Raw genomic sequence first — 72,089 nt, 5'->3', positions numbered from 1 at the left:
TGTTTATCTTAAGGAAACATATCTCTACAATCACGTGATTATTACAGAGATTGTTGCATCATCTAACCTTGAGAGCATGGCATTCGATTCGTTAAACAATAAAATCCGAAGTATGGCACAAGTCTGGGAATATGCTTCAATTTTTATTAATTAGTTTTGCAAGAAAGAAAGCCATTACGTCCACCGCAGGTAAACTACACATGCTAAAGGGCGTTACATTAATATCAATGATGCCAAGTACGCTATCCAAAATTGATACTGAATACATCTGACCTCTGCAACAACTCAATGGCACCAGACATTAAAATGCACACAGCCTAATTATTAAAAAATAAAGGATAAAAATGTTAAGCTTAATGCACTAACCAGCGCAACTAAAAGTCCAAACTAATGGAAAGGCCTAGGCAATTCACTTATACATATCAACAAAAAAGACATGACACCCAAGTACCATCCTGAAGCGGTCAATGGCATGTAGCAACAAGCAAAGACATCAACCTCGTATACAGAGTAATGGTAGCATACCCGCATGTAAAACATAGAATAATTGGCTCAGTATCGCACTCTTCACTGTCATGGAAAAGTTATGCTTCAAAATTGACAGTGTACCTAATCTACCTTTAGTTGCTCCTAGAGCATGATGCAATGCTTTTAGCTGGTCAGTAACATGGATCTGATCATAAACAGCATTTTTCATAGGCATGCCAGTGTGTTGAACAGTCAATGCTTTCCTCAAGTCTCTTGCCAAGTTTTAGTATGTTATCTTGCTAATAGGGTTGGAAGATAGGCTTAGGTGATCCCATATTCTCATGACTCATGAGGTTCTTCAGTTAACAAAAATATCTTAAGATCAATTGTACTCGTACAAACTGCTACGTTGTCGACCAGGTGAGTAACCATTTATACATTGACCTATCAAGAAGCTTCTTAATGAACCTAGTTTCAATTATATTACAAAATATGTTGCAATCCAACTGACACATGGTTGAGTAATAAATCTACGCAAGCTTTTCGTCGAACCAAGTTGCAATCTTGCTTTGGCCTTTCCAGTATTCATTGCATCTTAAATATGAAGTTGAGTAACCACCTAGCCTTTCTCTACAGAGCAAAGAACTAGGGAACGAGTAAATAAAATATTTTGTGCCATCTTTCCGAATGGAGATAGGGTACAAACCAGGATCAGTTTGTTTATTTAGGCCTCCATGTTATGCTAAAATTGTCTTTTAGAAAAAAGAGTTGTTTGTTTTTGTATGGGTAGGCAGCGAGGCTGAATGAGAAACAGCAGTTGGTGACTTGGTGGTTGCTGACAGCCAGGCCACTGGATAGCTAGTTTTCATAGTTTTGTTGATCCCATACTAGGATGTTCACGATGTTTCCCTGAAAAAGGATGTTCATGCTGAATTATTTCTGTAATGGCAAAATATAACTCCTCTAATTAATTCCCAAGTATTTTAGTATTCCATTATCTTTCAAAACAGAAGAAGTTTATGTTAACATGAAATCCGCTGAACTTAATTTATACCGACGTTGTTTTACATCATCAAACAAGTAATAAATAAAAACCTTGTCATTTCACACTGATCTCATGTGGTTATTTGACAGCTGAATAGCTGATGCCATTAACCAAAGCATACTTGTAAAGAGCCTTGCTTTATTGGTTTCAAAAATCAAAAGTACTACCAGATCTTTCAGACAAGTCCCATCCAAGCAAAACACCATATCTTCGTGTTTCCTTCTCCATGGAAAGAATCCGAAAGCATGACTTCTAACTGGCACTCCTGATCAGACATATTTTTCTTCACGTACTCATGCCCCTGTTTACCAAAGATCAGCAATTACCTCAGCCCCAAACACTATAAACATATTTGTTGATGGAATCATAAGTTAGGATCCTAGATGTTTGTTTTATTCATGCTGTCTGCTCCTTGGTTTGTAGGTAAAATTTTCATTATCAACATTGACATAGCGGAGCATAGAGCTCAGACCATCAAGCAAACTTATGTAACTTCAAAGATACTGTGATGAAGTCTTGTATTGCGCCATCTTTATTTTACTTTATAGTTATCATTTGATCTGGATCAGCCGTTGTGTGCATCTTGGTTATGTAGAGGCCGGATGTAATGCCTAAAACTCTTTAAGTAATAAAACGTCCTTTATAAAAAAAATGTTACTTCAAAGGTTGTCCAGCCTTGAGATTAAAAATAACTAGTAAACAATTTTAAAAACTGTAAAACTCGCGTAAGAATAACAAGAAAATGGAATCACTTGTTAGAAAACACAAGCAAGCATGATTTCCACCCAGAACAAAAGCATGATTTCGGAGTTTGCGGTATTATCTCTTCATTTCTTAGGTGAGCTCACAACGGACAATCTTTGCTTCAGGGCTTTAAGCAGGACTTCTTCTTTCATAAACGGTCAATGCTGGCCCTTTTTTAATGGTTGAAGTTTGACCCTGAATCTTACATTTCCTCTTTTCCTTGACACCCTGTACATCGGAATTGACTCATGTTGATGTACGACTTTTGTCCGATACCTGTGATCAAACGATGGGAACTGTCTATCTATGTATGAATCAGCCAACGGTGGACAAATGCATCGGATGCAGATCGGACCCAAATTCGTCAGACGCCTAGCAGCACTGCATGTACATATAGTTTTGATTAATTTAACACAGTAGTAGTTCTCTTCCTGTTTTCTGGTAAAAAAATAGTACCATAATGGGACTGAGCAGAGTTCGCTGAGAATCACAAAAGCAAAGTTTACAGCTTCTAACGATCTAAACGCACGTGATCAATGGATCACGCATGTCTGCATCTCTACCCAGCTTATCGACTTGGTATGCAACAAGATCCATGAGGTTTTTTCGGCAAGTTTTCTGCCCATCTGAAAGCTCTGCACGTTCTGCATTTTCCTGGAATAATGCAACACATGCGGGTCATAATTGGAGGTGGAGGTGGGGGTAGAAAATAGAAGCATACTGAAGTGTGTATGAAGCGTGACAAACTTGGTTTGCCCCAGAGGAGTTTGGAATGTAGCACTTCGTTCTGGTGACAAATACTTACTGAACACGGAAATGCCAGCACATGCTGATACAACGCTTGCCAAACAAATAGAGTAGGTGATACAATAATGGAATGGTTGATCTATCTAGGCCCTGACAGTTTTAGCACGTAAGTGTACATCCTGCTATCCTTCGGTTAGGTGCCTCGTGAAAACCACGAGGCATTCATCATCAGTAGGGCAGATATATAAATCTAAATTTATTATTGCCTCAAATGGGCACTTTCCCTAACCACGGTAGTACTATTTTTGAAATGGAGCAACATGCCCCAGTGCATCGATCGATGCATGCAACTTTTATTACATTATTAAAAGTATGTGTCTTACAAATGGTTAAATCAGGGGTCCCTCATGGTCGATACATGGATCAGCCATGGAAAGAAATCAATACAAATCATATAGCGTCTCTGCACTAACATGTTAAACATATCGAAGCGTCTCTGCACTAACATGTTATTGGAATTTACCCTTTAAAATTATGTATGATGCAAGTGATTATGCGGTAGGTGCTGTGCTAGGACAAAGAGTTGATAAGAAGCTGAATATCATATATTATGCTAGTAAAACTCTTGATGGCGCCCAAAGAAAATTATAATATTACTGAAGAGGAATTTTTAGCCGTGATCTTTGTTTGTGATAAGTTTAGACCATATATTGTAGATTCTGAAGTCATAGTACACTCTGATCATTATGCTATTAAATATCTTATGAATAAGAAAGATGCTAAGCGTAGGTTTATTAGATTGGTTTTATTACTTCAGGAATTTGATTTGCATATTATTGATAGAAAAGGAGAGGATAATCATGTAGTTGATCATTTATCTAAAAATGGAAAATATTCCGGTAGATCCCACTCCTTAATGATAGCTTTGCTAATAAACAACTTACAAACATTAATTTGGCCAGTGCAAGAATGGTTTCTCCACGGTTCATTGATTATGCTAATCTTATTGTTGGATAAGTTATACCACCATATTTTATTTCTCAACTGTTAGAGATATATTTGGTATATGTATATTAGGTAGTCTAGGATTTGTAATCTCTACCTACCATATCTCTAGGAGAGCTATCTTAGCCTCCAAGTCTGTACCACTATATATACTCGCCCATGAGGCGTAATACAACATCCATCATATTCCGTCAATCTCTCTCTCTCTATCCTTCTACATGGTATCAGAGCCAAGAGGTCTTGAGTTCAAGACCCGGCTGGCGCAATATAAAATAAAAATATTGCAGCCCACTTTCGGTCTTAGACTATATTTTTGGGATGATCCATTTCTTTATAAGAAAAGTGTGGATGGTATTATTAGACATTGTATGCCTGAATTAGGTATGAAAAAAAGATAAAGAGGAAGGAATTCAAAGTAGGAGATCAATTGTTTGTAACATCCCAATTTTAAAATTTCCAAACATCATGCATTGCATTCATAAGCATCATGTCATCATTGCACTTTAGGGAAAATTCAAATTTAAATTCATTTCAAAATCCGAACACCAAAATGGCACTAGTAGCCACTTTGGCATGTTTTCCAATTTTTGTTTTCAAAAGATTTTATTTTGCTTCAGAAGTGGTCTCATAGCGAAGGCCTTTTCACAAGGAATCCATCGGTACCTTATTTGTATTTTTCCGCTTATTTTGGTGCCCCAAATGCCTTTCAAATGATAAAGAAAAACAAAACAAAACAAAACAAATGCCCCACCCTCTCTCTCATTCCCCTGCCTTCGGCCCCCACTAGGCGGGCCCCACCCAGTCGTCCCCAACCTCCGCATGCTCCGCTCGTCCCCACGATCTCCCTGCACGCCCCGGCCACCTCCACCTCCCCATTTTCCCCATGTCGCCTGCTCCTCCCAACCGGCCCCTAGCCCCTCCCCTTAAGAGCATCTCCACTCGTCCCCCCGACGAGGCCCCCAGGACGGCGATTTGTCATCCGGATGGACGAAAACGGTCCAGTCGCGCCCCCGGTTCCTCGTTTTCGTCCGGATTAGGCCTTTCATCCGTCCGGGGAGCCCAGGCCATCCCCGGCCCCCCGGGGAGCGCTCGGGGACTCCGGATGAGAGAAAATCGCGGGAAACGTTTGGTGGCCCCGACCTGTCGGCGACAATGGCATGGGTTTCTACGGCAATACCCTCGTCTTCCCCGATCTACGGCACTACCCTTGTCTTCCCGATCTACGGCAATACCATCGTCGAACGAAAGCTTGAACTCTCATCAAGTGGTGCAACGTAGTCAAATTATATATAATTCGAATAAACATAAAAATTACATATAAAAACTTTAAAACTAACTAATTCTTCTTCCTAGATGGCCCCGCCTCATCGTCGTGGCGGCGACGCTTCCGGCTCGTCACCTCCTCGTCGGAGGAAGTTGAGTCCTTAGCGTCCTCATCAGCCTCTGCGTCCTCCTCCTCCTCCTCCTCCGCCTGCTCCTCGGCTTCTTCCTCGGCCTGCTCCTCGGACGGCTCCTCGGCCGGCTCCTCGGGCTGCTCCTCGGCCGGCTCCTCGGCCTGCTCCTCGGCCTCTTCGTCCTCCTCCTCGTCGTCATCCCATTCGTCCTCGCTGGCCGGCGGGGGGGAATCGTCGCTGCTGGACGATGCAGCTTGATCCCATCAATGGCGCCATCCAGGCGGCTTCCCCTCGCTGTCGGTGTCCGATGGCCAAGAGCAATCGCTCATGGTTGACAGAAGATGGTGAGGAGAGAATAGATGAATGGCGTCGGCCGTTCGAAACCGTATATGTAGGTCTCTCGACGAAGAGAGCGGCGGTTGCTCTTCCTGTGAGTTCATGCTCCATTACGGCGGTTGTCGCGTCGAGGCGACTTCGACCGTTCCCGACGAGGCGTTTGGGCTCTCCAGACCACTTCGCGGACCATTACGGCGGTTCAAAGCGACGAGGGCACTCCGACGGTTGCCCTTCCCGGCGACACCGTCGCTATGCACGCGGTGGATGAAGGCGACCATGGGCTCGCCACTGGGAAAATGGGCCTCCCCAGGCCAAAAAATACATCCATCCGGCGCTAAATAGCGCCGGATTTCGGCCTGGGGAGCCCCAACGGCTGGGGATGCTCTAAAGCCCCCGCGCCCCTCTCTCCATTCCCCTCTTTTTCTCGCACCCACGCCGCCAGGCCGCCCCGGGATTCCTCGCCGGAGTTCATCGCCGCCACGCCGCCTCCAGCCGCCGCTCGCCGCCGGTGAAGGCCGAGCTAGGCCGCGCCGCCAACACCCCCAGCTCCGCCTCGCCGTGCCGCACCCTGTGCATGCCTCGGCCAGGCCGGAAGACGCCGGAGCGCCGCCGCCGGCCGCCGTCCGAGCCGCTGCCGGCGAGCACCTCGCCGCCGGCCACGTCACCGCCACCTCAGCCGCCACCTCTGCGCCACATAGGTTCCCCCTTTTTCTTTTATTTCTTTTTTCCTTTTTCTGCCCTTAGATCTCAGCCGCAGATTCTAAGTACATCCAACGGATATAGAGGCTGATCCGCGCGTAAGGGTACAGACGAATCGTGTTGCGCCACGTGTCAGAGACACACCCTAGATTTCGTTTTAACAGAGAATCGATAGTCCACGCTTTGTAAAAATCACAACCGGAGTTCTGTATTTCCAAAAATCACAAACTTTATATCGTTGGAATCCTAAAAATATAATAAACATTTTGTAACAATAAAATGTGGAATTGCAGAAGTTTAAAAACCATTTATATTTAAATGCCTAATCGGAGTACTTTACCCATAAAATGAGATCTACACATCCTTTTTGAGTGTTTCTTTTTGCATATGCTTGCAAATGGAACCCTATGTCCAGTAGTACCAAAATCATCATTTGTTTACTGTACCAAAACACCATTTACAATTAATGGTTGTTGCCCTTCGCTAGCGGGACATAGACGGCTCGCAATAATTCAACCAACCATAAAACTTGACCATGGCATCATGCATCTAGTAAACAACCAGGGAATAACTAAGAGGTGTTGTCAAGTTTAAGATACATATTGCATGCATGTTTTCTGTTTGCGCATGTCAATGTATGGCACCATGCTTATGGTGCATTGTTATATGTTTGTAGATTGTGATTGTGCCGACTGCAACGTGTGTGGTTGTGAAGATTGTACCAACTCTCCACCTTATCCAGGCAAGTGACACACCCTCACAAATGTTCCAGTTTTTATCTATACACAGTAGAGATTTTTGTAGTATAGATGTGTAGGGTCTTATGCTTGCTATGCAATCCCACTAGTCTAGCTACCCCTACTTGACTTCTTTGTCGCCATTAAATTTAGTTGTTGCTCAGCTATGCTATGAAATGATTTTGTTAGTGAGTTATGGAAAAACAACTAAGTTTAATGAACTACCTGGGTGGAATTGGTATTGCTCGGGTTATGTTGAGTGGTTCCCTTGGGTCATGTCGTCGAATCTCTGAACCGCCAGGTGTATCGCACTTGTGGATGGCCACCCAGGAATAAAGAGATATTAGACAACCTTGCTCATTAGCTACCGTACAGCCACATGCTAATATGGGCTCTTGTTTGATGGAGTATGTTGTGAAAACACAGATCCTACGTGACAGATGATGTAGGGGAATGTAGGTTGGTACGGGTCCGTAGAGAATGGTCTGGGGGATCACTTCGGAAAAGTCTTGTCCTAGTCAGCATCTGCCCATTTGAGCAAAATGTGCATCATGGAAGAAGAGCAGACTAGGTCATGTGGGTAAATTTGTACAACCTCTGCAGAGTGTTAAATCTAAGTACTTAGCCGTGTTCCCGGTTACGGATAATTTGAGCGAATTGACAAGGATCCTGTTCGAAGATCTTCTCATCCAAATTTCTTAAATAAAACTTGATGGGTGAACAGGGAATATGACAATTGGTGCAAGTGACTATCGGCTAGCAAGTTCCGTGCCATGTCTATGGTCTGAGTCTGCAGGGGTAGGTCGTCCAAACTAAGTTGATCATATGTAATAGGAAGGCTCACTGATGTCTATCGGTGATGTCAAGGCTCACTAATGTCTATCGGTGGTATCTAGGTTCATTGATGTCTATCAATGGTACCGCTTAATTAGTATGAAAGAAAATGTTTTGTCAAATGATAGGATAAAATTGGCTTTATGCAAATATGCCTGAGCTCTACCAGCCAAATGATCATGTATGTGTTAGGTTGCCACTTGTGTCCACCATAGTGTCATCTTGCCAATACAATTCTAAATGTATTGACCTTTGGGCTGTAACGTTTTATGTTGCAGGTTACTTCTCTAGCTGAAGATTTATGGTAAGGTTCACGAGTCTTTGCCCAACATGTCTGCATGTGGCTTCATGAAGGAAGATGGCTCCATGCTTTAAGATTTCCTTGTTGCTTTAAACTCTGAATTTATGCTAACCTGAGAGCTATGCAACTTGTATCGAACCATTTTATTTCCGCTGGATATTACGTTGTAATGAAGACCTTTGCTACTTGGTATTTCATCTTAAACTGTTCTCAGGTGAGGTCACCATAGTGTTATTGTTCAACTCTCGTTTCAAATTCTCTGCAGGGAAATACCATCAAGATGGCAAGATCCATTAGTTGTGCAAGAGGTCTATCACTCTGGAGCCATCCGTCTTCACAGGGACTACAAAGCTAAACCTCATGTTGTTAATGGATGACGTCTTAAGCATTGTATTGCAGGTGAAAAATTCGTAGCAAAGGTGGAGGAGTTAAATCTCCGGAGTTCGGAAACCAAATTGCTAAGAATTATCCCTTGCCAGATACCAGAAACGAATGAAAGTTGAGATCCGATACGTAACAATCTCTGAATCTTTTCATATTGTAGGATAGTTACTTTTTAGTAAAATAAGAAGGTTCGCGAAAGATTTGGACGAAACGGAGTTGAGAGGGGCAAAAGGGGCCAGGTGGCAAGCCCACCCTGGTAGGGTGCGCCACCCGAGGTCTTTTCACCTTCGGACTTTCTTTTTGCCTGCGTTTCGAATCCAACTTTTCGTTTTTCCCTAAAAACCGTCAATATATACCCCTCTCTGCCGATCTAATCTCGCATCGAGTCGTTTCTAGCGAACATTGTTTTCTGCCCATGTCTTTCAGATTTCTTTCCACCAAAAATCTTCGCCATATCTTCGGGAGACTCCTACCAATGCTCATCCATGCAAGATGATGATGATGATCTTGATGGGCTCAGCCCCACATCCATGTGGAGGAGGAGAAGGAGGAAGAATTACTCCAATGAAGAAGAAGAGGGAGACCACATGCACATCACCAACGATGAATACAAGGGGAAGCTTCACCCTCCTCCTATACCTCTTGCTGTAGTGAGGGTGGTGTCACCTCCTAAGAACCTTATAGGCGAAGGGCTGGCATGAGCACTGGTGGGAAAGCTAATAGAAGCTACCTTGCCTCCAGAAATCTTGCTGCTAATTTTCATCGCAGGGAAAACGCGAAGGAAAAAATGGGTCGACCCCGAAGTGGAAACCTAGCAAGGAGAAGATAGAAGTGAAGCTTTGGGAAGATCTGGCCAAGAGTTCTAGGAAATTCAAGCAAGCTTATGACCTCATGATTGGCTTGCTTTAGAATCTTCAAGACCTTCAAGATCCCAAAGAGTCGGAGAAGAAGAAAAAATAAATAAGATCTACATCAACACTCAAGCTTGGGGTAGTTATATCAAGACTTTTATGTTTTTTAGTTCATCATATCGTTTTAGTCATTATCTTTAGTTTGGTTTTTTGCTTTCATCTAGTAGCGTCATCAAGTCCCTCATAGTTTGGAAAGCTCTTAGAGCATTATCACCTATCTTTGATCAAGTGTTTTTTTAATGAAATATGAAGTATGGTGTCATCCATGGTTCTTTTGTCTAGAGATTTATGGGTAATGATACGTCTCCAACGTATCTATAATTTCTGATGTTCCATGCTTGTTTTATGACAATACCTACATGTTTTGCTCACACTTTATAATGTTTTTATGCGTTTTCCGGAACTAATCTATTAACGAGATGCCGAAGGACTAGTTGCTGTTTTCTGTTGTTTTTGGTTCCAGAAAGGCTGTTCGGGCAATATTCTCGGAATTCGACGAAACGAAGACCCAACATCTTATTTTTCCCAGAACCTTCCAGAAAGTCAAATGGGGACCAGAGGGGTGCCCTGGGGGCCCCACACATGGTGGCCGTGCGGGCTCCACCCTGGCCGCACCGGCCTGGTGTGAGGAGGCCCCGTGGCCCCTCTGACTCCGACTCTTCGCCTATATAAGCCCTTTCGACCTAAAAACGCGATACCGATTGACGAAACTCCAGAAAGACTCCAGGGGCGCCGCCGCCATCGCGAAACTCCAATTCGGGGGACAGAAGTCTCTGTTCCGGCACCCTGCCGGGACGGGGAAGTGCCCCCGGAAGCCATCTCCATCAACGCCACCGCCTCCATCATGCTCCGTGAGTAGTTCCCCCATGGACTACGGGTTCTAGCTGTAGCTAGTTGGTATTCTCTCCCCCATGTACTTCAATACAATGATCTCATGAGCTGCCTTACATGATTGAGATTCATCTGATGTAATCGGTGTTGTGTTTGTCGGGATCCGATGGATTGTTACATTATGATTAGTCTATCTATATAAGTTTGTGAAGTTATTGTTGCTGCAATCTTGTTGTGTTTAATGCTTGTCACTAGGGCCCGAGTGGCATGATCTTAGATTTAAGCTCTATACTTATTGCTTAGATTGTATCTACAAGTTGTATGCACATGTCTATGTCCGGAACCAAAGGCCCCAAAGTGACAGAAATTGGGACAACTGGAGGGGAAGGCGTAGGTATGAGGATCACATGTTTTCACGGAGTGTTAATGCTTTGCTCCGGTACTCTATTAAAAGGAGTACCTTAATATCCAGTAGATTCTCTAGAGGCCCGGCTGCCACCGGCTGGTAGGACAAAAGATGTTGTACAAGTTTCTCATTGCGAGCACGTATGACTATATATGGGAAACATGCCTACATGATTAATAATCTTGATGTTCTGTCTTAATGCTATTTCAATCCTATCAATTGCCCATCTGTAATTTGTTCACCCAACACTTGTTATTGGAGAGTTACCACTAGTGTAGATAGCTGGGAACCCTGGTCCATCTCTCATCATCATATACTCGTTCTACATGTCATTGGAAGTAGTGTCAACTATTTTCTGGTGCCATTGCTCTCATATTACTGCTACTGCGGTTGTGTTACTGGTACTACTGCTCTCATATTACTGTTGCTTTCACATCACCCCTGTTACTAGTGTTTTTCCAGGTGCAGCTGAATTGACAACTCAGTTGTTAAGGCTTATAAGTATTCTTTACCTCCCCTTGTGTCGAATCAATAAATTTGGGTTTTACTTCCCTCGAAGACTGTTGCGATCCCCTATACTTGTGGGTTATCAGGTAACACTCATGCAGATGTGCACCTCGTATGTAGAAGTTTGAATTACACTTTGTCTTGTACTTAATTATTGAGCCTGTTCGACAAGCATAGACCTTTTGAAGTAGAACTTGCAACAAAGGAAAGATCCATGCAAAACAATACTAAGAAATAAAAGAAAACATAAAAGAAACCACCTTGAAGTTGTGGTGGAGATGTGGTCTTGGTGAAAAAATAGTTAGGAAGATATGCTGACAAGGGGGCATGAGATACTCGTGTACTACTTAGTAATCAGCTGGTAAACTGATTGTCATGGATATTTCAATACATATGCTTAAAACAAGTTTATGAATGAAAATGTCGGCACCCGAGGATTCGGTTAGCCATGGAAAGTGAAAGACAAAGATAGATGTAAAGCATACGACATGATTGAAAAATTCATGAATAAGGTTTATACTGGTTACTAGGAGGCAAGACTATTAACTAATCTCATTGAAAATATGGCAAAATGTTTGACAAAGTCAAACTTCATGCTTATATTGTTGTTTAGTAAATTCTCTTCTTGTAACTAGTTGCTCTATGAGAGTTTATCTTCATTACAAAGGCAAGATAAAAGAAAAGGAAAGTTGGTAAAAATCCATGCATATAGAGATGATATATATAAAACATTGTTCAATTGTCCAACATGCAATGGTTAGTCTTGTTCAAATGGTAAGGGGTAGTTGCTACAGTCTCTATTATAAGTCCATGTTTGTATGGTTATTAGTTTAGAGATCTTACAAGACAACTGAATATGCATAAGTTGATGATGCCATGATCGTATTTCTATTTATCAACCATAAACTCATTGATGCATGATATGATTTATTCGCTTATTTGCACGAGGACGAGCAAAGGTTTAATCTTGGGGGAATTGATACGTGCATTTTACATCATCAATATTGTTACATATATGTTTAGTTTTTATTGATATTTGCCATCATACATCATTACTTATGCATTTTTAGTTGATTCCCGGGACTTTCCTACAAAGTTCCCTTCATTGGTATTTAATTCCCTATGCAGAAAATCTCCTTTTTCATATTTATTGTTTCAGGGACCTTCTGGACACCTACAAACCGAAGGAAAAATACCTGATCAGTTTTTCACCTGGAGAAGCACCGTGGGCCAAAGAATCACGCCAGATGAGCCACGAGGGCCAAAATAGGCCATGTGGCGCGCCCACCCTGGTAGGGCACGCCTCCAATGCCCATTTCTCCCTCAACATCGTCTCAGGCCCCCCTTTTAACAGACGCCTCCATTTTGCCTAAAAACCTAAGCCATTTTTTCCCAGATTTATTGAGGCGACGACGGAGGCGAAAATGCTCTCCTACTCTGGGAGAGGGCAGATCCTACCGCACCGGTGCCTCCGGTGAAGGGGAAATCATATCGATGCTATCGTTATCACCACTCCTCTTTGACGTAGGGGGAGACATATTTATCAACATCACCACCATCACCATCTACTAGATCGAATTTACCCCCTCATAGTTTGTGTTTGATTGAATCCCGAATATTGTTTTAAGTGCTAGTTGCATATTTGTGATTGGTACTTTATCATTATTTGGTGGAGATATTATATATTCAGATTGTGTTGTAATCATTATGCCTCTGGCCCATATCATGTCTGACACTTGTGAGTAGTTCCCCATGTTTCTGAGAGCATAGGATGATCTGGCTATGATTCTATGTGATGTGCAATGAGTATTTGGTCAAGTTTTTTTTATCTTTTATATTGTTCTATGATGGTTCTACGTGAACTTCGACTGCATATTACTTCACATATATATGGGCTCATAGGGCTACACTTTAATGTAATGAATGAATATTGGAAGGGACGGAATGATAGAAACCGTTTTCCAATATTTTGAGTTGCATTAAAGGGGTTTTATGTCGGGGACCAATGAACTTATTGCTATGGTGAAATATTTATGTCTTAATGATTCGTATACTTGCACATGAAAATGGATCCACGACCCACCATAAGAGGTGTATTTTCTCATATCTATGGCTGCACCTAATTTACGCTCCGCCCCTAAGGGAATGAAACTTGACAAAATACTTACCATGTTGGGTAGAACTCTAATGCTAGTAAATCCATGTCGTTCTCAGGAACACTTGTCTCATATAAACACACACACTTGAACTTGTCCTCTTGCTACATACAGGATTGGACTTTCTCTCAGTGAGAGCATTTACATATTGCTATTTACTTTCTGCACTTTATTTTATTGCAAACTATACACTCAAAACACCAAAACTACTGCATTATTATTATTGTTTGCTTGTCAAATCCGTTAACCAATACATTTAGCTCATCGTTGGTTCGACAATCTTTCTTATTGAAAAGTACTACAATTGATCTCCTACACTTGGGAGCCATCAACTAGTCGCGTGTCGGGTACCCACTGCACGCGGCTAGTAGGGCCTTATCACTAGCGAGGTACTAGTGGTGGGCTGGGGCCCGCGGGGGGAGCCAAAAATAACACGCGGCTGGTAGGCTTTTCCCTACTAGTGTCGCCGCCGTGCGCCGCCCCATTATGTCGCCACCCTCATGCCAGAAGAAATTTTTGAGGAAGAGGCCTTCGGGCTCGCCTTGCAGGCCTCAAGCACACACCACCACCTCCTCATCGACAGTCATTGTGGGATCAGTGGCTCGATGCTGCCCAGCCACTCCTCCTCCTACTCCAACGGCATACCCTCTATCGTCATTCGTGTCAAACTGGCCATGGGGGCATCATCCCTGCGGCTGCCTAGGTCGTTCCTCCTCCTCCTCCGCTGGTATATCCTTTGGCGACACAGGCACCGAACTATTCGTGGTATCTGGCAGTGATGGTGGACCTCACCAATGACGAAGACGACGAGCAACAGAGTCGCCCTAGGTTTTGGGCCGTTTTAGTTTCAATCTTTTTCTTGTTTTTAACGATGCAATTTTTCTAACAATAAAGTTTGTCAAAAAAATTGTGTGGCCCGCTTGGGCACCCTCGACCCAAACGGACAAGATGCGCTGCATGGACGCTTTTCTCCACGGGCCGACACAAACAGACGAAATCGTATACTTTTGGTGTCTCTTTTGCATTGGGACGCTGGAGATGCCCTTATATTGTATATGTAGATGAAAGCAGGGGCGGATCTGCTTAGGCCAACCCTGATGCACATGCATCAGGGTCAAAAAAAAAATTTTGCTACTACTTGTGAGCTCAATGAAGGTAGTGCATCAGGCTAGGCAGAAAAAGGTGCATCAGGGAGGCAAAAATTCAACTACAGACACTCCAAGCTTAGTCATGCATCAGGGAAATATTTACTCCAGCTCCGCCCCTGGATGAAAGCCCTTATACTCATGTACATTGTGCCTGCGCAATAGAGAAAATTGATTTCGTCATTCCTCACTTCTTACAAGTGCAAGCTACCTCGTTTTCCGAACTTCAGAGGCGGGCATGCAATAGTTTCTTTCAAAGACCGGTTTTTATCATTTCTACCATTATGACCGCTTCTAATCTTAGTTTTTCCATTTTACCGATCAAAATCTCAAACTTGTCATATATTGTTCCGTTATAACATTCCTCGGGGTTTTGTCATTCCATCATCTTTTCACGGTTAATGTCTCACCGGTTTTGCCATTTAGAGAGTGGAAACAGTCATAAAAACGTTTAATATGTCAAGCGGATAGACAATTTAATGTTTGGAATTAAAGAGCCAAACAAAGGCCATGACGAGTACCTCGCATCCACCAGAGTTATAGAGGGGAAGAGCTATAGAGAGGGGCGATCTTCTGCGACAACCCACGAAAGAGGCCCTGTGGTAATTCCTGGTTTTCGTGGAGCAGTTTCTCAATGTCGATGCACTGACAACTGTCGCACAATGACAACCATACAATGTTAAAAAAAAAAGCTCGTATAACCGAAGTTGTCCAGTGGATTGTTGCAAGTGCTTCATCGAGACACTTTTTTGCAAGAATGATTAGAAAGATTGTCTATCTCTTTGTAGGCGACTCCAAACATCGAATTGTCCACATTTTTGACATATTATACACATTTCTAACTGGCCCCACCTCTAAATGGCAAAATTGAGTAGAGACTAATGGTGCGGTGGAGAGATGAAGGAATGTCAAAACCGAGGAATGATATAATAGAGTAATGGAAGATTGAGGTTTTGATCTGTCAAATGGTAAAACTGAGATTAGGATTGATCATAGTGACAGAAATGATAAAACCCCCCAAAAATGCTTTGTCTAAAAATAAACCCAATAGAAGAGCCATCACACGTGTGCAAGAGTAGCTAAGTAGATTCTGATGGCTGATGAGCAGGGTGTTTCTGCACCCGGTTCATATGCACCCTTTATTTGAAATGCATTTTAAATATATTTATAAGTGTTAAAAATATAAATAAAAATTTCTCATGTATATCTTGACATGTTACATGCTCATAAAGTTGTTTCAGCAAAAACCGATATGTTTTGTGCCCTATATAAAAGGCAATTTTTGGTGCTAAAATAGTATATTTCTTGAGGCATTATTTGTCTTTTTTACACATGGTACAAAAATTGTCGGTTTTATGTGAAACTCTACGTGCACACATAGAACATGTTCCTCTATGTGAGAATTTTTTCTCCTAAATGTTTAAATTTTTTGAAATATGTTTTGTATATACCAGGTGCATATACACCCATGATCAGTTTTGGTTTTCCGCTGATGAAGTGCTCTTTTATTTAAGTTTATATCTCTCTGTTGAACGGGAGTGGTGTTTTGAAACATGGGAGCATATGCTCCCTTCATTTTCAAATGCATCTTACTTATATTTTGAAATTTCAGAAAAAGGAAACAAAAAATTGGCACGTACATCTTTACGTGCTACACGCTCATAAAGTTGTTTCAGGAAAAATCAACTTGTCATGTGGCATGTGTAAAAAAGACAAAATTCAGTGCAAAGAATAAGGCTGTTCACATGATAAATTTTATCTTTTTTACATATGCCACAAAAAATATTGTTTTTCATGTAACTTGGCGAACTCACATATGTTACGGAGATGTACATGTGGAATTTTTTATAAAAATATCGACAGTTCAAAATATAATTTTTTGGTAGAGAGAGCATATGCACCCGGGAGCCGATTAAATTTCTGTTGAACTTTTCAACTAAGTTAGGGGAAGGTGAACGTGGTGAAAAAAGTATACCTGTATTTAACCTTTGGTACTTGTATTCTGGACTTTACTGCAGTTAGCCTTTTGCAATTCAGTTTTATTTTGAAGATGTCGATTTCTGGATATATTATAAGAACTAATCAATTCAATCTTGAAGGCCAACATGGCAACATGCTTACGCAAACCCCAAATAATGTGTCGGTTAATGGATGGGTGTAGGTGCAAGATCCACCACCTGACACCACATTCATGAGAGAAAGTAATGCACTTACGCCAGACAGGTATATACTTGCTAGTACTGATATTGGACCTTTCGTACTTCGTATGCAGCCTTTACAGTGAGCCTTTCGCACTTCAGTTTTATTTTGAAGATGTCGGTTTCTTGATGAATTTTAAGTACTAATCACTTTGATCTTCAAGGCCGACATGGCAACATTTTTACGTAAACCCTGCATAATGTGTCGGTCGATGGATGGGTGCAGCCGTGCAGGTGCAAGATCGACAACACTTGACATCACATCCATGGGAAAGTAATGCACTTAGGCCACTGTCAGCACCAAAAGAGAAAGTAATAATGCAATTACGCCAGAAAAGTTTATTTACTTGTTAAGCACATGCATGTTTGGTCCAGAGAGAACAAAGATCACAATCACCCTATTAGCCCCATCGAAACCACTTGCTGTAACCTTGTTTTCCGCGATATAAATGTATTCGATCACGCTTTCATATTATCGTAAGATAATATATTCATCGACAAGACATATATTCCTCAGATAACTCCACACCAGAGCCGCAGCAAGAGCTTAGGTTTGTTAAAGTTTTTCAAGAGGCAATCATGGATATTGGGACAAAGTTAAGGTCAACTTTTGTGATCTACAGCAGACGCAAACTTCAGTTAGTGTTCCTCAAAACCTGATTTCTTAATGGAAGATTCCACAGACATGAACATGATACAGGTTTCAAGGAGCTCCTTGAACATTACTTATGTACGCTGTTTTTTATTAGCTGCATGTACGGGATGTTTTTACAGAAAAATATCACATGTGCACATGCCAAGGCCAAGTAGTTGAGATTTGTGACTGAGAAAGTAGCAGATAGTAGGTTCAGAATATTGCTTGTATACTAGTCCCCCTTTTATATTTGTTGGTTCCTGGATAGTGGGGTCACATGGTCATGAATCCTGAAAGTAGTTTTCCTGGTCCTGTTGAATCCTGGAAATAGTTATTCCCTGGTTTTCTTGCAGGTACAGAAAGCTCCTGCGCATGTATCAACAGTATGCTCAAGAATGTGGGTGATAAAAAACGCTCACATGCGGCAAAAATAAAGAAGACATCATGAAATTTTACCACCTTTTCACCTTCTTTAGGAGATACAAGAAAAATGGTACTGCTCAAAGGTATAGTTTCTCATATAGTTCAGAATGATTAGTTGTTCTTGAAAAAAAAATCAGTTATTTTCTTATGTTCTCGAGTTCTCATCCAGTTCTTAAATAAATACTTTCAGAAAATGTCCATAATAGTGCTTGAGAGAAAAAAAAACTCATAATAAAACATAGCAGAAAGCACATGGCAGTTATTAGTAAAATGGTCAGAGGAAGCTGGCTGGCCCCTTCCCACAGTCGGACAGCTAGAGCTGGACTGGCACTGGCCTACAAACCAACCACAAGAGTAAGTATGCTTCTTGTTGTTTTCTTGCTCTTTTCCATCCTTTTAACTGAATGAAATATGCATTAAACTAGTTGCAGTTCAGTATTTTATGAAACTTACTTTTTTGAAACAAGGCAGAAACTTTTTGAATATAGTAGAGAACAGAAAATTACAGGGTAGTTAGGCCACAGCTCAGACCAAGAGCCTCTTCACTGCTATGTATACAGAAGTATATCTTATGAGTGTGGCTAATTCTCAGTCAACTACAAATTAAATTAATTTTCAGTCAAGTGACGTCATCACAGAATTTTGTACTACATGAACAACTTTTCATTGTGTAAATATTTTATGTACTACTTGAACCAATTTCTTAGTTATAACCCATGAAGAAATCTCAGTTCCGATCCACTTGCAACAGAAATATCTTAGTTACAACGTAACTTGCAATTCATAGACACACGAATCGTGCCGCAAATCCCACGGTTCAGGAATTGAATGAGCTTTAACTTAATTCCCAGAGAATGAACGATACCAATATCTTGTAGGATCAAAATCCTAGGCGCTCCCCTCCGAGGTTAGTTAGACTTTATCCATTGTACGGAGTATGAGAATTTTTTTCAAAAAGGAAAACCAAGCCTTCAAGTTCAGAATGATTATAGTATGGCACCAGTCAATTAGTTTTGATTCCTAACTTCCTCATTAACACATCCGTGTTATGTTGGTAATACCAAATGTAACAGCATTTAAAAAAGGAAAAACAGTTGTGAGCTTTTTTCTGTGCTAGGAAACTCTTTTTAGGACATGACAGCGATGGTTGCTGACCCTCCAGTCCACCATTGCCCAGCCCTGTCTATATAGCACCCTCCTATCCCGCTCCAGACTCCAGTACCTTCTATCAACCGTCTCCTTCTCCCTCTCCCTCTCACTCGCTCACCAATCCTGCTGCTGTCTATGCTCCATATGCTCTCCTTCCCTTCGTAGCCTTCGCCCCCTAGCTTCACCCATGGATCCACGCTAAATGCGCCGCGAGCTAGCATACTTGTAGCATTTCTCCTGGTTCCGTCTGCCACAAGATGTAATCTGGGTCTCGTCTCACACCTGGTGAATATCCTCTCAGATTCCTCTGTGTTTCTGACAAAAACGAAGACCCTTTTGGGGGTTCCGAGCAATGGAGGAGAGCTTCGTGCCCCTCCGAGGCATCACGAACGACCTCCGTGGGCGGCTCACCTGCTACAAGCAGGACTGGACAGGAGGGTTCCGTGCCGGTATCAGGTACAAGAAAGCTGGCCGCATCTGCGGAGAAATTGCTTACCTTTTCTTGTCATTGTGTTCATTTTGGAGTAGAGATTTTACCCTTGACATGCCGCAAGATCTTGAAACCTACTGTGATTGCTCTCAGCGAGCATTGTGTAACTCGCACAAGATCTTGGACTGAAACTGTCATCTGCCATTTTTCAGGATCCTAGCGCCAACCACTTACATATTCTTCGCGTCCGCGATACCAGTGATATCATTCGGAGAGCAGTTGGAGAGGAGCACTGGTAAATGGAGGAGCCCAAATTGTTGCTTTTTTGTTTGAATTCTGTACTTCTCTGTTCGGTGTTAGTTTCAGTTCATTTGGGTGAGTCTGCAGAGAAACTTATTTGGGGGCTCTAATGGCTGTGCTGCAGATGGAGTCCTCACAGCCGTGCAGACACTGGCATCCACTGCCCTGTGTGGCATAATCCACTCCATTGTGGGAGGGCAGCCTCTGCTGATCCTTGGCGTCGCCGAGCCTACGGTCATCATGTACACCTTCATGTTCAGCTTTGCCAAGGACAGGGACGACCTCGGTCCGAACCTGTTCCTTGCTTGGGCCGGTTGGTAGGTCACCCATGTTGCATTGATGCAGATTATTATTGTGGGCCAGTCCAACTTGTAGCGTTGTTTCATTTGGTTTTGATATCATGAATAATATGTGTGTGCAGGGTCTGTGTGTGGACTGCCATCTTGCTGTTCTCGATGGCAGTACTAGGCGCGTGCTCGATCATAAACCGGTTCACCCGTATCGCCGGCGAGCTGTTCGGGCTCCTCATCGCCATGCTCTTCATGCAGCAAGCTATCAAGGTTGGTGCACACCATCTAGGCTTCAAATCATGTGCTGATGCAGCAATTTTATTCAGAAATTTCGTTGGTCTTGGTTTGCTTTCTTTGAGGTGGATGTGGTATGAATTTTTGTGGGAAACACAAATTTCCCCTCTAAAAGTTGTGTACTACTACTGTAGTCAAGCTGAATGAGCCAACTAGTGGGAGAATCTACTAGGTTAGTCAATTACATGTGCAGAAGCTGAAAAGCACATGGAGGCTAATGGGGATGTCCCAAGATTGCTGTTTCAGTGATTCTGCTGTTTGGTCACTGCTCCAACTAATTTTTTTCTTGTCATCAGTTCCAAATATGCTTTGTCCTAAATTCCAAACAGAAAAGGTGGATAAAATCAAGAAGGCTTATTTTTTAAAAAATCAATTAGCAGCAGTATTGTGCAAGCTCTGTTCTCTGTACTGAGAAGGCACTTGCATATGTAGCTCACGTACCTGTGTTGGGTGCAGGGACTTGTTGACGAATTTCGAATTCCCGAGCGGGAGAACATAAAAGCACTGCAGTTTGTCCCTTCATGGAGGTTTGCCAACGGAATGTTCGCCATCGTATTGTCATTTGGCCTTTTGCTCACAGCACTGCGGAGCAGGAAAGCGCGGTCATGGCGCTATGGGGCAGGTATGTATCTGAAAATTGTAACTGGTCCGGTAGATGCTACGAGAAATTTTCTTACCTCGAATCTCCACTTTCTTTGCTGCTTATGAATGTTAAGCCCTTCAGTTACCCAAACTCTCTGTTCCTTGTGACCCATTTACTCTACCTAGGCTGGCTGCGTGGCTTCATCGCCGACTATGGTGTTCCACTGATGGTCCTAGTGTGGACAGGAGTTTCTTACATACCACATGACAGTGTGCCAAAAGGAATCCCGAGGCGTCTTTTCAGCCCTAACCCATGGTCACCTGGTGCATATGACAACTGGACAGTCATCAAGGTACTACATAAACTCAACCAGACTTGCGAAACATTCAGGTTATACATGTTAACTATTGGAGCTCATCAAATGTTTCCAATATCAATGAACAGGATATGCCCCATGTGCCACTCATGTACATAATTGGTGCCTTCATACCTGCAACAATGATTGCTGTCCTTTACTACTTTGATCACAGTGTAGCATCCCAGCTTGCTCAGCAGGCAGAGTTCAATTTGAGGAAGCCTCCATCTTTCCACTATGATTTGCTTCTCCTAGGCTTCCTGGTATGTACAGATGAGCATATTTCGTGGGTAATAACTTCAATATTTGGTGTATTCCATTTTATCTTATTTCAGTGTAATTTCTTGAACAGACACTGTTATGTGGCCTAATTGGTATCCCTCCCTCCAATGGCGTCATTCCACAGTCGCCGATGCATACAAAGAGCTTGGCTACTCTAAAGCATCAGGTAAGATATGGGGAATGTTCCAAATTTCTGATGCTTGATTAGTACTACTGGACACTTTCATTCGGATAACAAAACATTTCTCTACAGATACTCCGCAACCGACTTGTAGCCACAGCACGACAAAGCATGCGCCAGAATGCAAGCTTGAGCCAACTGTACGGCAGCATGCAGGATGCTTATCAGCAGATTCAGACACCACTAATCTACCAGCAACAGTCTGTCAAAGTACGCACAGATCTGACTGAAATTAATTGCTCACACTATCGTATCAAAACAGTCTAGTACATGTATCTGACATTGCAGTACCATTTCACTAATTTTAGGGCTTAAACGAGCTTAAGGACTCAACTGTCCAGTTAGCATCAAGCATGGGTAACATCGATGCACCAGTTGACGAGACAGTCTTTGACATAGAGAAAGAGATTGATGATCTGCTGCCCATGGAGGTCAAAGAACAACGGTTGAGCAATTTGCTACAGGCTGTGATGGTTGGGGGCTGTGTTGCTGCTATGCCGTTGCTCAAGAAGATCCCCACAGCTGTCCTCTGGGGCTACTTTGCCTTCATGGCTATTGAGAGCTTGCCTGGTAACCAGTTCTGGGAGAGGATATTACTGCTCTTCACTGCTCCCAGCAGAAGATACAAGTAAGTTTCAACTCATGCCATTACTGTAAATTCGAGAAATCTGATTATGCTATTGCACATATCTAAGAATGCAACAAAAAAAATTACAAAGTAGGGTGTATTCTGATGGAAACAATAAAGCATATCATTGCACATACAGTAGTAGAATCAGATATGTAAAATTGTTTGTTGTAGCCTGGTAATCAGGAGCCGCCGTGCGAAATGCTTACCGTTTACTAATCTTCACAGGGTGCTAGAAGAGTACCATACCACATTTGTCGAGACTGTGCCATTCAAGACGATAGCCATGTTCACACTCTTCCAGACTACATATCTGCTTGTCTGCTTTGGTATCACATGGATCCCATTAGCTGGGGTTCTTTTCCCCCTGATGATCATGCTCCTGGTTCCAGTTAGGCAGTATATCCTCCCCAAGCTCTTCAAAGGTGCACATCTCAATGACCTGGACGCAGCAGAGTATGAGGAATCACCAGCTATACCTTTCAACCTTGCAGCGGTGAGTTCATAAACTCTTGATCTACCCTGCCAGGGAGTCTTGCTTATTATCATGATCTAATTATTAGATGATGACGACTAGAACATTTTTTTAATCCTGTAGCACTAGTTTGACACTCAAATGATGTGCATTTCAGCAAGATATTGATGTTGCATTGGGACGCACCCAGAGCGCAGAGATCCTTGATGACATGTTCACCAGAAGCCGTGGTGAGATCAAGCGCTTGAATAGTCCTAAGATCACGAGCTCAGGTGGCACTCCTGTCACAGAACTGAAAGGCCTTCGCAGTCCTTGTATTTCTGAGAAGGCATACAGCCCTCGTGTCACCGAGCTAAGGCATGAACGCAGCCCTCTAGGGAGGCGAGACAGTCCACGGACGGGTGAGACCCGGCCATCCAAGTTTGGTGAAGGATCAACACCGAAGTGAAGAAATTATGATGGATTGCTCATATAAGCTATGCAGCTATTGGAAATAAAATATAATGAACATTGGTGCTAATATATGATGTCTACTAATGAAGTATGATGCCACTATATGATGGCTAGTGATGAAGTATGATGAGCCCCCCTGTATGTTGTCTGCTGATGAAATATGAAAAATAGGCAAATATGTATCTCTAGCCTGCTATTTTATCTTCATTATTTCTTCTTTCTTGTGCCTCCTGACCTAAGGGAGCATATGTAATCTCTGGCCTAGTAGAATATTATAGCGACTACTTTGAAACTTTTTTTGGGTCACTTTGCTAAATTCCTATGAGAACTGAGAGTACCATTCATTGTTATTACAAGCTGTTCATAATATTCTTTGATTTTTTACATCAAACTTGTGATTAATAAAGCATAATTTCTGTTTGAATCTTTGTTGAGCCTAAGTATGAGTGTTGCACGTGTGCTAATTTGTTATCTCTTACCGTATGATACTTAGTTTTGCTTATTCCATTCTGAGTATTGCACAGTTTTTTTGGTTAAATAGTGACAAGTTCAAGTTTTTGTGGACAATATATTTGTGATCTAAAAGCTTAAGCTATTGAATGTTTAAAATGTTACTTGAATAGCAACAGCGATGTGGTATGTGTATATTTCGAGCGTGCCTTGTGCATGGTGCTTCAAAAATATTGAATACCTGTTAATTAGTATGCAAAATTATTCTGAGTATCTTGTGTGGTTGCACATCACATTAAATTTTCAATTAACTGACTCAAGATCTCCATCTGGCCGACACGCATGAGGGGAAACAAGATAAGTTCAGGCATGACTGATCTAGACAGAAAGAAGACTGCACAGGGGGTACCAATTGTCCAAGCCTAATGGTAGACCAGGCCATGCTAATTTCAGCAGTAATTTACTAGGCACTAGAACAAGGTACAAGAGATGTGATATGTGGTGTGGCTGTGGCTGTGCTGTTGCAGTGAGTTGCAGAGCCAATTGCCAAGTACAGGTACTGAACACAGTGTCTTAATTGTACATAGAGGGGAAGATGCCAAGATGAAGAAAGAATTCGAGATGAAGAAAGAATTCAAAATGCAGTTCTTTCTTCACCTGCACATATGCCTGCAGTAGTAGGCAGAAAGCTACTGGGCTGGCATTCCTCTTTCAACAGCAGCCATGATTCCAACTTTAGAAGACATTGCATTTGCATTGTTCATGAAGCATTGACCTACTGAAACCGAATGTATTGTAACCACCAGAGAGTTCATCTGTATGCAGCCCAGTCCAGGTCATACTCATAGGAGGCACTGTCTTGTCATTCCACTGGGCTAAACGACACCCCCAATTGTCGACAATCATAGACGCTTTTTTCTGGCCCGTCAATATCCTCGATAACAGCCTGTGAGTCTGTTAGCTAGGGCTAGGATCAGATGGATTTTACAGGAGACGCGACTGCCCAAAAAGGAGTGGTTGAGTTCATCGGCATGGCACAAGAAGGCTGAAGGATCCATGCTTGAGGGCCATCCACGATGCCTAGATGATAACTTTTGCACATTTAGTGAGGCAGGAGGGCTGTTCTTTCCCAATCATTTTGACCTGCAGACAGTAAGTAGTGTGTCACACCCTGCAGTGCAAGGAATTCCATAAATGGCTGGCCCCAGTTCTCTTCAGGGTCTCTGAGTTCATCAGGCTCATCAGTTCCTATCCTACGTCTTCGATGCAAATGCCATTGGTTTTGTTGCGCTTCTCTGGATTCTGTACAGCAATCTGACAAATTCCATCTATAGGATTGTAGCTGCTTCAGTTGAAAACTGAGATATCAGATCCATGCATGTCAGGTGCAGAGGGGGAGGTACATCATCCAGGATCTACAGATGTGACCATGAATAATTGGATGCATTTGAGTTACAGCCAGGTATGCCAAACCTGGAGTGATTACCCTCTGTACTTATATGGTGAAAAATACAAGCCGGCATCTGTAAAACTAGTAACTGCTCTGCCAACTCACTGACCAAGAACTATGTGAAACAATGGATGAAAGGAACTAACAATCTTCAGTGTCAAACGCAATGCAAGCAATAAGGGCATATTTTTCTCGCAAGCTTTTCACTGTACAAATTATTTGCATACTAAGAACCTTGGAAACTTTAACTGATGGTGAAGTCTGAATTTCTATCATCTGAAATACGGAGAAAAAATACTGCAGCGAATATATGTACTTCTGCAAACTTGTGGCTGCCTTCCAGGTCCATGGAGATGGAGTAGGAGACGGAGCCATGGTATACATGACGGAACTGCCTCAAGCAGCATGGATTCATGACCAAGGAAAAAGGTTTTATAATTACACATCTGTTTCACACATATTGAAACATTCAAAATTTCTGAAGATATACATCTCCAAGCTTGGAAAATATTAAAGATTACCCAAAACAGGTAGCACTCAGCATGTATAGGCCAACTACATCCAGAACCCCAGTAAAATGCAACTGATGAAAATCACTGCTTTAATATGTCAAGAACAAGCGAAGCATTAGCTGGTCCATGTGTCAGGAGATAACATAAATCAACAGCCACATGATCAAGCTGCTCTTTATTGCTATTCGTACAGCAAATGCTGAAAGTCTACTTGCTACTTTCTTAACCTGAGAACTTACGCCCTGTCATCTTCTCGGACTCGTAAATAATGTGATTGATAAGACCCCTTGCCGCACTGCACATCAAGAAATAATTTCAGAAGATATGTTGCAACAACATAGAAAGGTAAAACAGCCAGAAATGGAAGTTGCACGGGAGCAGCAACTTACTCATCCTTCATTTTCTGTATCTTCTCTGGATCAGTTTCATGCATGTTTTTCTTGAACTGTTGTCTCACCATGGAAACAAGAAGCCCGGTGTTGTGTTGCTGGGTCATAAAACACAGCAACCTAGTCAGACAAATGCATGGGTTTATAAAATGATATAAACATGCCAAACATCAGAAAGGACTTATTAGTCCTAGTTGTGATGACCTATTATTCTATAATGTGGAACTAATTCTCGTGCATCTAACAATTATGTAAAATAAAAATGACGATATGAATATTTAAGAATAAGTATAAAGTGCCCCAGAACAAATAAAGCCTAGTATATGTAATGCTTCCAGAAAAACATTGATTCATCAGAGCAGTTTCATTACAAGCAAACAAGGCAGCAATTAAACAAAATATGTTTTTATACCTAAAAATCCAAATGGCACAAGAACTAACGATTGGGCAATTGATTTGTTGGTTATCCTGGAACACCCTGATAACTAAATAAACTCAGTTCTGTACTCTCCGTTGAGGAGAAAAGAGCAAGCTGAGTTCAAGTTTAGAAATATTATGTAGATAATGATATACTTCAACAAAAATGCATACCTGACTCCCGATGAACTTAGCCCTCCTTAAGCATTCGCGGTATAACTACAGCATGGCCAAAAAAAATGATGAGCAACAGTTCAATAGTTTCCTCAGATGCTACAAATACATTTCTTCTACACTTCCGTGACAGAAAATGAAGAATTGGGCTGCATGAGGACTGCTAGATGTGATTTACAAAAGCTGAAGCTAAAATATTAAACTCATCAATATAGCTACTTCGAACTCACGAGTAAAATTTGAAGACTGACTTCTCATTAGGAAGGTGGGAGAGGAACCTTACTCTGAGTGCATTATCAGCAAGTTCTGGAGGTAAAGCCTTTTGAAGTGACGGCATCTTCTTTCACTCTGACATAGTCATTGAACAGGAAGATTGATTACTTAAGCATGTCAGTATCTTAAGCTGTATTGATAGCCTACAGCAATAATAGGAAATCATCTTCCTACGCAAATCGTTTTATGGCACGCAGTATAACATACTAACGTAGCAAAGAGTATAGTAAAGGAACCTACCAACATGTAGGCAACGCCTATTTATGAAGATCATTACAAAGATTGGAAAGGAAAAAACTTGTCCTAAACGTGATAAAACCTTCCCTAAGGATGACAGCAAAAATAGTAAGCCATTGCGTGGAAGAACCAGCATTCCAACAGATGGACCGATCCAAACAGTAATTTAGCTCAGTCGCCATCCATTGTGATAATACAACATTATCACTAGGGGTGGGGTGGACCAACTCTCGCTAAGTTTGTCTTCTCGGCTCTGCAATCTTACTTTGATGTCTTGCATCAAACTTCCTAAGTCATTGATACATGAAATCAACAAGTTGAGGCTTTTTTTTTTCTGGAAAGAAACTATAGCAAAGTTGATGGGGGTGACTGCTTGATTGCTTGGGACCAAGTTTGCAGATCTTCAACAGAAATTGACCTGGGCATCAAGAATTTGGAATTCGGAATGACAGCCTTATAACAAAGTTTGTAGTGGGATAAATGGGTCAAGCAGGCACACTTTTAACGAAAGACGTTGGCAATGCAGTGATTTCTGGAACCAGAGCTTGGCGTCAAATTGATCAAGTCAATACAAGCTACAGGGAGACCATCATGGTTCAGCTGGGAAACAGAAAACGCACTTCCTTTTTGGAAAGATAAACGTATTAACAAGGGGCCCCTGAATTGCCTGCTGTTCCTGGCACCTGAGGTGTAACATTCATGTGGCTCACATTACGCAAACTAGACTGGCTAGTACAGTAGTACCCGCTCGCTACTGAACTTCAAATCTAACTAGTGAAGAAGAAGTTGCGGCAACCATGGAGTTCCAAAATGGATGCCAGCTTCAACTCTCGGTTTCAGACCAGAGGTTTTGGCAACACAAAACTTCAGAATGGTTGCCAGTAAGCAAAATGCACCATATGCGGAACTGGGCAGCGCGTTGAGAAATTGCATGGAGAAAGGAGAATGCTGGGCGGCCATTTGACAGACCTTGGCCAGGACAAGGCACCATTTGACGTCTCGTGGTCGGTGCCGGCTCGCTACAAGAAGATATAATGGGACTCGACTTTTGCCCTCGCGCGCGGCAAAACAAATTCAGCGGCCTAAGGTAGATCGATCTTGCGCGCTGAAGAACTATGTAACAGCAGCAACCGGAACCAGAAGGAGTGCTCCACTAGTCCAGCAGAATCCGGGCCGCATTTACCCAGCAGAAGTCTTGGATTCAGACGGGAGCGGGATCCAGCGGAGGAGGAGGAGAAGAAGGAGAAGGATGAGGATGGGTCGAGGTAGGCGTACCCGGTTCGGTGGAAGAAGGACGGCGTCGAGCTCGGCGGCGGCGTTGAAGGGTTCGGCTGTCTCGGCGGCGCGGAATGGCGAAGTAGAAAAACTTGCGCACTGCGCACGGAGGGGCATGAAGAGACGCGTTGGTAGTTGAAAGACGTGTTTCTTAGTTTTCGCTTTCGTCGTACGTTTGCGGAAACTAGTGCGGACGAGTGCAATGAAAGACGCCTCCCAGGACGTGTCGGCGGATGTTTTTTTTTCTTTAGGCCTCGCTGTGTTACAGCTAGAGTATCTGAACTCACGTCGGCCGTACCGCATTAAAAACAAACCAAACGATGTGTGAGTGGAAATATTTAATTCTGTAAATCACCCACCCATGGAGATTACAGAATTAAATATTTAAAACACATCAGCCTATGCTTCCACCGAAATCGCGCGCATTAAAAACAGGCTGAGCAACGCGTGGGTGAAAATATTGATTCAGTACTCGTATAGTAATTCGCCTCCATGCAAAACATTAAAAGCATGCTAAAAGGAGCATACGCGCGCGGAAACCATTAATTCCGTGCACTAATTCACCTCCAAGCAAATTATCCGGATAAAAAACATGATAAACAAGGGATCTTCGGAAATTTGGTAGATCTTGGATGCATGGAAATCTTTTGTTTAGCATACCAATTGGCCTCCACCTAAAATATCCGCGCTAAAAATATCCTAAACAAATGTGGGTCAAAATCTTTTATTCATTATAGTAAAAAATCTCCTCCACATAAATCACCCACATTAAAATCGTTGAAGATGCCTGGAGTATGTTACCTTTTCAAGAAAAAAAAATACTTTCTATAAACTTAAAGATGACAAGTATATCCTGTCCCTATTATAAAAACTATCCTCCGTTGCACCTCAGTCCTCAGGTGATATCGCAGGTTGGGGGTGTGGGTGATTCCTCGCCACATCTAGCCCTTCCCCTTGAGCTCCCTCGATGTTTTTATTGCTTGTCCTCGCCACCGTCCGGCCGGGGATCATATATTTACTGGGGACGCAAAGCACCAGTGATTTCTATGACCTGGTGCTTCGCTCATGGGCGGTAGACGATGTCTAGTGGTGGTCTTCAGTTCTGTTGTGCTCCTTCGCGTGGCGTGGAAGGGGTCCTAGATACTTCAAGTCACCATGTCATTGAAATCACTTGTGCTTTGCGTCCCTGAGTAAATAATTTTCTTTTCTTCGGCAACGAGCAAAGCTTGACGTCCCGGATTCAGCGCCACCGAATAATATGAACCGGTACTTTTCTAGTATTTACTATCCTCCTCCCAGCTTCTAAGCTCCACTAATTAAATTTGCCTCTCTCGTGATGTCTTTTCTTTGGCATGCGTGGTGCAGGATGAGTAATTGTTACACCCCTCCATGTGGGCAGGGTTGAACTTGTTGCCGATATTGACAATCCAGTATGGAATTTGTTGTCTTCTGTAATGCATGTCTGCTCCTTCTCGACATCCCGGCTAAGAGAGAGTCTTTCCCGCTACAATACCTTGGGTTGCCCCTTACGGTTAGAGGCCTAAGGAGAAAATATATTCAACATCTTGAGGACAAGTGCGCCGGCAAACTTCCCACTTGGAATGGAAAGTATATATCTATGGCCGGTCGCTCCGCTTTGATCAAATCCGTCATCGCCTCCCAAGCTATCTACCACTTGACACCTCTATCCATCTCGGCGGGAACCATATTATTCATCAACAAGATTGAGAGGGCCTTCCTTTGGTCCGCAAAGGAGCACACTACGGGCGCAAAATGCAAAGTTAATTGGGAGCTTGTCTGCCGCCCAAAGAAGCTTGGAGACCTTGGCATCCTTCATACGGAAAAGTTCGCAACGGCCCTCCGTCTTAAGTGGCCTTGGTTGAAATGGAAAGACCCCAACAAGATTTGGATAGGCTATGAAAATCCGTGCTCGGAGCAAGACATGAACATCTTCTATGCGGCCACCACCATCACCGTGGGCAATGGGATGAAAACTCCTTTTTGGTATACCCCTTGGCTCGAGCGAATAAAGCCAGTTGAGGTTGCACCGCTAATCTTCGCCTCCTCAAAGCGCAAAAATTGGAAGGTGGTACAAGCTCTTCATGACAATGCTTGGGTGAATAAGATCGAATTTGGGGACGACTTTTCCTTCGAGCACCTTTCCTAATTCATAGATCTATGGAGCCTCATTCAAAACTTTCACCTCAATGATAACGAAGAAGACGACATCTCTTGGAAACTCACCGAGAGTGGGCACTACACCACCAAGTCCGCCTATAATTTGCAATTTTTGGATACCACATACTCAAGTTTATACAAGTCCATGTGGAAGATGTGGGCACCCCCCAATACTAAGTTGTTCATTTGGCTTGTCTACCAAAATAGAATTTAGACCGCCGACCGGTTGGCAAAGCGTGGTTGGCCAAATTGTGGGGCTTGCCCTCTTTGCAACCATTGCTTGGAGTCCGTTGATCACCTTCTTGTTCATTGCCACTTCTCTCGACGTCTATGGGACAAGGCCAAAGAAAGATTCGATATTCTGGCTATTCATACCAATAATTGGGCGGACCTCTCCTTCACGGAATGGTGGAACATGATATCCTCGGGGCAAAACCGCAAAGGGGTGGCATCGCTTTCCATGCTCATTATATGGGAGATATGGAATGAGAGAAATGATAGAGTCTTCAAGAACAAGCGCGCTCCGGCGCAAGTCATCTTTGAGAGGATTACAAAAGAAGCAACCCTTTGGGTCTTAGCCGGTGCTAAGAGTTTGAGTCTTTTGATGCCGCGAGAGTAATTTGTAATAACGTCAAAACCTTTTAATTTCTTGTAAACTCTCTCTCTTAATCAATGAATGGGCAAAGCTTTTGCCCTCGTTCAAAAAAAATGCATGTCTGCTTTCTTTGTGTTGGGTAAGCAGAAAAAAAGTTGGATGCAGAAAATTAGAGAAAAATGGATGCTAAAAGTAGATAGTATATGAAAAGGAGTTCTTGTTGGCAATATACTACATCTTACCGGTCCAATAAGTTCTCTTCTAATCTCATCTCCACTGCAGATGGAGAAAAACTATAATCCTTTTGTTGTCCTATGTACACTAGTAATCCGTTTCATAACATGGATTTCCAATAAACCCAAGTAACAACTCTTTATGGTTTAGTTCATAAATCCGGTTTCTAAATCCGTTTCAGAAACATGGATTTCCAATAAACCCCAGTAACAGCATGAATAATAAGGAGATCGATCGGTCAGTTTATGCAAACGATGAGATAGACTTGTATTACTCATATAAAGAGATGTCAGAACACTAGTAGTTATTTTATGGCTAGCTTTGCTAGAACCAATGCTGGTGCTGCAGTGTGTATCTCCTCTGATCTAGAGGGTTTATTGAACACATGCGGTCGAGTTTGTAACACCTGATTCGTTTGATTAAAATAACTTTCATTCGCAAAAAATATCCAGTTCACACGAAACAGTTTTAAAATCTGAACATTATTTGAATCCACGAACAATTTTTTTAAATATATTATTTTCAAATCTGCAAACATTTTTCCAATCCGTGAACAAGTTTTTAAAATTTTGAACGTCTTTTTATCGGCATTTTTTAAATTCAAAAATATATTTTAACTATCATGAACATTTTTGAATTCTCGAATAACTTTTTATATTTTTTGACTATTTTTATTTCACGAATTTTCAAAATAGACAGAAGAACGGGCAAAAAAGGATGAGCTAGTCTAACCGGCGTTACTAGCAGAAGCTTTGGCGTGCGGTGATTGCTGCAAAACAAGAGTACCTTGTCAGAATTGTGGTAGAGACGAATTATGCTAATCTAGATGCCTGCTGATACTCAGATCAGATCATCCTCTTCGTCGTCACTTAGAAGACCCAGAACAGCGGCATCATCTTCGTCAGAAACATACGTAGATTGTACGATTCAGTTGCGTCTTCCTCGTCGGTAGCAAAACAGACTACATCATCTTTGCAACCATTGCCTGCCACGTGGTGGACTATATGTCACGGGTGGACTTCTTTCCGACGCGACATCTAGCTTCTTTACTAAGTTGAACCCGATATGATGGAACTTTTTTCATATTGCCAACAGTATAACAATGAACAAACCCATTACAATGAACAAACCCAGACGAGAGGAAGGAGAAGCCGGACGTCTGGGTCTCTCCTTCCTCTCTCTTTCTACGGCTCTCCTCCGATCTTCTTCTTCCTCAAGGTGTTGTTGCTCTCCAAAAGCAACAATTATATCCATCTCATATCACGGCGCTCGCTGGTGGCCACGGGATATATATATATATCAGGATGACACAGACATATAAATTGTCGAACAATTAGAGATACAATTTTATAGCCTGCTTCCTTAGCTGATTAAATGACTATAAGTTGCAAATCTTACCTTTCAAGAGTACTGGAAACACAAGACCTTCTCGTGTTTCAGTCGAAGTGCAAACTGAACATTGGGGTTCATTTTCATATTAGATAAAAATTAGACTAAATGCAAGAGTGCAACCCTTTACATCACGGTTCCCATTCCAAAACAGTAATCTACAGCAAGAAACATAATATAATCTACATCAACAAACATAAGGAATGATCTACTTTTGTTTTCTCAGGAGTCGGCCACTGAAGCAAACATAACATAAGAGCAGTACCACTATTATTATTATAGAAAAAAGATAGATAGGTGGCATAGGTAGATGGATTAACAGGAGTGCTTAATACATATAGGTAGATGAAAATTAACAGGAGCGCCAATATATAACACACATATAGGTAGACTTGGAAGGATCGTTCGAAACACAGTCATCTTCTAGACAATATAGATTTAGATAGAGAATGAGCAGATTCCTAAGTTCAGTTGGCCCCAATAGCAGCAGCAACCTTGTGGGCATGTGTCTCGTCCACTCCGTCACCTTCGTCATAATCACCAATCACATCATCATCTTCTTCGTCAATAAGAAGATCCAGAACAACAGCATCTTCTTTGCTAGGACAGTACGGGACTCGGTGGCGCTCCCGGCGTTGTGGTGTGCTGCGGCCCAGCGGTGGATCTGGCCACCTCGCACTAGTGGAAAATAGATCATTTGTGGCGGGTCATAAGCGCCTTTTGTCGCGGGCGGCCGGCCGCAACAAGGAAGGCGCGACAAAAGGTTCACCCTTTTGTCACGGGTCGCTTACCACTCGTGACATATAGTCCACCACGTGGCAGGCGCGGGCGCGCAGGGGACATCCCCTTTTGTCGCGGACGGTATTACCACCCGCGATAAAAGGTTCTCTACGTGGCGCGCGCAGAACGATGCTGCTTTAGGGTTTGAGGGGTGCAGCACACACCCCCCCCCCCCCCGTCACCGCCCCCCTTTTATTTCATTTTTTCATTCGAAAATAAAAGTTGCACATATTTGTACGGTACTACAAGTTGTACACGTTCATTCATTATATATAGATCGATCAAACAAATATTGGAAGCAAAAGTTGATTCCCCTTACATATTCGTAGATTCCCCTTACATATATACATGGAGCTCACGACTACCGGGACTAAAGACCGTCTATTTGGAGGGAGAGGGAGAGCGCCTATTTGGACTAAATAAGCCGTTGTTCTCTATTACTTCTCTAACCAAAAGTCCCGCCACTTCCTCCGCAATTCCTAGTAGGTGTTCCTTTGGTTGGAGTGTGTCCCGCATGAAGTCGACCTATATAGGAAAATGAGATGAGTATGACTATATCAATCTTGATAACGAAATATTGATGATAATAAATAAAGTTGTGAATGTTATTGCTTATGTTGAATTTATTATTATTGTGCTTCTCAGTGGTTAACATGCGAATGGACTCGCAAACGTACTATCCAGATAGATTCGTCCCTTGTGGCTGCTGGGCGCACGGTACAGGAGTAAATGTTAGCCTCTCTGCCCAGGTACCCTCAGTATGGTTCCTGAAAGCTCTCCAAGCCCTGCCAGGCAAAAGAATGATTGAATGAGTGGATAATTAATTGATATCTCACGAAAGATATAGCGCGGCAATGAAGAAAATTACACTTGGAGCAACTTCTGCAAGTCGCGGAACCCGTCCAGGCCTCTACTCAGTGGGTCCCTTACTTCAACTATTTCCTTATCAACTTGAATGTCTAGTAGAATCCAGTGGAAGCTGCACATGTTTATGTATATACGTCAGGAATTATACTTAACATCGAGTAAGAAAAATTGAATGTGCATAACAGATCATTAAGACTCTCACTCGTAGTTGTAAGGAAACAGTATTGAATCACATAAATGTTGCTCCCCCAAAAACCTTAGTCGGTTTCCCCCCGTTTCTTCGCATTTATGTTTTACCGTTTGAACATGTACTTTATCTGGATCAACTAACCCAATATTGATAATATTATTACTTTTGGATTCACTGATCTTCAGTCTGCATAAGAGAACATATAAGATATAATGAGTATATGCAATGAAAACGAACATGAACTGAATGAACATGAACTTATATGTAGTTAACAACTTACAAGCAATATCAACTCATGAGAGATTTGTCGAGGGCTTCTAAATTGAATAACTGCCGAAGTTCATTCATCTCAATATGGATCTCCTCCTTTCGGTAGTAATATTCAAATGGGATCTTCGCCACGATGTAAGTTATGTTCTCCTTGCACCCATCAAGGTACCACTGATGCAAATTCCGCATATGCGTTGGCAGTTTATGCAGCCGCTCTCTGCTGACCAAGTCGGCCCCGTAGACAAATTTAGGAGCTATATCAGCAGTGGGTAGTGCAGCATCTGCAGCACTCAGCAAATCCTCCACGGTACATTCCATCGAAGCCGCTAGCATCGCAGGTTCTTCCATATTGAAACCACCACCATGTTGTTCGTACACCTTCGGAACATTAAACACTTTGAGTGGTGGGATCGATTGTTTGGCCTGTTCTCCGAGCTGGGGAACTTCCTTTCTTTTTTGCCTTTTGTCGTTTGCTTGGCCTTGAGGGATGCACTTGTTGAACTTGATTTCTTCCCGGCTACACTTCTAGCTGATGATTTGCTCGTGCTAGCACTATCCTTCTCCTTAGCCTTGTCATCCTTCTTCTCCTTAACCTTGTCGTCAATTACCCTCGCAAGGTAGCGTGTATAGTCATCCTTCTTCTCGTGTAACTCATATTGCGATGGTGTGTTCAGAAAAGAAAGAGCATATGCTTTTTGCTTCTCGGTGTATGGCTCTGGCGCTGGAGGTTTTGGCTTATGAAAATGATCATACGTGTGTTTCTTAACAATGGCCTCATTTTCCTCGACAGTACGATCGTAAGGACAGGGGGGAGGAACCTTTGGTACTTTTGGGAGGGGCGACATCTTGCGGACAGGACTCTTGAAACGCTTCTGGCTGGGTGCATTCCGAGTCTTAGTGGGCGGAGGCGGCGGCGCTGGAGATGGAGATGGACTACGGATGTCGTGGTCAACGTCGTACCCATGGGGTGATGGTGGCGACATGTGATCAGTCGGAGGAGGTGATGGTGGCCTGCGATTACCTGGAGGAGGTGATGGTGACCTGGGACGACTAGTACTAGGGGCTACCCAGCCTGGAAGCTTGATGTTTTTCTTTTCCCAGAGAATGATTTCTCCCAGTACCTCTCCGAGTGTAACCCCCCCATCACCTCCAGGGATTTCGAGCTGCAATGTCTCCCACGACGGTACAACTGAATCCACCCCGACATGAGCATAGCCAGCTGGAATCTCATTGCCATGCCATGTTGCCGGCTCACCTTCAGCTCCAAATGCAGGTAAGACATAGCCGACCGCCACCTTCACAGATAAGTTCCTGAACACGTCATGGAGATCACAAGGTGTTTGCTCCTTGATTCCATCCACGGGGTCGCCAGGACCGCCATCTATCATCTTTAAAGGCGGTGCCTCTGAGTCGGCCACGCTGCTGTCTTGTCGCTGAGATATGCCGGCGGTATTATCTGGCTGGCGCTGTCCTTTTAGTTCATTTATCTCCCGCTGCTGCTGAATCTCCCGCTGCTGCTGGTCAAGTTGGCGTTGGAACTCGGCCATCCGGTCATTCTGCACCTCCAGCTCACGTTTTTTTGCTCTCGCTCGGCTTCTATAAGTCTCCGCGTCGTCCGGAAACCCAAGCGACCATGGAACACTAGGACCGAAGCCTCTTGTTCGTCCTCCCTTCTTAGGATTACCGAGGACAAGCGTGAGCAAGTCTTTCTCTCTATCGGGAGCAAACTTTAGTTTTCCCGCCTTAATATCTGCCGTCACTTGAATACATTTTTCCCTGGGTACCTTAACCTTGCTGTCACTTTCAACAAGGTTCTCTGTCTTCATGTCATACTCACAGCCATGCCCAAGGAACCAATTTTGAGCCCTAAAGTCCCATCCTTCTCGGATGGGTTCTGGAGTGATCCCATTCCGCTCCATCTCAGCCTCTTGTGCATCCCACTTAGGCATGGCTACTTCGTAGCCCCCTCGCCCCGTATGATGGTGATATTTCTTTTCGCTTGCATTCTTCTTGTTTTCCTTTGATAGTTTCATAGCCTCCTCTGATTCTTTGTACTTCACAAATTCTTCCCAGTTATGCTCCTGCTTCGCTAGATAGTTTTCGAATACTGGAGGCTTCTTCTCGGCCTTATAAGTTGCCCATAACCAGTTCTTATACGCCCGGAAAAGTTCCCCCATCTTCTTAAGAGCCCATTTGTTCACTAGCGCCCTCTGCTTATCCATCTCAGACTCCGATCCCAAATCTAGCAAAGTGAAATGTGCCATGAGGTCGTCAAAAAGTGTGTCTTTGTACCTATCGGCAACCTGACTTTCGGACACATTCTTGGTCTTGTTCCATTCTCTAATAGTGATCGGGAGACAATCCCTAACCAGAACTCCGCATTGATTTTTAAATGTCGTTCTGACAGCATTGGGTGCCACCGGTTGGCCTTCCGGTGATATAGCTTCAATTGTGAAGTGGTCTTTTTTGCTCAACTTCTTTGCCGGGCCTCGTTTCTCCAACTTATCTTCGGAGGCCTAAGATAATAAAAATTAATTAATTTATATACATATGTACATATAGAATTCCATTAATGCCTCTACTGATCGTATACCTCGTCATGACCAGAGCCGTCGGCTTCTCCATCACCGGAGCCGCGGGCTTCTCCATCACCGGAGTCGCGGTCTTCTCGTTCGGGTTTTGGACCATCGCAGATTATGTTCTCGAAAAGGTCTTCCTGTTCCAAGTCCCGATGGATTTCGAATGGATCCATTGTTTCTGCAAAAAATTAAATCGATAAGTACATGTTCTAACCCTAACCAAACCCTAACCCTAATCAAACACTAACCAAACCCTAACCCTAACCACAAATGGGGTAGGCTCAAGGAGGGGAAGGCGACATGGAGTAGGGAGAAGAGGGCGCGTCAGGTAGAGGATCTCGACAATGCTCACGTGTTTGCGAGAGGGAGAGGGTGTCGGCGATGCGTGTTTGCGAGAGGGAAAGGGTGTCGGCGACGCGTGTTTGCGAGAGGGAGAGGGTGTCGGCGACACGTGTTTGCGAGAGGGAGAGGGTGTCGGCGACGCGTGTTTGCGAGAGGGAGAGGGTGTCGGTTGTTTGCAAGAGGGAGAGGGTGCCGGAGACGGGTTTTTGCGAGGGGGGGCAGGGGGTCGGTGTCGGCGTCGGGTTCGTCGGTGGAGGATTCGTCTGCTGGGGCTATATACTAATTAACTAACTAACTAAATACATGAACTAATTAACTAAATATATATACTAAATTACTAACTAAATACATATACTAAATAACTAACTAATTACATAAACTATACTAAATAACTAACTAATTAACCATAAACTATACTAACTAACTAATTACATATACTAAACTAACTAACTAACTAATTACATAAACTATACTAAATAACTAACTAATTAACCATATATAAAATAAATATAAACTAAATAAGTAATTACATAAAACTAATTAACTAAATAACAAAAAAATAAAAAAATGGCCGAGCTAGGGCGCCGGCGCCGGTACTGGCGCCCCTGCTAGTGGGCTACCTGAGGCGGCGGCTCAGGAGGACCTCGAGGGAGGCGGCGCGGCGGCGGCGGCGCCGGAGGGGCTCAGGGAGGCGGCCGACCGGAGGAGCTCAGGGAGGCGGCGCGGCGGCCCCAAGCGAGGAAGAGAGGAGGCGGCGCGGCGGCCCCCGAGCGCGCGCGGCAGAGGGGGCGCAGGAGCGGCGGCGGCAGAGGAGGCTCGACGAGGAGGCACCGGAGGAGCTCGAGGCGGCGGCGGGAAAAAATGAGCAGCCTGGCGGCGCAGTATCGAGCTAGGGTTGGCCTTCAGTGTCGCGGGTGGGCGGCCGGCCCGCGACGCCCACCTTTTATACCTACCCACCTTTTGTCGCGGGTCGTGGCACCACCCGCGATAAAAGGCCCCCCTTTTATCGCGGGTCGTGCCACCACCCGCGATAAAAGGGGGGTCTTTTATCGCAGGCCGTGGCACGACCTGCGACAAAAGGGGGTGGGGGCTGATCCGCGGCATCTGCATCCAACGGCTCCGGCCAATTGAATCCAACGGCATGGAGCCGTTGGATGCGGATCAGCCCCTGGAGCCGTTTTTCTTTTCTGTTTTATAAATAAACCTTTATTTATCTATTTTAACTTAATAAAAACTATTATTTCAATAACTTTTAAATGGTAACTCAAATAGAAAAGTTTTATCTATGAAAATTGATCAGAAAAATCCAATGAACATGAATATGACATCCATATACCTATTTGCATCTCGCATCATATCAAACATTGTCGGAGTGACACCGAGTAAGGTTTCCCCGTGCCACGTGTCACCGCCGCTTCCACGTGTCTCGCCCCGTCGCTGCCGGCGTGCGACGTGTGTAGCCGTGGCTTACACGTGCCATGCCCCGCGTGCGCTATATAGAGCGCCGCGTGCGGGCGTGATGGCGCGTGATGCACACGTCTGTTGGGAACCCCAAGAGGAAGGTGTGATGCGCACAACGGTAAGTTTTCCCTCAGAAAGAAACCAAGGTTATCGAACCAGTAGGAGATGAAGGCCACGTGAAGGTTGTTGGTGGAGGAGTGTAGTGCGGCGCAACACCAGGGATTCCGGCGCCAACGTGGAACCTGCAAGTTGATACGTCTCCAACGTATCTATAATTTCTTATGTTCCATGCCACTTTATTGATGATATCTACATGTTTTATGCATACTTTATGTCATATTTATGCATTTTCCGGAACTAACCTATTGATGAGATGCCGAAGTGCCAGTTCCTGTTTTCTGCTGTTTTTGGTTCCAGAAATCCTAGTAAGGAAATATTCTCGGAATCGGACGAAATCAATGCCCAGCATCCTATTTTTCCACGAAGCTTCCAGAACACCCGAGAGCCACCAGAGGGGAGCCCTGGTGGGCCCAGATGATAGGGCGGCGCGGCCAGGGCTGGGCCCACGCCCCCCTAGTGTGTCGCCGCCTCGTCAGCCTTCCGACTCCGCCCTTTCGCCTATATAAGGTCCCTGACCTAAAACCCCGAGACGAATAAGCCACGGTACGCGAAACCTTCCAGAGCCGCCGCCATCGCGAGGCCAAGATCTGGGGGACAGGAGTCTCTGTTCCGGCACGCCGCCGGGACGGGGAAGTGCCCCCGGAAGGCTCCTCCATCGACACCACCGCCATCTTCATCACCGCTGCTGTCTCCCATGAGGAGGGAGTAGTTCTCCATCGAGGCTCGGGGCTGTACCGGTAGCTATGTGGTTCATCTCTCTCCTATGTACTTCAATACAATAATCTCATGAGCTGCCTTACATGATTGAGATTCATATGATGATGCTTGTAATCTAGATGTCATTATGCTATTCAAGTGGGTTTTACTTATGTGATCTCCGGAGACTCCTTGTCCCACGTGTGTAAAGGTGACAGTGTGTGCACCGTGTGGGTCTCTTAGGCTATATTTCACGGAATACTTATTCACTGTTATGAATGGCGTAGTGAAGTGCTTATTTATATCCCTTTATGATTGCAATGTGTTTTGTATCACTATTTATCTATGTGCTACTCATGTGATGTTATTAAAGTAGTCTATTCCTCCTGCATGGTGTAATGGTGACAGTGTGTGCATCGTGTAGTTCTTGTCGTAGATTATGATCATAATCTCTTGTAGGTTATGGAGTTGATTATCGCTATGATAGTATTGATGTGATCTATGCCTCCTTCGTAGTGTGATAGTGACAGTGTGCATGCTATGTTAGTACTTGGTTTATTTTGCAAAGATCTATTATGCTCTAAGGTTACTTAAACATGAATATCGAATGTTGTGGAGCTTGTTAACTCCGGCATTGAGGGTTCGTGTAATCCTACACAATTAGTGGTGTTCATTATCAAACAAGAGTATATGTAGCACAAAAAGAAGAGAACTTATTTATTATGTGATCAATGTTGAGAGTGTCCACTAGTGAAAGTATAATCCCTAGACCTTGTTCCTAAATATTGTTATCGCCGCTTGTTTACTGTTTTGTTGCATGTTTACTCGCTGCCATATTTTATTCAGATTGCTATTACCACTCATATACATCCATATTACTTGTATTTCACTATCTCTTCGCCGAACTAGTGCACCTATACATCTGACAAGTGTATTAGGTGTGTTGGGGACACAAGAGACTTCTTGCATTGTGATCGCAGGGTTGCTTGAGAGGGATATCTTTGACCTCTTCCTCCCTGAGTTCGATAAACCTTGGGTGATCCACTTAAGGGAAAACTTGCTGCTGTTCTACAAACCTCTGCTCTTGGAGGCCCAACACTGTCTACAGGAAAAGAAGCGTGAGTAGACATCACAAGTATGTAAGAATCAATGCACACAGTTGACACAAGTGTTTGCTTCTAAGATAGAAAGAAGTAGGTAAACTGACTCAACATAAAGTAAAAGAAAGGCCCTTCACAGAGGGAAGCAGGGATTACTCATGTGCTAGAGCTTTTTATTTTGAAAACATGGAAACAATTTTGTCAACGGTAGTAATAATTCCTATGTGTTATGCATAAACCTCTTATAAGTTGCAAGCCTCATGCATCGAATACCAATAGTGTTCGCACCTTGTCCTAATTAGCTCGGATTTCCATGGATTATCATTGCATTACATATGTTTCAACCAAGTGTCACAAAGGGGTACCTCTATGCCACCTGTACAAAGGTCCAAGGAGATAGATCGCATTTGATTTCTCATTTTTGATAGATCTCAACTTGAGGACATCCATACCGGGACAACATAGAAAACAGATAATGGACTCCTCTTTAATGCTTAACCATTCAACAAAAAATAATATTCTCATAAGAGATTATGAGGATTAATGTCCAAGCTGAAACTTCCACCATTATACATGGCTTTGGTTGGCGGCCCAATGTTCTTCTCTAAAAATATGCATACTCAAACCATTTAATCATGAGAAATCACCCTTACTTCAGACAAGACGAACATGCATAGCAACTCACATGATATTCAACAAAGGTGTAACAGTTGATGGCGTCCCCAGAAACATGGTTACCGCTCAACAAGCAACTTATAAGAACTAAGATACATAGCAACATATTCATCACCACAATAGTTTTTAAGCTATTTTCCCATGAGCTTTGAACACCATTGTTGCTAATGCTATGGAAAATTCTAAGCTTGGGGAAGCTGGTTTTGATGAGCATGATATTTTTAGTCCCCCAAGCATTGAGGAGAAAATTTACTTTGATGATACTTTGCCTCCCATTTATGATGATTATAATGATAGTAGTCTTTTGTTACCACCTGTTATGGAGGATAAATTTGATTATGATTACAATATACCTCCTATATTTGATAGCTACTTTGTTGAATTTGCTCCCACTACAATTAATAAGAATGACTATGCTTATGTTGGGAGTAGTAATTATTTTATGCATGAGACTCATGATAAGAATGCTTTAAGTGATAGTTATATTGTTGAGTTTGTTCATGATGCTACTGAAAGTTATTATGAGAGAGGAAAATATGGTTATAGAAATTTTCATGTTACTAAAATGCCTCTCTATGTGCTGAAATTTTTTAAGCTACACTTGTTTTATCTTTCTATGCTTGTTGCATTATGCTTCTTGAACTTGTTTATTTACAAGATTCCTTTTCATAGGAAGCATGTTAGGCTTAAATGTGTTTTGAATTTGCCTCTTGATGCTCTCTTTTGCTTCAAATACTATTTCTTGCGAGTGCATCATTAAAACTGCTGAGCCCATCTTAATGGCTATAAAGAAAGAACTTCTTGGGAGATAACCCATGTGTTTATTTTACTACAGCAATTTTTGTTTTGTTGAGTCTTGGAAGTTGTTTACTACTGTAGAAACCTCTCCTTATCATGTTTTTGTGCCAAGTAAAGTTTCTATGCTAAAGTTGATGTTATATTTGGGATCACTGCGCAGAAACAGCATTGCTGTCTGTCACGAATTTGAGCAGAAGTCTCTGTAAAAAAATCAAAAAAATCTGCAAATTTACGAGCGTGATCCTCAGATATGTACGCAACTTTCATTAGTTTTGAGTTGTTCCATTTGAGCAAGTTAAGTGCCCCTTTCAGGTTCGTCTTTATGGACTGTTCTGTTTTTGACAGATTCTGCCTTTTATTTCGCATTGCCGCTTTTGCTATGTTGAATGGGTTTCTTTGTTCCACTAACTTTCAGAAGTTTTGTGCAATGTCCAGAAGTGTTAAGAACGATTGTGTCACCTCTGAACATGTGAATTTTGATTATGCACTAACCCTCTAATGAGTTTGCTTGAAGTTTGGTGTGGCAGAAGTTTTCAAGGGTCAATAGAAGAGGGTGATATAATGTGATCGAGAAGAGTGAAAGGTCTAAGCTTGGGGATGCCCCGGTGGTTCATCCCTGCATATTTTAATAAGACTCAAGCATCTAAGCTTGGGGATGCCCAAGGCATCCCCTTCTTCATCGACAACTTATCAGGTTTCTTCTAGTGAAACTATATTTTTATTCAGTCACATCTTATGTACTTTACTTGGAGCGTCTGTGTGCTTTTATTTTTGTTTTGTTATCTTAGTTTTCTGAATAAGTTCATCCTTGTGTGGGAGAGAGACACGCTCCGCTGGTTCATACGAACACATGTGTTCTTAGCTTTTAATGTTCAAGGGCGAAAGTTGATCGCTTCACTTGTTGTTATATGGTTGGAAACAGAAAATGCTACATGTAGTAATTGGTAAAATGTCTCGGATAATGTGATACTTGGCAATTGTTGTGCTCATGTTTAAGCTCTTGCATCATATACTTTGCACCTATTAATGAAGAAATACATAGAGCTTGCTAAAATTTGGTTTGCATAATTGGTCTCTCTAAGGTCTAGATAATTTCTAGTATTGGGTTGAACAACAAGGAAGACGGTGTAAAGTCTTATAATGTTTACAATATGTCTTTTATGTGAGTTTTGCTGCACCGGTTCATCCTTGTGTTTGTTTCAAATAACCTTGCTAGCCTAAACCTTGTATCGAGAGGGAATACTTCTCATGCATCCAAATCCTTGAGCCAACCACTATGTCATTTGTGTCCACCATACCTACCTACTACATGGTATTTCTCCGCCATTCCAAAGTAAATTGCTTGAGTGCTACCTTTAAACAATTCAAAAGTTATTACCTCTTATTTGTGTCAATGTTTTATAGCTCATGAGGAAGTATGTGGTGTTTATCTTTCAATCTTGTTGGGCAACTTTCACCAATGGACTAGTGGCTTCATCCGCTTATCCAATAACTTTGCAAAAAGAGCTGGCAATGGGATTCCCAGTCCCAAATTAATTAACAAAAATAGACACTCCTCCATGGTATGTGATTGTTGGACGGCACCCGAAGGATTCGGTTAGCCATGGCTTGAGAAAGCAAAGGTGGGGAGGAGTGTCATCTAAATAAAACTAAAATAAAAAGGTACTCCTTCATGGTATGAGATTGTTGGCAGGCACCCGAGGATTCGGTTAGCCATGGTTTGTGAAAGAAAGGTTGGAAGGAGTGCCACCCAAAAATAAAATAAAATGGGAGCCGCTCTTTGAAGGTTTGTCTGGCAAGGGGGGTTAGAGTGCCCACTACCATTCGTTGACAACAACAAACACCTCTCAAAACTTTACTTTTATGCTCTCTTTATGTTTTCAAAATAAAAGCTCTAGCACAAATATAGCAATCGATGCTTTCCTCTTTGAAGGACCTATCTTTTACTTTTATGTTGAGTCAGTTCACCTATTTCTCTCCACCTTAAGAAGCAAACACTTGTGTGAACTGTGCATTGATTCCTACATACTTGCATATTGCACTTGTTATATTACTTTACATTGATAATATCCATGAGATATACATGTTATAAGTTGAAAGCAACCGCTGAAACTTAATCTTCCTTTGTGTTGCTTCAATACCTCTACTTTGAATTATTGCTTTACGAGCTAACTCTTATGCAATACTTATTGATGCTTGTCTTGAAAGTACTATTCATGAAAAGTCTTTGCTTTATGATTCATTTGTTTACCCATGTCATTACCATTGTTTTTGATCGCTGCATTCATTACATATGCTTACAATAGTATGATCAAGGTTATGATGGCATGTCACTTAAGAAATTATCATTGTTATCGTTTACCTACTCGAGAACGAGTAGGAACTAAGCTTGGGGATGCTGATACGTCTCCAACATATCTATAATTTCTTATGTTCCATGCCACTTTATTGATGATATCTACATGTTTTATGCATACTTTATGTCATATTTATGCGTTTTCCGGAACTAACCTATTGATGAGATGCCGAAGTGCCAGTTCCTGTTTTCTGCTGTTTTTGGTTCCAGAAATACTAGTAAGGAAATATTCTCGGAATCGGACGAAATCAATGCCCAGCATCCTATTTTTCCACGAAGCTTCCAGAACACCCGAGAGCCACCAGAGGGGAGCCCTGGTGGGCCCAGATGATAGGGCGGCGCGGCCAGGGCTGGGCCCGCGCCCCCTAGTGTGTCGCCGCCTCGTCAGCCTTCCGACTCCGCCCTTTCGCCTATATAAGGTCGCTGACCTAAAACCCCGAGACGAATAAGCCACGGTACGCGAAACCTTCCAGAGCCGCCGCCATCGCGAAGCCAAGATCTGGGGGACAGGAGTCTCTGTTCCGGCACGCCGCCGGGACGGGGAAGTGCCCCCGGAAGGCTCCTCCATCGACACCACCGCCATCTTCATCACCGCTGCTGTCTCCCATGAGGAGGGAGTAGTTCTCCATCGAGGCTCGGGGCTGTACCGGTAGCTATGTGGTTCATCTCTCTCCTATGTACTTCAATACAATAATCTCATGAGCTGCCTTACATGATTGAGATTCATATGATGATGCTTGTAATCTAGATGTCATTATGCTAGTCAAGTGGGTTTTACTTATGTGATCTCCGGAGACTCCTTGTCCCACGTGTGTAAAGGTGACAGTGTGTGCACCGTGTGGGTCTCTTAGGCTATATTTCACAGAATACTTATTCACTGTTATGAATGGCGTAGTGAAGTGCTTATTTATATCCCTTTATGATTGCAATGTGTTTTGTATCACTATTTATCTATGTGCTACTCATGTGATGTTATTAAAGTAGTCTATTCCTCCTGCATGGTGTAATGGTGACAGTGTGTGCATCGTGTAGTTCTTGTCGTAGATTATGATCATAATCTCTTGTAGGTTATGGAGTTGATTATCGCTATGATAGTATTGATGTGATCTATGCCTCCTTCGTAGTGTGATAGTGACAGTGTGCATGCTATGTTAGTACTTGGTTTATTTTGCAAAGATCTATTATGCTCTAAGGTTACTTAAACATGAATATCGAATGTTGTGTAGCTTGTTAACTCCGGCATTGAGGGTTCGTGTAATCCTACACAATTAGTGGTGTTCATTATCAAACAAGAGTATATGTAGCACAAAAAGAAGAGAACTTATTTATTATGTTATCAATGTTGAGAGTGTCCACTAGTGAAAGTATAATCCCTAGGCCTTGTTCCTAAATACTGTTATCGCCGCTTGTTTACTGTTTTGTTGCATGTTTACTCGCTGCCATATTTTATTCAGATTGCTATTACCACTCATATACATCCATATTACTTGTATTTCACTATCTCTTCGCCGAACTAGTGCACCTATACATCTGACAAGTGTATTAGGTGTGTTGGGGACACAAGAGACTTCTTGCATTGTGATCGCAGGGTTGCTTGAGAGGGATATCTTTGACCTCTTCCTCCCTGAGTTCGATAAACCTTGGGTGATCCACTTAAGGGAAAACTTGCTGCTATTCTACAAACCTCTGCTCTTGGAGGCCCAACACTGTCTACAGGAAAAGAAGCGTGAGTAGACATCACAAGTATGTAAGAATCAATGCACACAGTTGACACAAGTGTTTGCTTCTAAGATAGAAAGAAGTAGGTAAACTGACTCAACATAAAGTAAAAGAAAGGCCCTTCACAGAGGGAAGCAGGGATTACTCATGTGCTAGAGCTTTTTATTTTGAAAACATGGAAACAATTTTGTCAACGGTAGTAATAATTCCTATGTGTTATGCATAAACCTCTTATAAGTTGCAAGCCTCATGCATCGAATACCAATAGTGTTCGCACCTTGTCCTAATTAGCTCGGATTTCCATGGATTATCATTGCATTACATATGTTTCAACCAAGTGTCACAAAGGGGTACCTCTATGCCACCTGTACAAAGGTCCAAGGAGATAGATCGCATTTGATTTCTCAGTTTTGATAGATCTCAACTTGAGGACATCCATACCGGGACAACATAGAAAACAGATAATGGACTCCTCTTTAATGCTTAACCATTCAACAAAAAATAATATTCTCATAAGAGATTCTGAGGATTAATGTCCAAGCTGAAACTTCCACCATTATACATGGCTTTGGTTGGCGGCCCAATGTTCTTCTCTAAAAATATGCATACTCAAACCATTTAATCATGAGAAATCACCCTTACTTCAGACAAGACGAACATGCATAGCAACTCACATGATATTCAACAAAGGTGTAACAGTTGATGGCGTCCCCAGAAACATGGTTACCGCTCAACAAGCAACTTATAAGAACTAAGATACATAGCAACATATTCATCACCACAATAGTTTTTAAGCTATTTTCCCATGAGCTATGTATTGTAAAGACAAAGAATGAAATTTTTAAAGGTAGCACGCAAGCAATTTACTTTGGAATGGCAGAAGAATACCACATAGTAGGTAGTTATGGTGGACACAAATGGCATGAGTTTTGGCTCAAGGTTTTGGATGCACGAGAAGCATTCCCTCTCAGTACAAGGCTTTGGCTAGCAAGGTTGTTTGAAGCAAACACAAGTATGAACCGGTACAGCAAAACTTACATAAGAACATATTGCAAGCATTATAAGACTCTACACTGTCTCCTTATTGCTCAAACACTTTTACTAGAAAATATCTAGACCTTAGAGAGATCAATCATGCAAACCAAATTTCAACAAGCTCCGCGGTAGTTCTCCACTAATAGGTTTAAACTACATGATGCAAGAGCTTAAACATGACCTATGAGAGCTCAAAACAATTGCCAAGAATCAAATTATTGAAGACAATATACCATTTACCACATGAAGCATTTTCTGTTTCCAACCAAATAGCAATCAATGAAGCGGTTTTCAACTTCCCCATGAACATTAAAGCAAAACTAAGAACACCAGTGTTCAATATGAAAAAGCGGAGCGTGTCTTTCTCCAATACAAGGATTTTTGGGATCCGAATTTATTCAAACAAAAACAAAAATAAAAACAAACAGACGCTCCAAGTAAATTACATAAGATGTGACGGAATAAAAATATAGTTTCACTAGAAGTGACCTGATAAGTTGTCGATGAAGAAGGGGATGCCTTGGGCATCCCCAAGCTTAGATGCTTGAGTCTTCTTGAAATATGCAGGGATGAACCACGGGGGCATCCCCAAGCTTAGACTTTTCACTCTTTTTGATCATATTATATCATCCTCCTCTCTTGACCCTTGAAAACTTCCTCCACACCAAACTGAAAGCAAACTCATTAGAGGGTTAGTGCATAATAAAAATTCACATGTTTAGAGAGGCTGATGCGCGTAGATGTACACATCCGTTGGGAACCCCAAGAGGAAGGTATGATGCGCACAGTGGCAAGTTTCCCTCAGTAAGAAACCAAGGTTTAATCGGACCAGTAGGAGTCAAGAAGCACGTTGAAGGTTGATGGTGGCGAAATGTGATGCGGCGCAACACCAGGGATTCCGGCGCCAACGTGGAACCTGCACAACACAACCAAAGTACTTTGCCCCAACGAAACAGTGAGGTTGTCAATCTCACCGGCTTGCTGTAACAAAGGATTAACCGTATTGTGTGGAAGATGATTGTTTGCGAAGAGAACAGTAAACAAGTATTGCAGTAGATTGTATGCGATGTAAAGAATAGGACCGGGGTCCACAGTTCACTAGAGGTGTCTCTCCCATAAGATAAAAGCATGTTGGGTGAACAAATTACAGTCGGGCAATTGACAAATAGAAAAGGGCATAACAATGCATATACATGATATGATAAATATAGTGAGATTTAATCAGGGCATTACGACAAAGTACATAGACCGCCATCCAGCATGCATCTATGCCTAAAAAGTCCACCTTCAGGTTATCATCCGAACCCCATCCAGTATTAAGTTGCAAGCAACAGACAATTGCATTAAGTATGGTGCGTAATGTAATCAATAACTACATCCTTAGACATAGCATCAATGTTTTATCCCTAGTGGCAACAGCACATCCACAACCTTAGAACTTTCTGTCACTGTCCCAGATTTAATGGAGGCATGAACCCACTATCGAGCATAAATACTCCCTCTTGGAGTTAAGAGCAAAAACTTGGCCAGAGCCTCTACTAATAACGGAGAGCATGCAAGATCATAAACAACACATAGGTAATAGATTGATAATCACCATAACATAGTATTCTCTATCCATCGGATCCCGACAAACACAACATATAGTATTACAGATAGATGATCTTGATCATGTTAGGCAGCTCACAAGATCCAACAATGAAGCACAATTAGGAGAAGACGACCATCTAGCTACTGCTATGGACCCATAGTCCAGGGGTGAACTACTCACTCATCACTCCGGAGGCGATCATGGCGATGAAGAGTCCTCCGGGAGATGATTCCCCTCTCCGGCAGGGTGCCGGAGGCGATCTCCTGAATCCCCCGAGATGGGATTGGCGGCGGCGGCGTCTCAGTAAGGTTTTCTGTATCGTGGCTCTCGGTACTGGGGGTTTCGCGACGGAGGCTTTAAGTAGGCGGAAGGGCAACGCGGGGGGCCACACGAGGGCCCCACACGCTAGGGCCGCGCGGCCAAGCCCTAGGCCGCGCCGCCCTAGTGTGGCGGTGCCTCGTGGCCCCACTTCCTTTCCCCCTCGATCTTCTGGAAGCTTCGTGCAAAAATAGGACCCTGGGCGTTGATTTCGTCCAATTCCGAGAATATTTCGTTACTAGGATTTCTGAAACCAAAAACAGCAGAAAACAGCAACTGGCTCTTCGGCATCTTGTTAATAAGTTAGTGCCGGAAAATGCGTAAATACGACATATAATGTGTATAAAACATGTAGATATCATCAATAATGTAGCATGGAACATAAGAAATTATCGATACGTCGGAGACGTATCAGCATCCCCAAACTTAGTTCTGCTCGTCCCGACCAGGTAAACGATAACAAGGATAATTTCTGGAGTGACATGCCATCATAACCTTGATCATACTATTGTAAACATATGTAATGAATGCAGCAATCAAAACAATGGTAATGACATGAGTAAACAAATGAATCATAAAGCAAAGACTTTTCATGAATAGTACTTCAAGACAAGCATCAATAAGTCTTGCATAAGAGTTAACTCATAAAGCAATAAATCAAAGTAAAGGTATTGAAGCAACACAAAGGAAGATTAAGTTTCAGCGGTTGCTTTCAACTTATAACATGCATATCTCATAGATAGTGTCAATGTAAAGTAATATAACAAGTGCAATATGCAAGTATGTAGGAATCAATGCACAGTTCACACAAGTGTTTGCTTCTTAAGGTGGAGAGAGATAGGTAAACTGACTCAACAATAAAAGTAAAAGAAAGGTCCTTCAAAGAGGAAAGCATCGATTGCTGTATTTGTGCTAGAACTTTTATTTTGAAAACATGAAACAATTTTGTCAACGGTAGTAATAAAGCATATGAGTTATGTAAATTATATCTTACAAGTTGCAAGCCTCATGCATAGTATACTAATAGTGCCCGCACCTTGTCCTAATCAGCTTGGACTACCGGATCATCGCAATACACATGTTTCAACCAAGTGTCACAAAGGGGTACCTCCATGCCGCCTGTACAAAGGTCTAAGGAGAAAGCTCGCATTTTGGATTTCTCACTTTTGATTATTCTCAACTTAGACATCCATACCGGGACAACATGGACAACAGATAATGGACTCCTCTTTAATGCATAAGCATGTGGCAACAATTAGTGTTCTCATATGAGATTGAGGATATATGTCCAAAACTGAAACTTCCACCATGATTCATGGCTTTAGTTAGCGGCCCAATGTTCTTCTCTAACAATATGCATGCTCCAACCATTAAGGTGGTAGATCTCTCTTACCTCAGACAAGACGGACATGCATAGCAACTCACATGATATTCAACAAAGATAGTTGATGGCGTCCCCAGAAGCATGGTTATCGCACAACAAGCAACTTAATAAGAGATAAAGTGCATAAGTACATATTCAATACCACAATAGTTTTTAAGGCTATTTTGTCCCATGAGCTATATATTGCAAAGGCGAATGATGGAATTTTAAAGGTAGCACTCAAGCAATTTACTTTGGAATGGCGGAGAAATACCATGTAGTAGGTAGGTATGGTGGACACAAATGGCATAGTAGTTGGCTCAAGGATTTTGGATGCATGAGAAGTATTCCCTCTCGATACAAGGTTTAGGCTAGCAAGGTTATTTGAAGCAAACTCAAGGATAAACCGGTGCAGCAAAACTCACATAAAAGACATATTGTAAACATTATAAGACTCTACACCGTCTTCCTTGTTGTTCAAAACTCAATACTAGAAATTATCTAGACCTTAGAGAGACCAAATATGCAAACCAGATTTTAGCAAGCTCTATGTATTTCTTCATTAATGGGTGCAAAGTATATGATGCAAGAGCTTAAACATGAGCACAACAATTTCCAAGTATCACATTATCCAAGACATTTTAGAATTACTACATGTAGCATTTCCCGATTCCAACCATATAACAATTTAACGAAGAAGTTTCAACCTTCGCCTTGAATATTATGAGTAAAGCCTAAGGACATATTTGTCCATATGCAACAGCGGAGCGTGTCTCTCTCCCATACAGTGAATGCTAGGATCCATTTTATTCAAACAAAAACAAAACAAAAAAACAAAACAAACCGACGCTCCAAGTAAAGAACATAAGATGTGACTGAATAAAAATATAGTTTCAGGGGAGGAACCTGATGATGTTGTCGATGAAGAAGGGGATGCCTTGGGCATCCCCAAGCTTAGATGCTTGAGTCTTCTTAAAATATGCAGGGATGAACCACGGGGTCATCCCCAAGCTTAGAGCTTTCACTCCTCTTGATCATAGTATATCATACTCCTCTCTTGACCCTTGAAAACTTCCTTCACACCAAACTTCAAGCAAACTCATTAGAGGGTTAGTGCACAATTAATAATTCACATGTTCAGAGGTGACACAATGATTCTTAACACTTCTAGACATTGCACAAAGCTACTGTACATTAATGGATCAAAGAAATTCATCCAACATAGCAAATACGGCAATGCGAAATAAAAGGCAGAATCTGTCAAAAACAGAACAGTCCGTAAAGACGAACCTGAAAGGGGCACTAGACTTGCTCAAATGGAAAAACTCAAAACTAATTAAAGTTGCGTACATATCTGAGGATCACGCTCGTAATTTTGCAGATTTTTTCGATTTTTTTACAGAGACTTGTGCCAGAATTCGTGACAGACAGCAATGCTGTTTCTGCGCAGCGATCCCAAATATAACATCAACTTTAACATAGAAACTTTACTTGGCACAAAAACATGATAAGGAGAGGTTGCTACAGTAGTAAACAACTTCCAAGACTCAACAATACAGTAAATAAAATAAAACATGGGTTATCTCACAAGAAGTGCTTTTCTTTAACGCCTTTCAGCTAGGCGCAGAAAGTGCAAATCAAGTAACATCAAGAGAAGAAGCATCAACATTATTACCTTGGGAGTTGGGAGTTTTCTCAACAATACATGTTATCTTATCTATGTAAGTTTCAGAGGCTCCCTTTTCATTACTCTTAGGCTTGCTATTCTCATCAAATAAATTTTCGGGAACAATCCAATCATAATTCTTTTCTAGTGCCTCGAACATTCCTACAAGTTTGCAAGGTATTGATGTCTTAAACTCCCCACCATCATTAATATCATTAGTGTACTTTACTCTCTCCATGTCCATCTTTTCAAGGAGACTAACAAAATTGGTGTAAGAACCAAGCATTTTATATTTAGCAAAGACTTTTCTAGCCTCTCTTGCTACACCACCAAATTCTTTAAGAAGGGTTTCTAAAACAAAGTCTTTCTTCTCTCCTTCCTCCATATCACCAAGTGTGAGAAACATGTGTTGGATTATAGGATTGAGATTAACAAATTTAGTTTCCAGCATGTGTACTAAAGAAGCAACATCAATTTCATAAGTAGGAGCAAGTTCTACCAAGTGTCTATCTTCAAAATCTTCAGCGGTGCTAACATGAGTGAAAAAATCTTCTATATTATCTCTTCCAATTATAGATCCTCGGCCTACCGGTATGTATTTTAGAGTGTACTTAGGAGGAAACATGATGAAATAAACAAAAGGTAAATAAGTAAATGCAAGTAACTAATTTTTTTTGTTTTTTTGATATAGAGAGCAAGACAGTAAATAAAGTAAAACTAGCAACTAATTTTTTTGTGTTTTGTTTAGGTGCAGCAAACAAAGTAGTAAATAAAATAAAGCAAGACAAAAACAAAGTAAAGAGATTGGAAAGTGGAGACTCCCCTTGCAGCGTGTCTTGATCTCCCCGGCAACGGCGCCAGAAATTTGCTTGATGCGCGTAGATGTACACGTCCGTTGGGAACCCCAAGAGGGAAGGTATGATGCGCACAGTGGCAAGTTTCCCTCAGTAAGAAACCAAGGTTTAATCGGACCAGTAGGAGTCAAGAAGCACGTTGAAGGTTGATGGTGGCGAAATGTGATGCGGCGCAACACCAGGGATTCCGGCGCCAACGTGGAACCTGCACAACACAACCAAAGTACTTTGCCCCAACGAAACAGTGAGGTTGTCAATCTCACCGGCTTGCTGTAACAAAGGATTAACCGTATTGTGTGGAAGATGATTGTTTGCGAAGAGAACAGTAAACAAGTATTGCAGTAGATTGTATGCGATGTAAAGAATAGGACCGGGGTCCACAGTTCACTAGAGGTGTCTCTCCCATAAGATAAAAGCATGTTGGATGAACAAATTACAGTCGGGCAATTGACAAATAGAAAAGGGCATAACAATGCATATACATGATATGATAAATATAGTGAGATTTAATCAGGACATTACGACAAAGTACATAGACCGCCATCCAGCATGCATCTATGCCTAAAAAGTCCACCTTCAGGTTATCATCCGAACCCCATCCAGTATTAAGTTGCAAGCAACAGACAATTGCATTAAGTATGGTGCGTAATGTAATCAACAACTACATCCTTAGACATAGCATCAATGTTTTATCCCTAGTGGCAACAGCACATCCACAACCTTAGAACTTTCTGTCACTGTCCCAGATTTAATGGAGGCATGAACCCACTATCGAGCATAAATACTCCCTCTTGGAGTTAAGAGCAAAAACTTGGCCAGAGCCTCTACTAATAACGGAGAGCATGCAAGATCATAAACAACACATAGGTAATAGATTGATAATCACCATAACATAGTATTCTCTATCCATCGGATCCCGACAAACACAACATATAGTATTACAGATAGATGATCTTGATCATGTTAGGCAGCTCACAAGATCCAACAATGAAGCACAATTAGGAGAAGACGACCATCTAGCTACTGCTATGGACCCATAGTCCAGGGGTGAACTACTCACTCATCACTCCGGAGGCGATCATGGCGATGAAGAGTCCTCCGGAAGATGATTCCCCTCTCCGGCAGGGTGCCGGAGGCGATCTCCTGAATCCCCTGAGATGGGATTGGCGGCGGCGGCGTCTCAGTAAGGTTTTCCGTATCGTGGCTCTCGGTACTGGGGGTTTCGCGACAGAGGCTTTAAGTAGGCGGAAGGGCAACGCGGGGGGCCACACGAGGGCCCCACACGCCAGGGCCGTGCGGCCAAGCCCTAGGTCGCGCCGCCCTAGTGTGGCGGTGCCTCGTGGCCCCACTTCCTTTCCCCCTCGGTCTTCTGGAAGCTTCGTGCAAAAATAGGACCCTGGGCGTTGATTTCGTCCAATTCCGAGAATATTTCGTTACTAGGATTTCTGAAACCAAAAACAGCAGAAAACAGCAACTGGCTCTTCGGCATCTTGTTAATAAGTTAGTGCCGGAAAATGCGTAAATACGACATATAATGTGTATAAAACATGTAGATATCATCAATAATGTAGCATGGAACATAAGAAATTATCGATACGTCGGAGACGTATCAGAGGCCACAATCATTCTTAACACTTCTGGACATTACCCAAGGCTACTGGAAGTTAATGGAACAAAGAAATCCAGTCAACACAGTAAAAGAAGCAATGCGAAATAAAAAGGCAGAATCTATCAAAACAGAACAGTCCGTAAAGACGAATTTTTTTAAGGCACTTAACTTGCTCAGATGGAAAAACTCAAAACTAATGAAAGTTTCGTAAATATCTGAGGATCACGCATGAATTTTCACTGATTTTTTTTATTCTTCTACAGAGAGAAAAACGTGAATTCGATACAGAAAAGAAATCTGTTTCTACGCAGAAATCCAAATCTACTATCAACCTTCTATTAGAGACTTTACTTGGCACAACAACATGATAAGGAGAGATTGCTACAGTAGTAACAACTTCCAAGACTCAACAAAACAGTAGTAAAAATAAAAACAACATGGGTTATCTCCCAAGAAGTTCTTTTCTTTAACGCCTTTCAGCTAGGCGCAGAAAGTGCAAATCAAGTAACATCGAGGGATGAAGAATCAACATCATAATTTGTTCTAATAATAGAATCAAAAGGAATCTTCATTTTCTTTCTAGGGAAGTGTTCCATACCTTTCTTAATAGGGAATTGATACTTAATATTTCCTTCTTTCATATCGATAATAGCACCAACAGTTTGAAGAAAGGGTCTTCCCAAAACAATAGGACAAGATGCATTGCATTCAATATCCAAGACAACAAAATCAACGGGGACAAGGTTATTGTTAACCGTAATGTGAACATTATCAATCCTCCCCAAAGGTCTCTTTATAGAATTATCAGCAAGATTAACATCCAAATAACAATTTTTCAATGGTGGCAAGTCAAGCATATCATAAAGTTTCTTAGGCATAACAGAAATACTTGCACCAAGATCACGTAAAACATTACAATCAAAATCATTGACTTTCATCTTAATGATGGGCTCCCAACCATCTTCCAACTTCCTAGGAATATAAGCTTCAAGTTTTAATTTCTCTTCCCTAGCTTTAATGAGAGCATTTGTAATATGTTTTGTAAAGGCTAAATTTATAGCACTAGCATTAGGACTTCTAGCAAGTTTTTGTAAGAACTTAATAACTTCAGAAATATGACAACTATCAAAATCTAAACCATTATGATCTACAACATTCTGAAAAGTTTCAGCATTTTTATCACAAACAGTTTCAGCAGTTTCAGGCAATTTTGCACGCTTTGTACTAGGAGTAGAAACATTGCCAACACCAATTATTTTACCATTGGTAGTATGAGGTTTAGCAACATGTGAAGTATCAACATTACTAGTGGTGGTAATAGTCCAAACTTTAGCTACATTATTCTCTTTAGCAAGTTTTTCTTTTTCTTCTCTTTCCCACCTAGCATGCAATTCAGCCATCAATCTAATATTGTCATTAATTTGAACTTGGATAGCATTTGTTTTAGCAAGAATTTTGTTGTCATTATCCTTAGGTTTAGCAGCCATTTTATTAATTAAAGAAGCATGTGACTCAGACATGTATGAAATTCGGTTTTCAGCATTTGAAAGCTTAGTTTGCAAACCAGAAATTTCCATATTCAAATTCTCAAGTTGCTTCCCTATATTTTTCAACAAGGCAGATTGTTCATTCATAGTTTTAGTAAACAATTGATTTTGCTCATATTGTGATTGCATATAGCTCTTAGTAGCTCTTTCAATTTCCAACATCTTTTCCTCACTAGGCAAAACAGATCTACCATAAGAATTACCATAACTATTAGAAGGATATGGCCTATAATTGTTGTTACCCAAATTATTCCTATAAGCATTGTTGTTGAAATTATTACTTTTAATGAAGTTCACATCTGGCTCTTTCCCCCTCCATCTGGCACTCCATTCGGCGGGTGTCGGAGGGCGACAATGACTGCTTGATGCTCACCTTCTCCGGGGAGGAGATGGACACGGTCTTGGCTAGTATGAAGACGGATACCGCTCCGGGGCCGGACGGCTTCCCTCTGTTCTTCTTCAAAGAGTTCTGGCAACTGGCTAAACCGCTTATCTTGGCAATCGCCAACGGTTTTGCCCTGGGGAGGGTGGACATTGCCAGACTCAATATGGGGGTCTTATCTCTCATTCCCAAGGTTCCTGGGGCGAACGATATTAGACAGTTCAGGCCGATAGCGCTTATTAACGTTATTTTCAAGTTTGTGGCCAAAGCTTACGCGGTTAGGTTATCTCCAATTGCGCATAGGACGATTAGCCCGACCCAATCGGCCTTCATTCGAGGACGCCATATCCATGAAGGGATCCTGGCTCTGCAGGAGATCATTCATGAGACCAAGTCCAAGAAACTCCGGGGAGTCTTCTTAAAACTGGACTTTGAAAAGGCTTACGACAGGGTGAGTTGGGCCTTTTTGCGGGAGGTGCTTCTCCGCAAAGGCTTTGAGCCCGGGTGGGTTCACAGAGCGCTTGGGCTGGTCTCGGGGGGCCAGACAGCGATCTCTGTCAACGGGGAAGTAGGGAACTTCTTCCGTAATGGGCGCGGGGTGCGTCAGGGGGACCCTCTGTCCCCCCTCCTCTTTGACTTTGTGGTGGAAGCCCTGGCTTCCATTCTGGACAGGGCCAGAGAGGCGGGCCACATTGCTGGGCTGATCCCGCATTTGATACCTGGGGGGGTATCTCACTTGCAGTATGCGGATGATACCATTATCATGCTTCAGCCAGATGACCTGGCCATCGCCAACCTCAAATACATTCTTCTCTGCTTTGAGAATATGTCGGGACTCAGGATTAACTTCCACAAGAGTGAGGTCATGGTTATTGGCGGGGATGAGACCGAGGGGACAAGGATTGCCAATATGCTTAACTGCAAAAGAGGCACCTTCCCTTTTACCTACCTAGGTCTACCGGTGAGTGACCGGGCTCTGCTAGCCTCGGATTGGGGTCCGCTGACTAACAAAGTGGCCAAGCGTGCAGATCCCTGGATGGGAAAGTTGATGTCCTCTGCGGCGAGGCTGACGCTTATTAACGCCTGCTTATCTAGCTTGCCTCTGCACGCTATGGCGGTTTGCCTCTTGGGGGAGGGAGTCCACGGCCTGTTTGACAAGGCCAGGTCCCGTTTCTACTGGGAAGCGAATGGGGCTAAACGCAAATACCATTGGGTCAGATGGTCGGCGTTGTGCAAGCCTAAATGCCTGGGGGGGCTAGGTATTGTGGATACGAGAATTATGAACATTTGCCTCTTGGCCAAATGGATTTGGAGGCTGTACGCTGGGGAGCAAGGCCTCTGGGCGGAGATCCTTAGGGCTAAGTATCTAGGGGAGAGGGACCTCCTTGTAGATAATCATCGGCCTGGATCTCAATTTTGGAATGCTATCCAAAAGATCAAGCATGTCTTCGGCATGGGGGCCCGGCATGCTATCCGTAATGGACGCGCCACTAGATTCTGGGTGGACTGGTGGCATGAGAAGGGCCCCCTCAAGGACCAGTTCCCGGGCCTCTTTGCCATTGCGTCGGAACCCCTTGCCTCGGTGGCCACGCTCTTCCTGGGTAACCAGTGCAGGCTCACGTTTCGCCGTGAGCTGGGCTTGGGGGAGCGAGTGGAGCTGGCCAACGTCGCCCGACTGGTGGATTCCATTCACCTGTCGGAACCCCAGGATCGGATCTCGTGGTCTTTGGAGCCAAATGGGAAGTTCTCCGTGCGTTCGTTGTATAAGAGCCTTTGCCTAGGCATTCCCCACAAACACTATGGGATAGTGTGGGAGATCAAGGTGCCACTCAAAGTCCGCATCTTTCTTTGGCAATTATCGAAACATCGTCTCCCCTCCAACGACAATATCCGGAAACGTAGGGGCCCATCCAATGGTACCTGCGCCCTCTGCTTGGAGGTGGAGGACAACAATCACATCTTCTTTAGATGTCCTCTGGCGCGCTTCATGTGGAGTGCGGTTAGGGACCTCCTTGGTTGCTCTTGGAACCCCTCGTGCTTTACCGACATTTTTCGGTACATGCGCGTCCACGTCGGCCAGACTCGGAGAGTTCTTTGGTTGGCGTGTGCTGCCCTGCTTTGGTCTCTTTGGAACGTTAGAAACAAACTCACCATTGAGGGTAGTTTCCCATCTGACCCGGCTAACGGCTTGTACAAAATGACTGTTTACCTGCAGGCGTGGAAGCTTCTGGCTAGGAGTGGAGACCGGCATGCGGTGGAGCTGGTGATTGGCAGGATCCGAGCTCTTCATGCTTCTATCAGAGATAGTGTCTAGTTCCTTGTGCTCCACTCGGGGGCCAAGTGGTGTCTGGTGGCGTCTAGTTTTTCTGGGTGGCAGGCTTTGGCGTTGGGGCGTCGCCTATCCATCTGGAGATCTTGGTTGCTTACCTTGTATCTTGTGCGGTCCAGGTCCTGTAACCTGCGCTGGTGGTTGTGTGGAGCATCCCTCCATCTTGTCGTGTCGTGTCTGGTTCGTGTATGGATGATGTATGAATGCTGCCGTTGGGGCTTTATTAATTTAAAGCCGGGCTCTGCTCGAGCCTTATGTTTAAAAATGAAGTTCACATCAACATGCTCTTCTTGAGCAACCAATGAAGCTAAAGGAACATTATTAGGATCAACATTAGATCTACCATTAACAAACATAGACATAATAACATCAATCTTATCACTCAAAGAAGAGGTTTCTTCAACAGAATTTACCTTCTTACCTTGAGGAGTTCTTTCAGTATGCCATTCAGAGTAATTGATCATCATATCATCAAGAAGCTTTGTTGCATCACCCAAAGTAATGGACATAAAAGTACCTCCAGCAGCTGAATCCAATAGGTTCCTTGAAGAAAAATTCAATCCTGCATAAAAGGTTTGGATGATCATCCAAGTAGTTAGTCCATGGGTAGGGCAATTCTTTACCAAAGATTTCATTCTCTCTCATGCTTGGGCAACATGTTCATTATCCAATTGCTTAAAATTCATAATGCTACTTCTCAAAGATATAATCTTAGCAGGAGGATAATATCTACCAATGAAAGCATCTTTACATTTAGTCCATGAATCAATACTATTCTTAGGCAAAGATAGCAACCAATCTTTAGCTCTTCCTCTTAAGGAGAAAGGAAACAATTTCAGTTTTATAATATCCCCATCTATATCCTTATACTTTTGCATTTCACAAAGTTCAACAAAATTATTAAGATGGGCAGCAGCATCATCAGTACTAACACCAGAAAATTGCTCTCTCATAACAAGATTCAGTAAAGCAGGTTTAATTTCATAAAATTCTGCTGTAGTAGCAGGTGGAGCAATATGAGTGCATATAAAATCATTATTATTGGTGTAGTGAAATCACACAACTTAGTATTCTCAGGAGTATTCATTTTAACAGTAATAAAAATAAACTAAGCAAACTGAATTAAATAAGTAAAAACAAGTAACTAATTTTTTTTGTATTTTTGATATAAGAAAGCAAACAAGACAGAAAATAAAATAAAGTAAAGCAAGACAATAAACAAAGTAAAGAGATTGGATGTGAGAGACTCCCCTTGCAGCGTGTCTTGATCTCCCCGGCAACGGCGCCAGAAAACAGTCTTGATGGCGCGTGATGCGCACGTCCGTTGGGAACCCCAAGAGGAAGGTGCAATGCGCACAACAGTAAGTTTTCCCTCAGAAAGAAACCAAGGTTATCGAACCAGTAGGAGATGAAGGCCACGTGAAGGTTGTTGATGGAGGAGTGAAGTGCAGCGCAATACTAGGGATTCCGGCGCCAACGTGGAACATGCACAACACGATCAAAATACTTTGCCCCAACTTAACAGTGAGGTTGTCAATCTCATCGGCTTGCTGAAAACAAAGGATTAAACGTATCGAGTGGAAAATGATGTTTGTTTGCAAAGAACAGTAGAGAACAATGATTGCAGTAGATTGTATTCAGATGTAAAAGAATGGACCGGGGTCCACAGTTCACTAGTGGTGTCTCTCCAATAAGATAAATAACGTGCTGGGTGAACAAATTACAGGTGGGCAATTGACAAATAAAGATTCAATACATATCAATGATGATTACTATGAGATTTAATCAGGGCATTACGACAAAGTACATAGACCGCTATCCAGCATGCATCTATGCCTAAATAATCCACCTTCAGGTTAGCATCCGCACCCCTTCCAGTATTAAGTTGTAAACAACAGATAATTGCATTAAGTATGGTGCGTAATGTAATCAACACAAATATCCTTAGACAAAGCATCGATGTTTTATCCCTAGTAACAACAGCACATCCACAACCTAAGAACTTTCTGTCACTGTCCCAGATTCAATGGAGGCATGAACCCACTATCGAGCATAAATACCCCCTCTTGGAGTTACAAGTATCAACTTGGCTAGAGCCTCTACTAGCAACGGAGAGCATGCAAGAACATAAACAACACATATATGATAGATTGATAATCAACTTGACATCATATTCTAGATTCATCGGATCCCACCAAACACAACATGTAGCATTACAAATAGATGATCTTGATCATGTTAGGCAGCTCACAAGATCTAAACATGATAGCACAAGCGGAGAAGACAACCAACTAGCTACTGCTATGGACCCATAGTCCAAGGATGAACTACTCACGCATCAATCCGGAGGCGGGCATGGTGATGTAGAGCCCTCCGGTGATGATTCCCTCTCCGGCAGGGTGCCGGAGGCGATCTCCTGAATCCCCCGAGATGTGACACCGAGTAAGGTTTCCCCGGGCCACGTGTCACCGCCGCTTCCACGTGCCTCGCCCCGTCGCTGCAGGCGTGCGACGTGTGTAGCCGTGGCTTACACGTGCCATGCCCCGCGTGCGCTATATAGAGCGCCGCGTGCAGGCGTGATGGCGCGTAATGCACACGTCTGTTGGGAACCCCAAGAGGAAGGTGTGATGCGCACAGCGGTAAGTTTTCCCTCAGAAAGAAACCAAGGTTATCGAACCAGTAGGAGATGAAGGCCACGTGAAGGTTGTTGGTGGAGGACTGTAGTGCGGCGCAACACCAGGGATTCCGGCGCCAACGTGGAACCTGCACAACACAATCAAAATACTTTGCCCCAACTTAACAGTGAGGTTGTCAATCTCACCGGCTTGCTGAAAACAAAGGATTAAACGTATGGTGTGGAGAATGATGTTTGTTTGCGAAGAACAACAGAGAACAGATATTGCAGTAGATTGTATTTCAGATGTAAAAGAATGGATCGGGGTCAACAGTTCACTAGTGGTGTCTCTCCAATAAGATAAATAGCATGGTGGGTGAACAAATTACAGTTGGGCAATTGACAGAATAGAGACGCACATACATATCATGATGACTATTATGAGATTTAATTAGGGCCCTTCCAGTATTAAGTTGCAAACAACAGACAATTGCATTATGTATGGTGCGTAATGTAATCAACACAAATATCCTTAGACAAAGCATCGATGTTTTATCCCTAGTGGCAACAGCACATCCACAACCTTAGAACTTTCTCGTCGTTGTCCCGCATTCAATGGAGGCATGAACCCACTATCGAGCATAAATACTCCCTCTTAGAGTCACAAGTATCAACTTGGCCAGAGCCTCTACTAGCAACGGAGAGCATGCAAGAACATAAACAACACATATATGATAGATCAATTAATCAACTTGACATAGTATTCAATATTCATCGGATCCCAACAAACACAACATGTAGCATTACAAATAGGTGATCCTGATCATGATAGGCAGCTCACAAGATCTAAACATGATAGCAGAAGAGGAGAAGACAACCATCTAGCTACTGCTATGGACCCATAGTCCAAGGATGAACTACTCACGCATCAGTCCGAAGGTGGGCATGGTGATGTAGAGCCCTCGGGTGATGATTCCCCTCTCCGGAACGGTGCCGGAGGTGATCTCCTGAATCCCCCGAGATGGGATTGACGGCGGCGGCGTCTCTGGAACTTTTTCCGTATCGTGGCTCTCGGTACTAGGGTTTTCGCGACGGAGGGATTAAGTAGGCGAAGGGGCAGCGCAGGGGGGCACCCGAGGGGCCCACCCCACATGGCGGTGCGCCCCCCCTCCTGGCCGCGCCGCCTTGTGGGCTGGCCGCCTCGTGGCCCCACTCCGTCTCCTCTTCGGTGTTCTGGAACCCTCCGTGGAAAATAAGACCGTGGGCTTTTGTTTGGACCAATTCCGAGAATATTTCCTGTGTAGGATTTCTGAAACCAAAAACAGCAGAAAACAGGAATTGGCGCTTCGGCATCTTGTTAATAGGTTAGTGCCGGAAAATACATCAAAATGATGTAAAGTGTATATAAAACATGTGAGTATTGTCATAAAACTAGCATGGAACATAAGAAATTATAGATACGTTTGAGACGTATCAGGGCGCAGCCACACGTCGCCACCGCCTCCGCTCATTCATCTTCGGGATGCCGCCACGTCGTCGAGGTCGTCCGGTTTCCGTGGCGTTCGAGTGCGTCCGAGCGGTAGGTTCTACGCCGAGATACGCGCCGGTGGCTTCCTCCTCACCCTCGGTACGTACAACACGCCGGAGCTGGCGGCGCGCGCTTACGACGCGGCGGCGTGGCGCTTTCGGCGGCCACGGAGTGACATGAACTTCCCGGATGTTGAATCGCTAGAGGAGGCAGAGTTCCTCGCGCCAGCGCCGTGCCTCATCGACGACGAGGACCGTCGCCGGCACCGCCAGGTGCAGCGCAGGATCGCCATCGCCGAGCATGACGAGCAGTCGATGTGCCAGTGGAGGGCGCAGTTCCCCAACGACGTCGACAACACCGACGCGTTCTTCGCTGACCTCAGGGCACAACGCAGGTCCAACATGCGCCACCGTCGGGCCGTCGCCGAGTTCGAGCTCGAGAACCCGAATACAACTTGGACCGAAAACGACCCTCGGTGGGATGACATTTGGACGGAGACAACCTCCGATGACGAGTAGAGACTAGACTAGTCATTTATCTATTTCAATAAAGTCGTTGTGGGTTCTTTTAGTTTAAATTTAGTTTATAAAGTCATTGTCGGTTGTTTTTTCAATAAAGTGGTTTTACGAAATTTTATTATGATTGAACTGGAATTAAAGTATAGAGCTCAACTGAAAATTAAGATACATGGCCAGATTCGAATGTTGGAGCCATTCAGTCATAGTCGTGCCTAGCCCTATAATATTCGCCATTGTAGTCATCATAGTCGCCGACGTCATCGTCGCTAGCATCGGGGTCGCGGTTGTCGAACCTCGGCGGGTGAGCACGCGTGGGCTGGGATTGAGGGTAGCGCAGGCGGGGGCCACGGTAGGCCATGACGCTCTGGAGAGTCCGGCCGCGCCACCACAGCCGACGGCCGGCCTCGTTGAAGTTCGAAGGAGGCGGGCCGTCCTCCTCGTACCTAGCAACCGCCCTCTCACGCCGATTGATGAAGAAGCTGTCCCAAGTCGGGCTGTAGTCGGGATGCCACTGGGGATTCCTCCGCTGCTCAGGCGTGAGCTCGAAGTAGTAGTGGTTCGTGATGGCCATCGCGCGTGGCACACCTAGAGGGATAGGAGGGACCGGTACGCCTCCGACGCTCAGCAACCAACCGGTCGGGACGCCGTAGCCTGGCGGGCAGGGGTAGTTCGAGGCGCAAAGCGCCTCCGCCTCCCAGGGTGTTAGAGATACGATGGAAGCCATGGGAGAGAGTGATGAGGTTTGCAGATATGAGTCTAGATGTGATATGTAAATGGAGGCCAAGCCTACATATATATAGTGAAAAAATGGCGGGAAGACGGAGGCGGGAAGCGCGGGAAGAAAATACGCGGGAACGCAGTGGCGCGGGAAAATTTCATCCCGGGTGGAGGCTCAAACCGGGAAAAAAGATAGGGGGCCTTATCTGGGGGAGGCTTATCTAGGAGGGCCTTATCTGGGGGGCTGACGTGCGGCTAACCTTTTGTCACGGCTGGTGGGTGCAACCGGGACTAAATCTGTCGGCAGGATAAGGATGTGTCGGTAACCTTTAGTCACGGTTGGTGGATGCTACCGGGACTAAAGCTGTCGGCATGATAAGGACGCGTGGGTGGACGTACTGCTCGATGAGATAAAGAATTTAGCGCACGACGCCCTGTCGAAGGAACAAGACAAAGTAGAAGCGGTGCCGTGCCTATAATAGGAGCATCGATACGCCTTGCCAAGCAGATCAACAAGCAAAGCAGAGTTTCATTCTGATGGATGAAGTAAAGGGTTGGGAAATCTCCCGTGGCGTAGTGATACGTCTCCAACGTATCTATAATTTCTGATGTTCCATGCTAGTTTTATGACAATACCTACATGTTTTGTTCATACTTTATATCATTTTTATGCATTTTCTGGAACTAACCTATTAACAAGATGCCGAAGTGCCAGTTCCTGTTTTCTGCTGTTTTTTATTTCAGAAAAACTAGTTTACAAATATTCTCGGAATTGGATGAAACAAAAGCCCACGGCCCTATTTTCCACGGAGTCTTCTAGAACACCGAAGGAGAGACGAAGGGGGGCCATGAGGCGGCCACACACTAGGGGGGCGCGACCCCACCTCCTGGCGCGCCGCCCTATGGGGTGGGCCCCTTGGGACCCCTCCGACGCCGCCCTTTTGCCTATATAATCCTCCAGATGCGAAAACCCTAAAGGGATTGATCTTCCTCCATGAAAAGTTACGTAGCCGCCGCCATCGCGAAGCCAAGTTCGGGGGACAGAAATCTCTGTTCCGGCATGCCGCCGGGACGGGGAAGTGCCCCCGGAATCCATCTCCATCGACACCACCGCCATCTTCATCGCCGTTGCTGTCTCCCATGATGAGGAGGGAGTAGTTCTCCCCCGAGGCTGAGGGCTCTACCGGTAGCTATGTGGTTCATCTCTCTCTCCCATGGTGTGATCTTTATGTGATCATGAGCTTTGTAATCTAGTTGAATATGTTGATGTTACTCTTGTCTATTATGCACTCTAGAGGTTACTTTAATATGAACTCCGGAGTCACTCTCCATGGTGTGATGGTGACAGTGTGCGCATCGTGTGTGATTCCTTTCTGAAGTTGTGGAGCTTGTTTACTCCGGCTTGAGGGTGCTCTTGTAGCCCTACACAATGAATGGTGTTTGTTATCCAACAAGAGAGTGTTTGAGAGTAGCATTTATTTATTCAATTATGTGATCATTGTTGAGAGTGTCCACTAGTGAAAGTATGATACCTAGGCCTTGTTTCTAAGCATTGAATCACCGTTTCCAACAAGTTATGCTACATGTTCGCTTGCTGCCATTTTTATTTCAGATTGCAATTGCTACTTATAATCATCCATATTACTTGTATTTCACTATCTCTTCGGCGAACTAGTGCACCTATACATCTGACAAGTGTATTAGGTGTGTTGGGGACACAAGAGACTTCTTGTATCTTAATTGCAGGGTTGCTTGTGAGGGATATCTTTGACCTCTACCTCCCTGAGTTCGATAAACCTTTGGTGATTCACTTAAGGGAAACTTGCTGCTGTTCTACAAACCTCTGCTCTTGGAGGCCCAACACTGTCTACAGGAATAGAAGCGTGAGTAGACATCACGCAGCTTCTCGAAGATGTCGTTGGTGCACATGCCCTACGGCATCTTTGGAAGCTGATCCTCGGTAATTTTTTCCTACAAGCCCGTGAACGACTACATCTCCTCTAACAGTGTTGGGGAAAGGGTTGGGAAATCTCCCGTGGCGCAGCTTCTCGAAGATGTCGTTGGTGCACACACCCTACGGCATCTTCGGAAGCTGCTCCTCGGAAAAATTTCCCTGCAAACCCGTGAAAGACTCCATCTCCTCTAACAGTGTTGGGGAAAGGGTTCTCATTATTACATAAATGTAGAGATTGTCTTGGGAAATATATATGAAGAATACATTATTACATCGCCATCTATTGCTGTGATCTTCTATGCCATAGCCATGGAGAATCTTCATCATTTAGCAAGATGCTTGGGTCAATTTTCACCGTGAAGGGCGGAATTTCTTTAAACTTATTATAATCTTCTGACATTTCTGTCTTGTCATCCACTCCCACGATGTTTCTTTTCCCCGAAAGAACTATGTGGCGCTTTGGCTCCTCGGTTGATGTATTCTTTTGTTGATTTATTTTTCTCGATTTGCTAGACATGTCCTTCACGTAGAAAACTTGAGCCACCTCGTTGGCTAGGACGAATGGATCGTCCATGTACGCAAGATTGTTGAGATCCACTGTTGTCATACCGTACTTATCGTCTACCTGTACACCGTTGAGCTTCACCCATTTGCACCGGAACAAAGGGACCTTAAAAGTGGCTCCATAGTCAAGTTCCCATATCTCCTCTATGTACCCATAACATGTGGTGGTCTGCCCATTCTCGTCTTTTGCATCGAAGCGGACACCACTGTTTTGGTTGGTGCTCTTTTTATCTTGGTCGATCGTGTTAAATGTATTCCCATTTATCTCGTACCCTTGGAATGTACATATGTTTGAAGATGGTAACTTGGCCAACAAGTACAGCTGCTCTACAGCAGTGGTATTCATGAGATGTCTTTGCAACCAACTTCCGAAGGTATTGATGTGTTGATGTGTAATCAAGGACCCGGGCTGGCCCGGGTTTATTTCCCGTAAAACATTCTTGTGTTTCTCGATGTACGGAGCCACCAAGCTGGAATTGTATAGAACTGTGTAGTGTGCTTGATTGAAAGAAATCTTGTCCCTGCACACCTTTGCTTTCCTTCCTAGTGTGCCTTTTCCAGTCAGCCTCCCCTCATACCGAGATTCAGGAACACCAATCGGCTTAAGGTCAGAAAGAAAGTCAACACAAAACTCAATGACCTCCTCAGTTCCGTAGCCCTTTGAGATACTTCCTTCCGGCCTAGCGCGGTTATGAAAATATTTCTTTAAGACTCCCATGAACGTCTCGAAGGGGAACATATTGTGTAGAAATACAGGACCGAGAATTCTAATCTCTTCAACTAGGTGAGCGAGGAGGTGCGTCATAATATTGAAGAAGGATGGTGGGAACAACAACTCAAAGATGACAAGAAATTCGACCACATCATCCTGTAACCCTGACAAAGTTTCTGGATCGATTACCTTCTGAGAAATTGCGTTGAGGAATGCACATATCTTCACAATGACTAGTCGAACATTTTCTGGTAGAAGTCCCCTCAATGCAACTGGAAGCAATTGTGTCATAAGCAGGTGGCAGTCATGGGACTTTTGGTTCTGGAATTTTTCTCCTTCATATTTACTATTCCCTTTATATTCGATGAGAAACCAGACGGAACCTTGATACCGAATAGGGCTTCAAAAAATATTTCCTTCTCTTGTTTGGTAAGAGCATAGCTGGCAGGCCCCTCAAACTTCCCTGGATGATTGCCGTCTCGTCCTTTATGATGTTCCTGGTCCTCACGTGCTTCTGTTGTATCTTTTGTCTTCCCATACACGCCCAGAAAACCTAGAATATTCACACAAAGATTCTTTGTCAGGTCCATCACGTCGATTGCAGAGCGGACTTCCAGGACTTTCCAATATTCTAGCTCCCAAAAAATAGATTTCTTCTTCCACATGGGCGCGTGTCCGTCAGCGTCTTTCGTAACAGGTCGACTGCCTGGACCCTTTCCAAAGATAACATTTAAATCCTTGACCATGTCAAATACATCAGCACCACTACGGGGGACATGCTTAGGACGGTGTTCTGCCCCGCCATTGAAATGCCTGCCTTTTTTCCTTAAGGGATGCCTGCGCGGAATAAAACGACGATTGTACGGATACACATTTTTCCTACTTTTTCCCAAATATTTACTTTCAGTCTCATCTAAACAGTGTGTGCATGCATTGTATCCCTTGTTCATCTGTCCTGAAATGTTACTAAGAGCAGGCCAATCATTGATGGTTACGAATAGCAACGTGATACGTCTCCAACGTATCGATAATTTCTTATGTTCCATGCTACTTTATTGATGATACCTACATGTTTTATGCACACTTTATGTCATATTCGTGCATTTTCTGGAACTAACATACTAACAAGATGCCGAAGTGCCAGTTCCTGTTTTCTGCTGTTTTTGGTTTCAGAAATCCTAGTAACGAAATATTCTCGGAATTGGACGAAATCAACGCCCAGGTTCCTATTTTGCCCGGAAGCATCCAGAACACCCGAGAGCCGCCAGAGGGGGGCCACACAGGCCCCAGATGATAGGCCGGCGCGGCCCACCCCCTGGCCGCGCGGCCCTATGGTGTCGTCGCCCCTTCGACCTTCTGACGCTGCCCTTCCGCCTATTTAAAGCCTCCGTCGCGAAAACCCTATTACGGAGGACGAAACCCACAGAAGCCATCCAGAGCCGCCGCCATCGCGAAGCCAAGATCTGGGGGACAGGAGTCTCTGTTCCGGCACCCTGCCGGACGGGGAAGTGCCCCCGGAAGGCTTCTCCATCGACACCGCTGCCATCTCCACCGCCATCTTCATCACCGCTGCTGCTCCCATGAGGAGGGAGTAGTTCTCCATCGAGGCTCGGGGCTGTACCGGTAGCTATGTGGTTCATCTCTCCTATGTATTTCAATACAATAATCTCATGAGCTGCCTTACATGATTGAGATTCATATGATGATGCTTGTAATCTAGATGTCATTATGCTAGTCAAGTGAGTTTTACTTATGTGATCTCCGGAGACTCCTTGTCCCACGTGTGTAAAGGTGACAGTGTGTGCACCGTGTGGGTCTCTTAGGCTATATTTCACAGAATACTTATTCACTGTTATGAATGGCGTAGTGAAGTGCTTATTTATATCTCTTTATGATTGCAATGTGTTTTGTATCACAATTTATCTATGTGCTACTCTAGCAATGTTATTAAAGTAGTTTTATTCCTCCTACACGGTGTAATGGTGACAGTGTGTGCACTCGTGTTAGTACTTGGTTTATGCTATGATCATGATCTCTTGTAGATTGCGAAGTTAACTATTGCTATGATAGTATTGATGTGTATTAATCCTCCTACATAAGCGTGAAGGTGACAGTGTGCATGCTATGTTAGTACTTGGTTTAGTCGTTTCGATCTTTCATGCACTCTAAGGTTAATTAAATATGAACATTGAATTGTGGAGCTTGTTAACTCCGGCATTGAGGGTTCGTGTAATCCTACGCAATGTGTTCATCATCCAACAAGAGAGTGTAGAGTATGCATTTATCTATTCTGTTATGTGATCAATGTTGAGAGTGTCCACTAGTGAAAGTCTAATCCCTAGGCCTTGTTCCTAAATACTGCTATCGCTGCTTGTTCTTGTTTCTTTGCGTTACTACTGCTGCGTTACTACTGCATGTTTACTTCCCGCAATATTACTACCATCAACTGCACGCCAGCAAGCACTTTTCTGGCGCCGTACTACTGCTCATATTCATTCATACCACTTGTATTTCACTATCTCTTCGCCGAACTAGTACACCTATTAGGTGTGTTGGGGACACAAGAGACTTCTTGCTTTGTGGTTGCAAGGTTGCATGAGAGGGATATCTTTGACCTCTTCCTCCCTGAGTTCGATAAACCTTGGGTAATCCACTTAAGGGAAACTTGCTGCTGTTCTACAAACCTCTGCTCTTGGAGGCCCAACACTGTCTACAAGAATAGAAGCACCCGTAGACATCAAGCACTTTTCTGGCGCCGTTGCCGGGAGGAAAGGTAAAAGGCACTCATACTCCGGTTCCAGGTAACAGTACTTTTCTGGCGCCATTGTGTGTGTGCTCAAAGCTATTTCCTTTAGACTCTGCAATTACGACATTTGGTTTCTTGTTTACACTAGTTAGGCATAATGGACAACAATGACCTTCTTATTCTATTTCCTGATTTAAGACATGGATGGTTTGATGCGAAAATTAAAAAACCCATGGAACATATTAATATGAATGCTTTGAACACTATTGTTGCTAATGCTATGGAAAATTCTAAGCTTGGGGAAACTGGCTTTGATGAGCATGATATTTTTAGTCCCCCAAGCATTGAGGAGAAAATTTACTTTGAGGATACTTTGCCTCCTATATTTGATGATGAGAATAATAATGATAGCTACTTTGTTGAATTTGCTCCCACTACAACTAATAAAATTGATTATGCTTATGTTGGGAGTAGTAATTATTTTATGCATGAGACTCATGATAAGAATGCTTTATGTGATAGTTATATTGTTGAGTTTGCTCATGATGCTACTGAAAGTTATTATGAGAGAGGAAAATATGGTTGTAGAAATTTTCATGTTACTAAAACACCTCTCTATGTGCTGAAATTTTTGAAGCTACACTTGTTTTATCTTCCTATGCTTGTTACTTTGCTCTTCATGAACTTGTTTATTTACAAGATTCCTATTCATAGGAAGCATGTTAGACTTAAATGTGTTTTGAATTTGCCTCTTGATGCTCTCTTTTGCTTCAACTCTTATTTCTTACGAGTGCATCATTAAAACTGCTGAGCCCATCTTAATGGCTATAAAGAAAGAACTTCTTGGGAGATAACCCATGTGTTTTTTTACTACAGTACTTTGTTTTATATTTGTGTTTTGGAAGTTGTTTACTACTGTAGCAACCTATCCTTATCTTAGTTTTGTGTTTTGTTGTGCCAAGTGAAGCCTCTAATCGAAGGTTGATACTAGATTTGGATTTCTGCGCAGAAACAGATTTCTATCTGTCACAAATCTGGGCTGTTTTCTCTGTAGGTAACTCAGAAAAATATGCCAATTTACATGCGTGATCCTCAGATATGTACGCAACTTTCATTAGTTTTGAGTTTTTCCATTTGAGCAAGTCTGGTGCCATTTTAAAATTCGTCTTTACGGACTGTTCTGTTTTTTGA

At 43.2% G+C, this 72,089-nt stretch overlaps 2 protein-coding genes across 2 annotated transcripts; one reads left to right on the top strand and one right to left on the bottom strand.

Moving 5' to 3' along the window:
• The first annotated feature begins 19,112 nt into the window (after positions 1 to 19,112).
• On the top strand, positions 19,113 to 23,619 carry LOC127299233 (probable boron transporter 2). Its single transcript, XM_051329170.2, has 12 exons — positions 19,113 to 19,510; positions 19,697 to 19,779; positions 19,909 to 20,101; positions 20,206 to 20,344; positions 20,825 to 20,990; positions 21,137 to 21,303; positions 21,396 to 21,569; positions 21,659 to 21,754; positions 21,842 to 21,979; positions 22,078 to 22,397; positions 22,626 to 22,893; positions 23,030 to 23,619. The coding sequence occupies exons 1-12, from the start codon at positions 19,407 to 19,409 to the stop codon at positions 23,318 to 23,320; spliced, it is 2,139 nt and encodes a 712-aa protein (XP_051185130.1). The 5' UTR covers positions 19,113 to 19,406; the 3' UTR covers positions 23,321 to 23,619.
• Positions 23,620 to 25,803: 2,184 nt separating this feature from the next.
• On the bottom strand, positions 25,804 to 28,596 carry LOC127299232 (uncharacterized). Its single transcript, XM_051329169.2, has 5 exons — positions 28,503 to 28,596; positions 27,001 to 27,065; positions 26,718 to 26,762; positions 26,127 to 26,224; positions 25,804 to 26,032 (listed from the first exon to the last, which is right to left on the bottom strand). The coding sequence occupies exons 2-5, from the start codon at positions 27,052 to 27,054 to the stop codon at positions 25,960 to 25,962; spliced, it is 270 nt and encodes an 89-aa protein (XP_051185129.1). The 5' UTR covers positions 27,055 to 27,065; positions 28,503 to 28,596; the 3' UTR covers positions 25,804 to 25,959.
• Between the last annotated feature and the right edge of the window lie 43,493 nt (positions 28,597 to 72,089).

Source organism: Lolium perenne, chromosome 5 (genome assembly GCF_019359855.2).
Source record: "Lolium perenne isolate Kyuss_39 chromosome 5, Kyuss_2.0, whole genome shotgun sequence".
Lineage (NCBI taxonomy): Eukaryota > Viridiplantae > Streptophyta > Magnoliopsida > Poales > Poaceae > Lolium > Lolium perenne.
The sequence above is the reverse complement of the archived record's forward strand: the minus strand, read 5'-3'. Positions and strand labels throughout refer to the sequence as shown.

Bases quoted from the DNA above. Each gene is read 5' to 3' on its own strand.
- LOC127299233 (XM_051329170.2), top strand. From the start codon at position 19,407: ATGGAGGAGAGCTTCGTGCCCCTCCGAGGCATCACGAACGACCTCCGT. The intron at 21,980-22,077 runs GTACGCACAGAT...CACTAATTTTAG, and splicing joins ACCAGCAACAGTCTGTCAAA to GGCTTAAACGAGCTTAAGGA. The intron at 22,894-23,029 runs GTGAGTTCATAA...TGTGCATTTCAG, and splicing joins TACCTTTCAACCTTGCAGCG to CAAGATATTGATGTTGCATT.
- LOC127299232 (XM_051329169.2), bottom strand. From the start codon at position 27,054: ATGCCGTCACTTCAAAAGGCTTTACCTCCAGAACTTGCTGATAATGCA. The intron at 26,763-27,000 runs GTAAGGTTCCTC...GCCATGCTGTAG, and splicing joins TTGCTGATAATGCACTCAGA to TTATACCGCGAATGCTTAAG. The intron at 26,225-26,717 runs GTATGCATTTTT...TTTATGACCCAG, and splicing joins CTAAGTTCATCGGGAGTCAG to CAACACAACACCGGGCTTCT.